At 42.3% G+C, this 68546-nt stretch overlaps 2 protein-coding genes across 5 annotated transcripts; one reads left to right on the forward strand and one right to left on the reverse strand.

The window, feature by feature from the left end:
* The first annotated feature begins 897 nt into the window (after positions 1-897).
* Positions 898-28361, forward strand: nlrx1 (NLR family member X1). Of its 4 annotated transcripts, XM_053873357.1 has the most exons (13): positions 968-1038; positions 1181-1231; positions 10280-10337; positions 10617-10720; positions 15198-15597; positions 15681-15912; positions 18934-20095; positions 20182-20365; positions 20943-21038; positions 21846-21932; positions 23916-24167; positions 24754-24955; positions 27010-28361. In XM_053873357.1, exons 5-13 carry the CDS (start codon positions 15302-15304, stop codon positions 27145-27147), a joined length of 2649 nt encoding a protein of 882 aa, XP_053729332.1. In that variant the 5' UTR covers positions 968-1038; positions 1181-1231; positions 10280-10337; positions 10617-10720; positions 15198-15301; the 3' UTR covers positions 27148-28361. The 4 variants fall into 4 exon arrangements, with proteins under 4 accessions (XP_053729330.1, XP_053729334.1, XP_053729332.1 ...); XM_053873355.1 differs by lacking the exon at positions 10280-10337 and having other exon boundaries at positions 898-1038; XM_053873358.1 differs by lacking the exon at positions 968-1038 and having other exon boundaries at positions 1045-1231.
* An 11173-nt stretch (positions 28362-39534) lies between these two features.
* Positions 39535-50999, reverse strand: kcnj13 (potassium inwardly rectifying channel subfamily J member 13). The gene is made up of 3 exons (XM_053873241.1): positions 50857-50999; positions 42342-42903; positions 39535-41222 (listed from the first exon to the last, which is right to left on the reverse strand). The coding sequence occupies exons 2-3, from the start codon at positions 42874-42876 to the stop codon at positions 40648-40650; spliced, it is 1110 nt and encodes a 369-aa protein (XP_053729216.1). The 5' UTR covers positions 42877-42903; positions 50857-50999; the 3' UTR covers positions 39535-40647.
* Positions 51000-68546: the final 17547 nt, after the last annotated feature.

The following is a 68546-nucleotide window of genomic DNA, read 5'->3' on the forward strand; positions in this document are numbered from 1 at the left end:
TGCAATATACATATTACACCACTAGATGTCACTGTTGGTCGTTTGATGAAGATCCGGACATACCCACGTTTACTATATGATTAACTCATTGTTATTATTATTATTTTGATTGTGGTCCATTAAACTGAATTTGAACATAACCTAACTTAATCGTCTATTTAAAGGCTGTGGCTATGACGTATGTATGCATTGCTTATTCAAGTAAAACAAATATTTTTCAGTCCGTGTCCGGCCAGAAAGGCCATTGCGCCTGCGCGCGCTTGCGTAGTCCCAATTATGTAGTTTCTCCAGTCTAAGTACCCGATTGGCTCGGCACGTCCGATCAGCTCGTAGCGGCCACAGATGATGACGTTGGATTATATGATTGGTCATACGTCGGTAACGTGATCACTAACCATCAAATCAACAGTACTGACGGCGACGTGACAATAGCGAAAGTTTACGACTTTTATCTACCCATTTTTATCTTATGCTCAAATATGTACATGTATACTATGTGACATACAACATTACCACGTTAGACGGTAATTCACTTAAATCCATGACAATTTTACGTACGGTTCAAAGTTGCTAATGCTGCTATTATGCTGTCATCATCGGCCTCAGGAACACATCTCTACTCAAGTGCAATGCCAATAAATTATCATTAAGACAGAAAGTTGTTTTGCTGAAAATGATTTCCTCTCCGTCCACTGTGAACGACGTCACCTGAAGCCAGGCACGCACTTATCAAGGTTTGTTAGGTATTTTCCTTTTTGTGTGCTTGTGTGTGCATGTAGTGCGGACGCTGACGTTTCTTTAGAGACGTGAAATTCAGCATGTTTCAAGAGTTGACAAAAGTATATACATTTTCCTTAGTTTGACGTCATCAGTGGTCGCCCCCAGCCGATCGAAGCAGCCGAGCCAATCGTGTACTTGCACCGGATCGTGTACCGACAGCGGTCCGGCGTTTATTTATACATATGGTCGCGTACTGAAACACCAGGAAGTAGAACAGAGAGGAGGGTGGGAGATTGTCAAAGACTGGGGAAGACACAAGTATGTAAATGTGCTTGTCATTGCAATGACTCGACGTTTTATGACACCTGTCCTGTTAAGTTTATAAGTTAGTTTAACTAAAAGTTGGTTTGGTCGAATTGCTCCGTGTGTGTAGCCGTTCATTGCGGTGGCTTTTCCCCAGGTGGATGCTGGTGTACGACGCTGATTAGAAGAACATGAGCCTGCTGCACAGGTGAGCGGCGAATCCCGTCTACTTTTATGTGGTCCGCTGTTTCATACGGTCTGCCGGCTCTCATTCCGCTCTTGACATGTCAGTCTCTGGCAGAACTGCGCTGATAACCATTTTTTACGTATAGTTTTTGCAACAGCCTTTCACAAATTTGAGTTGTTAAAGCTCGGTTGCTAAAAATACCAGTTTGTGAACCTGCGCAGTTTGCTTCTGTGCCTAGGACGTGTCTGCATGTTTAAACATGTTCTGACTGTTCTCTGACATTTCAGAGTTCAAAATACAGTTAAAAGCCAGATTAGATGTATCGTGGTGCACAACACGAAACAAACTTGGCTGAATAATTGTGAATTCACATCATAAAGGGCAAAATAAACGGACCTTGATGCTCATCTGTACAACATGCCTAGTGTGTTCCCACTTACTGTGGTTGAGGGTCAACGTCTCAGTGGTGTATTCACTCAAAGGTAGTGTCTTATGGCTTGTCAGTGTTACTCGATTTTGTCTTTGTCTTGGTTTGATTTTTTGCTTTAAAACTAATAATGAAATGTAGTGATGGGCAGTTCAGTGTTGCACATCTATTCTCTCTCATCAGAGGGCACTGACGCAGTGCTGTAATAGCATTTGTGGCTACTGGTGCATTTCATGGCAATGGGTTAAATTGGTGTATTATTAAGAAAAAAAAAATGTTGTAGTTAAGGGTTACCATGTTGACAAAATTTGCGACGAAGCTCTAGAAACAGTTGTTGGATGTAGTATATTTGTTACAGTTCGTATGTTGAGAAATAAATATGCAAATTTTAAATGACTGAGGCTTTGTATTTTAAAAGTATTAACATATATTACCACATAAACACACACAGAAAGTTAGAACTGTTGAGGTGCCCATCCCTGGCATTAATTATCAATTTGTAAGCAAAATGTAGTAATGAGGTCTTCTGTGAACATGATGTGGAAACTTGAATCATGATATCAACTTTGTTTTAACAGCCACATATGTAAAGATGTATTTTTGTAAATGGTAAACTGCAGTAAAGTCTGCAACACTGAGTTTTACGTCTCCTTACGTCAACTAATATTATTTTACATTTTCTAATCTTTCAGTCTTGTGAATAAGTTGAAACCCAAAATAAAAGTGAATTCAGGTTGACCAACTCGTCTAAACCCCATTCAGAATCTATGGAGTATGATCAAGAGTAAAATGAGGGGCTCCAGACCCCCCAAAAAATGAAAGCTGACAGCAAGCATCAATGAAATTTGGGCTCCCATACCTCCCAGGCAATGCCTCAGACTGATTGCATCAATGCTATGGCGCATCGAGGCAGTGAGTAAGGAAAAGGGATTCCCAACCAAGTATTGAAGATTGATATTGTTTTTTTTATTTATTTTATTTTTTTAATAAAAATTTTTCAAGCATTTAGCAAAAGACAATGAGAAGAGACAAAAATCAAAGTAATACAAAGTACATATATAGTACAGTGAAAAATAAAATGCATCTATAAAATAAAGTAATAACAATAAAAAAAACAAAAAAAAACCCCATATCATCCACTTCAGACAACTCCATGTTTTAATTATTTTTAAGGTAACATCTGTGAACCCCATTGCTCAATAAGTAAAGTAGTAAAGGTTCCCATACTTCATCGAATTCCTCTGGTCTCCCTTTAACAACATGCGTCAGTTTTTCCAGCGCTAAAAAGCATGTCATTTATTTCATCCATAGATTCATTGAGGGTATATTAATTTTTTTCCCGGATAAAGCAGTTCTCTTAGCATGTAACAATCCGAAGTCTATTAATGAGGGTATATTAATTTTTTTCCCGGATAAAGTCATTCTCTTAGCATGTAACACTCCGAAGTCTATTAATGTTGACTTCCTAGTATATACAACAAAGTCTTTTGGGTCGATAACAAGTTTAAAGAGTTTTGCTTTATGAGATATAATGAGTGCAACAATTTTCGACATGATCTGCCCCACCTGTCTCCAATAGCTTTGTAATTTTGGGCATTCCCACAGAAAACGTATGAGTACCTTGTCTTTCAACACATTTTATAAGTGTCAGGAATGTTAGGAGACCAACGATTTAACTTAACAGGTGTAATATTGGTCCTCATTAACTATTTATACTAATAACTAATAACTTACTAATAATAACCTCATTCTTGTGTTAATAGTTTGCTTCTGGACTTTCATACTTTATTCCACTCTGCCTGTAATATATCGATGGATGCTTCTTTATCATGTGAAAACAAAGCTGCATAAAATAATGAAATTTGTGCTTTTCCCTGCAGATCTGAAAGTATGGGGTTTTCTAGATTTGTAAGTGGGGGTTCAGTATTGGTCAGTTTGTGTTTAGAGTTTATGTAATTTTTAATTTGTTGGTATTTAAAGAAGTTCTTTTTATGTATTTGGTATTTCTGTACAAGTCTTAAAATGTGAGTAATGTACCATTCATGTACTTTTATGTGCTTTATACCAAACGTCAATTGTATTTTTTAGGAATGGATTTTTTGTTTGTTTTTTCATTTTTTGTAGCAGTTGAATATAAATACATCCATATATAAATACATCTTTCGATGATTGCTGATGATGTCTGTTCAATAAGCATCCATGATGGGGGTGTCTTTTTGCAAAATAAAACATTGTGGCTCGTATATGTCTACCAGTTTGATCCTGTATTGTTTTGGTAGCCTGAAATGGTATTTCTTTGTGGATGAAAATGATGACACCCCTAGCATGATGTTGTATAATGCATGTAACACCAGGCCTGGCCATTGTTTTTGAACTGATTTGATGTCTGATTCTGTCAGGTGGGTTCTTGAAGAAACATTATTCAGTTTAAGTTTCTTAATCCCATTCATGACTTGTTTAAATCTGCATAATCGCCTTAATCCATTCATTAATTCCAACTAGTTACCTATATGTTTTTATGGTTTAAAGTTTGTTTTTTTTTCATGTACGAAATGTTTCATAACAGATCAAACAAAAGGCACAGCTTAATCTTAATTTGTGGAGTAACATGACAATAATGAAAAAGACAAACATTAAAAAAACATAACTAACATATCAGACCCCTCCCTTACTCAAACTGAACTGTGAGGCTAATGCTGATCCACCTTACAGAGGAGCAACAACAACTGTGAAACCACAAAAAACGCCTGCTGTGGTATCCGACATCTCCGCACATAAATGTGAATGCTCTGATCAGGGTTTTTTCTGCCAATCACCGATACCTATCAGCCAGAGTGCCGATCCCCACCGATCATCGATACTGGGATTATATGGATTGACTTTGAGTTTGTAATCAAAATGAGACCTTCTGTGTGCATGATGTGAAAACGTGAACCATTAAATCTTTTTAATTCAGACATGTTTTAATATTAGTATGATAATATAATAATAATAATATAATGTAATAGTAATAATAATATAATAAATAGTATAATAATAATAATAGCACCGCCTCATGAAGGCAAAAAATAGGAAAAAAAAAACTTGCAGAATGCAGCAACTATTCTGTCAAAAGGACAACTGAAAAACATTTAACTGATGTGAGACATTACAGTTTGGTGAATCACTTGAGACTTTGCTATGTCCCTGAAATATTTACATACTGGCCGCTTGTAGCGCGACTCTGAAACAGAGAGCACTGCATTTTTGAAAGTTTGCACCAAAGTCCAAATCAGCGATGGACCTGGTCGTTTCCGTCTCTGCATAAACAACACCTGAAAAAGGCTCGTCATCTATCGAGGTGAAATTAATGATTATTTCTTGGGCAGTTAGCTTGGTGTTCCGAATGTCACGTTCAGACCGGCAAGTGTTGCTAAGCGTCAACTGCACAAACAGCAGGTGATAAACCAGAGGTCTTACTTTCATGAGCCAGGAAAACTCTCTGTGCTCCGTCAAGTGGTAGCGCTTCAAATGGCGTATTTAATTTGAACACGCTTTCCTTCACAGCATTTTCCTGTGCATGTGCTGTAGGATTCTAACTTTACAGATTGAAATAACATTCAGAGCAGACATGCCGTTGCCCACAGAGTGGCGAGTCGGTAGGAGTGGACCCATCACAACCAGCGGGGCTTCATCAGATTGCCGGCTGTCACATGATTGGTTGTTGTGATCGGCATTTGCTGATCATACTGAAATCGGCTAATCACGATTTGTGACCGATCGATCAGAGCATCCCTAAATTTAAAGACTTGCACATCAATCACTAGGTCAAACTTCTGTTTCAATGTTTTAACAGGAAAACCAATGTAAAGCAAATTTCAGTAATATTACCAACCACACATAAAACTAACAAAAGGTGCAGCATTATCATATGCAGTGCTTATAAGTATTTTACAGAAGTGTGGTTCAATCACTATACTGTAAGAACTTGAAAGAACAGATCAAAACATTTGAATGACAACGGGTTCTCACTGCGTTATTATGGTTTGCTAAGGCATATTATTTTCATAGTGGAACTCCTCCGCAGCTCTCGGAGACGCCATTAAACCTATCTTGCCATTGGGGAGGACTCTCATTTTACAAGAATTGTTTGTTAGGCCACGGTATGTTCTTTCTCAACAAACACCTTTCTCATGCTGCTGAATTCATTGCGCTGTCTCATGGTTTCTGCCGAGAGCTCCTCTGTGACGTTTGTTACTGTCTTGTATAATTTCGAGTCGTCTTGCTGCTCGAAAAACAAGCCCTCTCTCGATATATCGAAAAACGAATGATAACTGGTTTGTTTTGATTAGGTCGAGGTGTGTTGGGGTACCGTGTGCTCTTTCCAGGGTTAATGAACAATTCACGTCCAGCTGTAGCCAACCTGGTAGCATCTCCTGGATATATTCCTGCATTGGCCGAGTCCCCTCTGTGTCCTCACGGAGACCGGTCAGAAAATTATTTTGTCTGCTCAGGTTTCCCGAGACATCTACTAGATAGTCGAGTTGTTTCTTTGTTTGTGAGAGTTCGGTCACACTGTTTTCCAGTCGTTCTTAGGTTGACACAATCTGCCGTTCAGCCTCCTGCTCCTTAGCGGCAACATCCTTCCTTGACTTCCATCAAGTTGTTCTCCAAGACAGCATTTTCTCCAAACGTTCATCAATAGTATCCAACATTGTACCAAATCCTTCAAACTCAGCACGGAGTGCTTTTAGCTCAGTTAGAACTGCCGACAAGTCCACCATATTGCCATTGGCTTCTTCGTCTCGGTCATCTGTTTTTTTTGGCTTTTGAGCATTGTGCTTTGGAGTAAAAATATCACATTCCTTGATTACACTACCACTGGACATGTTTATAGGGAGGTTGGATAGATTGGGAGGCATTTTAACAAGCAGCCATTCTGGATCCAGGCTCCACAGCGCCCCCAGACATATTGTTTTGTTGTAATCCTAATTTCGTCCTTTTTTTCTTCAAAAACTGAGAAGTTAATGGGGATTTCATCACAATATTTTTTTAAACTGTTTTTTCTAGATTAGATGAGCTAAAAGCCCATTTTATGTAAAAATAACCCAAATCATGCTTGAAACTGTTTGTGGGCTCTGAATCCATGAATGAATGTAATTATATATAATTATATAATTTTGGAAATAAATAATCTTTTCCATGATATGGTATTTTCTGGAAATGGTCTGTATTTGGTTTTTAAAGAGCGCAAGAACTGCTGAAAAACATTTAATTTGATGTATACAAGTTGCAACAAGGCTTCAAGAGCACTGTATTCCACCACTGTGTTGAAAGTTCCAATTTAGGACTTCAAAAGTTGGTAGATTCAGGTGGCAAACAGACACTGCCCATGACATGAAAGGGTGGTGGATTCTTTAATTTCCCCCACTGTGAAAATGACAACTGAGAAAGGCTAGTCATCTGGACAGACAGTGAATTGCATATTGAATGGCGCATTGAATTTGTTGTGTTGAAGCCTGTAACAGTGCTTCCTTGCATAGCATTTTTCTGTACTGCAGGATGAAAACTTTACATCACAGACAGATGAAAGTTACGTAGCTGACATGTTGCTGTCGTGAGTGAGTTGAGCTCTGGGATTATAGGTGGGATCAGATGACAGTTGCAGTGAACTTATAGAAGCCTGAGTTAAGTTATGTGGCGGTATGATATTAAGTTAGGAATATTGACTTGTTTTTTTTTTCCAAGTTTCTGAAATGGTTAATTGTGAATGATCACAGTTAGAAGTGTTATCACAAATGTATTATGCTCAGAGTAAAAAATTGATTATTGATTCACTTATATTCTTCAAGTGATCAGCTATTGTGCTCTTACAGTATCCAACAATCATCACTTAAATTCACTTACTGGATTTTTTTTTATTACTTTTCTTTGAACTACATTTTTCATGTTTTAATAATCATCAAAAAATAAAAGACAAGGTGAAGGAAAAAAAAAGAAATGGTATGTGAAGCTTTCACCTCAGAATGGCCAACATTTCATCGGCAGGTTTGTCCGTAAACACTGTCACCAATTAAATTACTGTGTAGCCTAGATGTACGACATTTAAAACTGATGTTAGCATAATGCTAACTTAAGATCGTTCCATGCTAATGTTAGTTAATGGTTGTCATTGACTTAACATTAAAAAAAATTGTCTTTGTGAAGAGTGCTTCGAAGACACCATCATGTGTGGTGTAGTGTGATAGAAAGTAATATTTGGCCTCCTCACTGCAGCTACCCATGCCATTCAGCACCTCTTGGTTACGTTATTAATGGCTAGAACTATCATATTTCCACAACACAGCAGGTTGACGGCACACACCTTGTGTTTGGCCTTAGTTTTTCCACAATGCTTTGCATTCACTACCAGGAATACGTTATGACGACGAAACATTAACAGCCTCTATAAAGAATGGTTTGTGAGAAAGGATTAATATTTACAGAAGTAAAACATGAAGTTATATTTCACTTAAAACTTATAATATGCTTGTGTCGCAGATGCTTTTATAGTGGGGGTAATGTTGGTTCGCTCAGGGAATAAATCAGCAGAGAACCGCCACTGAGTAAATAAATAATGAAGCTACTAAGAAAATAAGGAAGCTGCTAAGGAAGTTACGTTTTTCGTTGTTGAAATAATGCATGCTCATGACTCACATGCCATTGGCTCTTTGGAATGTGTGGCATGGTGCATCTTAAAAAACCACGACCACTACCAGTCAAAATCTACACTCTAATTTTTCCACTTATTAGTTGTAGTCCATGTTGTATAAGTCCAGTGTATAGCTTGAAATGGTACAAAGGTCTGCAGCAATGAAGGCTGGATCACCCTTGAAAGCAAGCACTATTAAAGCAGCAAACTTAAGAGTATTTGTTTTTGGCGGCGCTCCTGGCAAATGAGTCTAATTGGAAGCTTTTGTAAAGCTCGGTCTCCGGTCCCGCTCCCCCCCCCATCCTACGTTTTTTTTGTTTATGAAAGACTGTGGCAAAACAGCGAAAAATTGCTTATACGTCCAAAGGAAACTCGAGAAACAGCTACCATCCAACATCAGGAATCGTACTCTGTGATCCCAATGAGGAGAGCCAGGATAGAGGCTGAAACAGCTGCAAGACTTATGGACTTGGATAATAAAATGGCTGTACGATTCAGAATGAAGCAAAGGGGAACGTTTTGACATTTACTGAATTGGTGACAACAAACCACGATCTTTTAGTTATCAGACATAAATCTGTAAGATGCAGTCATCATCACGGGTCTTTCTCCTTCACGTCCAGCTGGAATGCACTACAGGAGTTCAGTGAGCAATGGACATCAGTCATTGTGATGTTTGTTTCCGGATTCTTCGATGAAAAACATGCTGAAAACATCATGTTCATCTTCATCCCCGTGATGTGTTACCACTTCATTTAAATACTTTGAGAGTACATCTCCAACAAGAGATCATTTTTCTGATGACCAGGTGGCTCTCATTTTAGCTGTGGCGGTGAGCCACCATCGTTTACAGGGCCATGGAAGATGAAGTAAAGATGAAGGTGCAGCTTTTTTCTTGTCTAGCTTTATTATGTCATGACTCAGTGTGTTTCAAGAAGGAGCATACAGTGATCAGAGCGCGAGCATCAAAATGTCCGTTCACACATTTATTTCGAGTTGACTGTGGAAACTAGGGATGGGCGATAGCTTATTGTACACAATATACCGCCAAAAACAATCTCCACAATGACAATTTTGCATCTCGCCATAAATTCAATAAACATGCGGCTCTCTCTCTGCATTAGACCTGCATACATGAACATAACACCATGACCATGACAGTGCGCCGCGCGCTCCAGCTCAGCTGTGTTTAACAGCCAATACTGCCGTGTGACAGTTGTGGAGAGTGTGGTGGAATTTGGTTCACGATCATTGCTTTAAACTTATATTTAATCCAGGGAAGCTTTGATAATGACAGTGGTCCTAATAGGTTTTCTGATGCATGTGTCTGCCTTGGTTCATATCAAGACATGCAGGTCTCCTGCTGCGCTGCCGTGGTGAAAATAGCTGGATATTGGACAGACATCCGCTCCGGTGTTGCCGGCGGTGTCCTCTTCTGTGTCCCCAATTAGGCTGATCACAGACACACTCTTACAGGCAGCAGCTAATGCTACAGTACAATCCGACATCAGTTAGGGACCATCAACAAATTCTAAAACGTTCAAAGTATTAGTGAAATGTAAAATAAGGCAATGAAAAACAACCATTTTAGGTGAGAGAATTAAGACAAAGGACTGACAGTTTGTATCATGATTTCAAGAAGGGAGTATGATTATGATAATTTATTCTCTTTATTTCTAATATTTCTTCAATAGCATCTAGGAAAGGACAGACAGCTCAATTTAACCCCTAAATAAAGCTGGCAGAGCAGTCAGTCAGACACGACCGGATTCTACAAGAGATGTGAAACATTGAATTTCTCATCTCTACACTTAGTTAACTATTATATTTAAACATAAACAAATAATCATGTTGGAGACAAACTCCACTAATAAGTTTCATCATAAAGACAGATCTGGCTCCCTCTGCAATGGTGCAAAGAGAAATGGCAATAAATCCAATCAATCATCATCATCATCTTTCTGTCTCCAAGATGAAGCGCTGATCCCCGTATCTCAGATGCGTCGACACTACAACTGAAAATAACCGAGGTTATGATTGCTTATAGGATTTGAGTGAGGTGGAGACAAAACAACCCTTGGCAAGTCCTCCACTAAACTGGCAAACGGAAATAAAACTTGGCTTGACATGATAGTACTTGAGAGTATTCCATACACTTCCTTACAATGTTTTGATAATGAATTTACGGTTCACACCACTGTATCCACTGCCCATTTCAATGGTGAAAACAACTGGAACTTGTCTGCTGTGTGCATCCATAACAAATTATGTTGACTGTTGTGGAAAAAATCCTGTGATGTGTTTTACAGTAGACTGGCTGCGGCTTTGAAATGGAACAGAAAATGGAAGATTTCCCACTTGTGTGCTACTGGGGCCTCATGCAGGACTCTCACCTCCACCGCTTCAGAACCAGGTGATCAATTCATCCTTTTAATAAAAGAGTATTTTCTTCCACTTACTCTTTATTTGCATTTTCTCTGAGAAACTGAAGGAATACAATGCATTTCCATAAGAAAAAAGAAAGCATGACATTGCTCTTATTAAAGCTTCCTTTTGTAGGTTGTTCTAGTTTGCAGTTCAGAAAATAAAATAAAAACAAATTAAATAATCAAGTATTTACCCTGAAGTTGAAATGATTGAAAGCAGGCATGCACCATGTCTGTGATATTCATATTTAGAATGCTATCTGTTTGCACAGCTTCTTGCTCAGGGCCAAATGATAGTATTGTACGTGAAGTGTGTCCATCTGTTCCTGTGATCATTTAATGAAGAAAATAACAGAAACGATGATTACTTAATTTTACTAAGATTGTATGACACATACAGCAGCTTGCAAAAGTATTTATACCCCTTGAACTTTTTCGCATTTTATCATGTTATGACAAGCATAAATATTATTTATTGGAATTTTATGTGAACAGCATACAGTCATGCAGTAGAAAGAAAATTCTACATGATTTATTTTTGTTTTAATATATGAAAAACAGTGCGGTGTGCAAAAGTATTCAGCCTCCTGAGTCAATACTTTGTGGAACCACCCTTTGTTGCAATTACAACTGCAAGTCTTTTGAAGTATGTCTCTACCAGCTTTGCACATCTAGTAACTGGAATTTCTGCCCATTCTCCTTTGCAAAATAGCTCAAGATAAGTCAGATTAGAGCATCTTCCCTGTCCCTGCTGAAGAGAAGCACCCCCAGAGTATGATGCTGCCACCGCCATGTCTTACAGTGGGGATGGTGTGTTTTGAGTGATGTGCGGTGTTAGTTTTCTGCCTCACATAAGGTTGCATTTAGGCCAAAAAGTTAAATTTTGGTCTCATTTGACCAGCGCACCTTCTTCCACTTGTTTGCTCTGTCCCTGGCTTCTGGCAAACTGCAAAAGTGACTTCTTGTGGTTTTCTTCTAACAGTGGATTTCGTTTTTTCACTCTTCCAAAAAGGCCAGATTTGTGCAGTGCATGACTGATAGTTGTCCTCTGGACAGATACCCCCACCTGAGCTGTGGGTCTCTGCAGTCCATCCAGAATCACCATGGGTGACCTGATCAGTGCTCTCCTTGTTCGGCATGTAAGTTTAGGTAGACAACTGTGTCTTGGTTGGTTTACAGTTGTGCCATACTCTTTCAGTTTGTTGATCATTGACTGAATCTCTGGGGGGCGTGGTCCCTGGCTTTGTGGACGATGGATAGAAGTTGGTGGAGCTGGGACTCAAACTATCGCTACCCGTTAAATAAAATAATGAAAAAAGAGATGTCTCTCGTTTTGTAGCATTCACCAGAGGTGCTCACACTGGTGAATTTAACATCCTCCTTCGAGAGCGTCACCTGGATGGGGCCGCTTCGAGCGGTACTTCAGGTGGAACCGCCACCAGTTGGACAACCTGTTGGCCCAGATCAGTGGTCGAATTACAGGACAAGCACCCGCGGTTGGGCTCCTCTTGCGAATGCCTGTCTTCAAAAATAAAATAATTACTCATTCATTTATACTCATTCAATACACCCAGAGTCATAATCAGACCTGAAGTAAACTATGTAGGTATGTTTTCAGGGATCTTCTAGTTTTTTTTATATTTAGCTAGCATTCAGATTGTCACCAATGAACATACAAACCTACCTCATGATTCATCTGTTGCTGCTGCATCTCCAGTCATGTTCCTCAACGTCTCTATTGGAGTTGAAGGGATTCAGACGAAAGAGGACGGCAAAGGAGAATGCATAAAGGCAGACAGGGGGTCTTATGGGGAAAGGTGGAGCCTATCAATCGCTCTTGGGCGTGAGGCAGCGCCTCAGAGTGGAGGTAACCAATAGCAAATCTCGCCATACTACTCACCAGGAACACCACCATTGTGGCGAAATTTCCCTCCAGACAAGATTCATCCTATTAAAGTGCTGATAGAACTTATAAAAATTGACAATTTGTGTCACTCACGACGGGGAAGGCAGAAAGTCTGCTCTTAAAAAACGGCGGCGATAATGTTCTCGTCCTGTACACGAAACTCTGAAATCTGGTTTCTGATTGGTTGATGCACCGCGACTGGCCACCAGTAGTTAAAAAATTTAATTACTGGCCTGGAATGGCTGGATGAAGCTCAAATCGCATCGTGTCACCCACTCCAGTAGCATCGCAGCCATGTTGTTAGCCGCTGTTTATTACCCCAACTCCATTGACTTTGTATGTAAATCAGTCGTGTTGATTACGGAAGTAGCTGGCGGTGTCAAGGTGTTCAACGGAGGCAGAAGAAAATTAAAATGACATCTACTCATCAGAATCAGCTTTATTGCCATGGTCAGTGAGGAAAGTGCTTAGTGAACAATAATGAACAACATGCAATGATGAACAATAACAATAACCATAATAATGAAATAAAATGAACAATAATAATAGAAGTAACTAATAAATAAGTAACCCACAAACAACGAGGGCTGTTCACAAATTCATCAGTCTGACGGCCGAGGGGAAAAAGCTGTTCCTGTGAAGGGAGGTTCTTGTCTGGATTGACCGTATCCTCTTGCCAGAGGAAGGAGGGACAAACAATCCATAACCAGCGTGAGAAGGGCTGTCTGTGATCCGACCTGCACGTCTCTGGGTCCTGGAGACATACAGGTCAACAAGAGGTGGCAGTCTGCAGCCGATCACCTTCTCAGCAGAATGCCAAATGTGCTGTAGTCTGCCCTTGTCCCTGGAGGTGGCGCTGCTGTACCATACGGTGATAAAGAAAGTGAGGATAGACTCAATCATGGCGGTGTAGAACTTCACCAGCATCTTGGTCGGCAGTTGTACTTTCTTCAGCTGCCGCAAGAAGAACACTCTCTGCTGGGCCTTCCTGAAAAGGGAACTGATGGTCGGCTCCCATTTGAAGTCCCCAGTGATTGTGGTTCACTGGATGTGGAAGGAGTCGTCAATGGAAATAGGTGACTCAGCCAACATGAGGGGGGATGGAGGAACTGTGACTCTTCTGAAGTCGCGTGCTTCGAAGACAGAGGGAGTGTGATCACCGGGCCATGTCTCCGGATTTTGTTTTGGGAATGGGTTTCGAAGCCAGCATGTCTTCCCTCAGAAGCTCACTGAACTTGTGTTGGCAAAATACCTCTACTGACTAAGAACATTGAGCAGTCCTAGATCATTTTTTGTCTGCCTTTCTGTTGTCATTTTTAACGTCCGCTTTGTTTTAATGTTCATTACTTTCAATTAATAATCTTTTGAGTGATATACCATAGTTTAGTGAATTATGCAGCCATTAGGGGGCGGCAAGCCAGTTTCCTTCTTACGCTGGTCCCAAGCCCGGATAAATGCAGAGGGTTGTGTCAGGAAGAGGATCCGACGTAAAAACTTGCCAAACTAAAAGATGCAGAGCAGACAAATGTATCTCGTACCAGATCGGTCAAGGCCCGGGTCAACAATGACAACAAAGAGCTTTGTTTCGAGACAGAACCTGGAGTGTGAAAGCGCCCTTATTGTGTTGCTGATAATTGCAATCTCAACATCATTCATCAATCAGCATGTGAATAGTGAGCTTGTTGTTGAGCAGAACGGTGGTGAGGCCAGCAATCTTGTATGGTTTGGAAACAGTGGCACTCAGGAAATGACAGGAGGTAGAGCTGGAGGTAGCAGAGATGAAGATGCTGAGGTTCTCTCTGAGAGTGACCAGGATGGATAGGAACAGGAATCAGTATATCAGAGTCTGTCAGCTACTGTGGCCTATTGAATATCTGTGGTGCTACATTTTGAGCAAATGAAACCATAATGAATGTATTAATAGAAATATACATGTGACACATTGTACCATGTTTTCTTACTCCATTGTTGGACAATTTACTTCAGTGTACTTATACATACTTTCTGTTCGATTTTGTGCATGAATATATTTTCAATTATGGTCTGTTTTATACATATATTTTATATTTGCCTTCGTCAATGCATGATGATGATCGAGGAGATGAACCATTCAGAAACATCATGGGTAACTCATTGATCTCGAACTTCTTTTGGTTCTCATACATGTTGCAATTGTTTTCATAATTTTGACCCTAGTGTGTATTTCTAAAATTGACATTTATTGTAGACATCTCCGACAAATGACGGTCCCTGCGGGCAATATGCATTATGACGCTAACAATGTGTGTGTGTGAGAGACCATCAGTGCTCAGTCAAATGCTCCTACCTGTACTTTATTTACACATTGCCTCCATTGGTAATGGAAGCAATGGTTCAGAACTTGTGAGTGGATGGTGCATCCACTAGAAAGTGATTGCAAATTATAGCCTTTGCATCGCCTTCGGAGTGGCCCAGAAACAGCAACAGTCTTTGTATTGTTGACCCAATAGTTGGTCAGACTATTGAGGGCATGGATTAAAAAAGCTTGAAAACAATTCATTTGCACTCTTCTTTTGCAGGTCCTCTGGATCCGATTGAAATCCACAAGCGGAAGCTCTTTCTATGGTTCAGCCACCTTCCTCAAGAGGAGAAGCAGTTTGGTGGTTACTTCACTCCAGAAACCATGCATGTAGACCCCCTGATTCTGGAGAGAAATCCAGAAGAGCGTTCTGGGTTCCAGAGTTCCTCACTCCAACCACAGACCATGTCCAACCCCCCTGTGACAATAAATCAGCTGTTTGAGAGTGCTCGTTCCTTGAGTGAGGGGAGGGGGATTAATGTTGTCTTGTATGGAGCTGTTGGAACTGGGAAGGCCACCGTGGTACGAAAACTGGTTCTGGATTGGTGTAACGGTGCAACGCTGACTCAGTTCAAATTGTTGGTCCCGTTCTCTTGTGAGGATCTCAGCCAGCTATCTAAGTAAGTCTTTTGTTAAATGTGTGTGTGGCTGAATAACACAATCACGCCATAGGTTTTCAGCATGGAACATTGTATTCCGACAGGGTAGCTTCTCTGCGTGACCTTGTGAGCAGAAAATACCTACATCTGAAGAGACACCCCCTCTTGAGCGGCGATGGAACCCAGGCCGAGAATGTGCTCTTTTTGTTTAATGGCATGGAGAAGATGATGTTGGACTTCAGGATAGGCTCCACAGAACTTTGCGATGACCCCGGTGTGGCCTTGCCTGCAGATGCTGTGGTGGTTAACCTACTGAGGAAGTACCTGCTTCCAGAGGTAAAGCTTTTTTAAAATTTCTCACAAATCATAATTCTCAAATTTAAGAAGGTAAATATGACCTTCCTAACTGTTATTTTGCAGCCAAAGGTAAACGTGAGAGTGTATTTTCATGTTTATTTAACACTTAAATAGTGAAAACATTCTTCATTTATTTATGCTTCACTCACAAGTTGAAGAAAGTCACAACAATGACTGAACCATCTAAATGATCAAAGAATTGTCACGTAATGTTCACTGATGTAACATCAGCGTCTTTCTTCGTCCTCACTATTCTCGTGATGCATGTAACTGTGGGATCACATCAGTGAAAACATTTGAAATCCAATGTAAATAATGCAGAGCTTTCTACCAATAAAATCAGACCTTTGTCAGCCAAATAAAAGCAAAAGCACTTGAATTATCAACCTCCTGAACATATAGCCATGCAACACAGCACAACAATGAAAAAGCAAGGAATGCCCTTTTTGAAATCTGAAATTTGAAATCTGTGCTGAGACTCACTGAAGTAGGTTCCAGTCCAGTGTGCCAGGTGAAGAAGAAAAAAGCTGCAGTTCTACCTTAAAGACCTGTATGGGTGACACCCAAGACAAAAACAAAGGAGGGAGGGAAGGAAGAAAGGAAGATATAATCATACTGGAGCAGTTCAAACTGCTCAGTCATGATCCTGACCTTTGCACTTGGATCAAGAAGAAGAACCCAAAGAGTTCAGAGAAGTTAGAAGTGGCAGAGTTGTTGATGTGTCTGTTGGTGACACATCAATTGCACTCACACGGAACTGTTCAAGTGCCACAAGCAGTTTTCAATTGAATATTGCAAAATATTGTGATATAATGTTTCCAAATGTTTGAGGAAGTGTGATTGTGTGTGACTGAAGTGCCCCTCAGGGTTTATATTTTTGAGTGAGTTTCATTTCCATGAGAGCCTATTAACTGCTAACGGTTCTGCAGTGAGGACTTAAAGGACACTGGTGCTGGAGCTTAGAACAGAGCTCCAGGCATATGGACGAAAACAGCATTGAGCGTGCTCATGTAAACAAAATGCACAGAGACTCTGTTCCTCACAATCCTGGAATCTCATCAACATCATTCAACAATCAGCATGTGAATAGCAAGCTTGTTAGGGCAGACAGCAGTGAAAGGCCCGGAACAAAAGAGCTCCCCAGAACCCGCTTCACAGCTGAGCCTCAAGGAAGACCAGAACTTTCACTCAGCAGTTTACAGTCTGTCAGCCTACTCAGACTATTTTCACAAATTACATTTAGTCACTAGTTGGAGTTGGAAACTAGGCAAACTGTACATTGTCATTTTTTTATTAAAATAAAAGCTGCAGATATAATCACTCTGGGCTTTGTCTATGAAGAAAAAGTGCCACCTTCAGTTCACACATCATAGTGCAAGTCGGTGGAGTTTACATTATTAAAACCTCAAGAAGAGGGGTGGCTGGAATTGTGCTGGAACTGTGCTGGGAGGGGAACTATTGAATGGCTACAACTGGATATACTGTAGCTTGCAGCTATATATGGCCTAATCTCTCCATGTCCCAATGTGAGCATTGGAGTTTCTTTTCTGGTTTTAGGATAAAATTGCGATTGATGGTGGAGTTGTGGAGTCACTTGTTGAGAGGCGCAGTCCTGGTAGAACCGCTTGAATAGCGGGCATTTTGTGTCTATTCTAGAGGTGGCACTGCAGTGTGCAGTGGTATGCACAATTTTTATGGTACATTTTTCAGTTAAGATAAGTTAACTGATGATTTCCTTACAAATTTATATTTTCTTTTAAAAAAAAAAACCCAAAAAACCTTTCCTTCTATTTTTTGCTAGCATCATAGTGCTCCTGGTAAATAAACATTTTTTGGCAAGAAAATTGTGTCCATTGTCTACCTTTTACACCGACTCAAGCCAGGCTTACCACAGCTACATTCACATGTTGTGATATTGCAACATAGGACATTGTGGGGGGTCCACATCCTCAAGTAGAGATCTGTGGCTGTCATTGATTGTAACTTGGGGGAAATCATTGCTCTACTGCCTCGTGTTCTTTGACATTGCCTTTGATACAACATGCTAAAATATAGTGTTATTTATCTTCAATGTTTTTTGAAATGTTGTGGTTTTGTGTCAGTAGTAATATTGTCTACTATTGAAGAGATCTATGGGAGTGTGGCACATTTGACCAGAGACAACTGAACGTTAGATTTGTTAGCTCAGTGGACGATAACTGACGATCATTGATTTTTGAATAAAAAGAGCGGATAATACACGTGCCTGTGCAGCGTGGGGAGAAAAATGTGGCTCTGGGTGTGTATCAAGAAGAACAGGCAAGATTGGAAGCCACCCTGAGCCAACGTTGGAACTTCTGAGCCAACGTTGGCACAGGGTTGCTAGTACGTATGTGCACCTGACTCCTCCACTTTTTTTTCTCCTAGTAACATCAGTCTCCTGTGCTGCTCCAATTGAATTTTGGACCTCATTGCAACTGCAGTCTCTTTTGAAAATTAAATGATTAAATTCAATAATTTGAATAATGTTGCTGAATGGGTCATCACGAGGAAGAAAATGACAGGAATGCACAGGAACAGACCAAAAGAAATACTCAATCATATTATTGTGAGTGAGCTGTAACCCAAAACATATGAAGACGAAAACCTCTTTGATGTACTCAGTGGGATACAGTGGGATCATCTGACGGGAGCAATTGGTGTTTATCAAAGTGTCAATCTTCGCACGATCAAGTGAAAGACAAACTGTTTTCGGCTTATGGTGGAGATTCGGGCCTGTCATGGTCCGTGGTGGTTTCCCTCTTGTGTTCTGGGGAAATCGGCACTAATAGGATGATTTGATCTGTCTTATTGCGATGAACTGAAAAGTTCCTGACGGAGTCGTTGCAAACCAAAAGCATGATATTTCTATGTTGTTGTTTGTGACTTCTTAAAATTATTGGATTTCCCAACTGTGGGACTACTAAAGGCCATCTAATCTGATCTAAATGTGTGTGGTGATGTTTTTTTTTTTTTTTTTAGGCCAGCGTGCTGGTGACCACCAGGCTCTCTGCGGTTGACATCATTCCTCAGAAGTATGTGAATCGCTATGCACAGATCTGTGGCTTTAACGATCCTCAGCGCCAGCGAGCTTATTTTACAAGCCGTTTGTTGCTGCAGGGCAGGGACGGTGCTCAGAACCAGGCAGCTCAGGCTCTTGTGGAGCTTCTTTACCTGAACCTACAGAAACAAAATCAACTTGCTGCAGCCTGCTTTCTCCCCTCCTACTGTTGGCTCACATGTGCCACTTTGCACTATCTGCACTTCACCAACGCCAAGTCACCCCTACGCACTCTGACAGGCATATACACCAGCTTTCTGAGGATGAATTTTGGAGGCGAGGTTCTTGCTTCAGGGACTGGTGTACCAATCCAGGATTGCCACAATTCTCTAATGTTGTATGTTGTTCGAACAGTTGGCAAACTTGCATTTGACGGAGTGACAAACAAACAGACCTCATTTTCAGAGAATGAATTGGAGCAGTGGATTGGCGGTAAAACCAAGACTGATGAGGAATTGCGTCAGCTAGTCACGTTCAGAACTGACGTGGTGGACTTCTTCTTGGCTCCATGTGTTGAAAGTGGTCGACATTACCATGGAGATCTTTGTGAGGGTGATGAGAGACGCTTTGTGTTCGCTGTCCCGGCAATGCAGGAATACCTTGCTGCTCTTTACGTCGTGCTTGGTGAAAATAAGTCTGCTCTTGAGAAGATTACAAAGCAGGTGTCTGTTGCCATTGGCCAGGCTAGTGAGGATGTGAATACTCTTGTCAGCATTCTTTCGAAGTTCATCCCACTCCGAATTTTTACCATCTTCAACCTCCTCAAACTCTTCCCAAAGCTGTTTGAGAAAATCAACAGTCAAAACAAAGGCAACATTGCCAGAACCATGGCTGCAGAGATGTTTCGCAAAGAGGACAGCTACAATGAGGATGTCCTGGATCAGATGGAGCAAAGTCTGCTGGGATTTCATGGTCCGCAGCCACAGCATTACACGAAGAGTCACCCTTTCGAACTTTACCCCATTTTCATGGGGGGACTGTTGCATTATGGGAATCGTGTTCTCCTTCAGCAGCTGGACTGCAGCATTCACAGCAGTACTGTGGTCCAGATCACTAAGGCTCTAAGAAAATACCTGGTTAGAGGTAAGTTGTTCTGTGTAAAATATCTTTCAGATTTTCTGTAAACATACTGACATAAAAAATTCTGTTTTCCCTGAATAACATTGTAGAACTCAACAAGCCACAGCCCCCAGAAGAAGTGATGGACCTGCTGGTTCTACTTTATGAGTTTCAGAACCCTAGACTGACTTCTGAGGTGGTGGCCTCCCTCAGAGCCATCCGCCTCCCGAATATCCGCATGACATCACTGAAATGCTTTGTGCTGAGTTCGGTTCTGTCCTGCACACCAGGAAGGTAATCAACAGAAGATGTTTGCTGCAGTGTTTGGTTATAAAATTAGGACCATTCCAATGTGCTCTAATGCGTTTTGATTATAAGTGGGAGAAAAAAAAAGAGTTAGGTTATGATGCAAGTGACTTTTAGCACTAAATGAAATTTCCACAGCAATTTTGAGATTGTGTTTTTATACTTAAGCTTAAAAACTGCCTGGCCATGTATATTCAGCACAATCTTAGCTTTGTGAAAGTACAGCTAATATTTTATTTTGACGTACTGTATTAAAATGTTTAAAACTAAAACTGTAAAGAAAAATGCCACAATATGAACCCTGTGTTTTTTAAGAAGTCCTTGCCCGACTACAAGATACAAATCTAACAAACGTTGTGTCTCCTTGAAGCATAAATTGCACGTCGTCGTATATATATATATATGTATATATATATATATATATATATCGTATATATATATAGTGCATTCCAGTAGACATTGACAGTAACTATTAATAACTATACATTTGGCTTCTGGTGTGACTTAGAAAAAACACAATGTCTTTTATATGTGAATAATTTCAATGGTGCTTATCTTTTTCTAGTTATCATCTTCAAGTCCTGGACCTCTCCTCTTGTCTCCTGACTAGAGACATGCTGATGACTCTGCTGCCTGCCTTCAGACATGCCCAGACCATCAAGTAAAGCTTATTATTAGTTATTATTGTCAGCATATTATTATTATTATGAATAATAATATGCAGAGTTCATGGTGCAATCAGGCTATACAATTACAATTTACAAATACTAAGGTCCCCAAAATTTCAACAATTAATCTCACATTGTGAAGACTTAAGATGTACAAAAAGAAAAGGAAGACCAGCATGTTGAATGAAGAGGCCATGACTGAAAAGGGTCAACAGGTAGCTGATATGAGGAGAAGAATGGTATTATACTTTGGCAGAATGCCATCACTTTCCAGTCATTCACAATATAATGTTGTCATATCGCACACCCGTATCTCTAGACAAAGGTGAAATCTGATCAATTCCTGACAGTCTCTCATGGCACAATAGTGTGCCAAACACACAGGTGGAAAAACACTAATCTAGAGAAAGCCTCAGTCAGAATCATCTGAGGCTTGTATAGGGTATGTGAGAGGACTGTGTAAAGGTGGTGAGGTGTGCAGTAAGCGTGATGCAAAGCTTCATGTTAGAGTTGAATTACATCATGGATCAGTTCAGGCAAACATAAGGAGAAGTCTCCATGGAGTTTGATGTTGCATGCATATAGTTATTTGTAGGGTTAAGATTAGCTTGAGATGGAAAAAAATGGAAAAGGTGGAGGTACAAGCTATCGAGAAGAATGAAGCTTTGCAGAACCAAGGCAGAATATGTTGATAAAGGAGAGTAAGGCAAACATAAATGAAAAACAATTCACATTTTCTGTTAATATTCTACTGCTGTGTTAGAAGTTAATGCACCATATCTGTGCTTTTTGTTTATCAGCCTGCAGTTCAACAGCTTGGGGCCCGAGTCCTGCAACCTCCTGAGAGATCTGCTACTGGACAACAGGAGTTCCATTGAAACTCTGCTGTAAGAACATTCAATCAATTTTCATGTTTTTGTGACTTTTTGTAAAGGTGTAAATGAAGCAGGCACCTTAACTTGCCAACTTCAGACACCCCAGCGAACTCACATAGTGGAATAGCTGGCTGGCATGCCCCCCTTACCTAAGTGGTGAGCACTCTGTGGAGACTTCCAGCATCTAGTCTTCTGTTTCAATTAGTATTTAATATATTCTATGATACAGCTCCTCTTGTTTTCTTTTGTCATGTCCAGCCATGCATTAACACTTTGGGTGCCACCATTGAAAAATTGCGATGCACCATTGTAGCATTTGAATGAGCAAATTTAAAGCCCCATGTGGTGTGGCTGTCAATCATCAAATCGTCAAAACATTTGGGGGCGTGTTTCTATCAAAGTTTGGAATTAATACAGATTTAAAACTGCCCCTTGGTTGAGGAGATCAGGGAGGTTGTGGTTTTGTAGTAGGGGCAAAGCAGGGAGCAAGGATGTCAACCTATGAACTTTTTGAAATAGTGATATGATAGATGAGTATTTCATTGAAAAACTGTTTTTATGGTCGACTCTTCTCTTCCTTCCTGCACTTCCATTTCATTCATTCATTTCATATCATTCCTCATCCAACACATTACCTGTCTTTCCTCTGCATGTGTCCAAACCACCTGAGTCTGGCTTCCCTTACTTCATCTCCAAGAGCTGTCCCTCTGAAATAGTTGTGTCTAATTGTTGTTCCTGGACACCTTACCTTGTTTGCTCCAGATTTCTCTTTCTCCTCCTCTTGGCATGATGTCCTTGGGGCATAAGCACTGTCTACGTCCATGCTGAACTTCAAGTGGTGGACAGGTGGTGTAAATAACATTTCTGACGCAGTTGTCTGACTTGTACCATATCATTTAGGGTTTCCCGTAGGCAAAAGACCTCGGTGAAAAGAGTTGGATACGGACACGCTGTGGGTTTCGCATTGTCATCATCTGCTGTACTGATCTCAGCCAAACTGTTTCCCAGGTAGCATTAATGGTACATCACAGGGCCAGTTAGGGATCATCAACAAATTCTCATTCAGTCAGTGCTTTTTTGAAATTATGTCATGCCATGAAAAACAACCATTTTAGGAGAGAGAATGGGAGAATATTTATTTCTCACTCTACGAAAAGTTTGTATATATAATAATTTCAAGAACGCAATATGCATGTATAATAATTTATTTAAATAATTTCTAATTTTCTTTAACTAGGATCTGTGCTTCCCTGGCATGCGTCCAGGTTCAAAGTTATAGTAAACAGTCTAGTGACATGAGAAACCCTAAAGGAAAACAGAGCAACAGGCAGAGCAGTCTGTCAGGTTACGAACTCGACAGGGTTCTATGAGAGATGTGAAACATTGAAATGCTCATATTTATACTTACTTTATACTAGCAGTTATATATAAACATGAGCAAATAATGATGTTGGAGACAAACTCCAATCATGCGGAGACCAGAACTGACCAGTCTGTAACTGGTAAGTTTGTACCATAAAACACAGCCCTGTGGGGACCAATTCTTGACAATACACTATCCTCGTAGGGACCTTACAGGTCCAAACCTCAATTTGAGGATGAAGCCTTCAAAATTATGAGGTGATTATGATTGGGTTTCAGTTTGGTTCAGAGTCCTGGTTAAGGTTAGCCCTGTTCTTTGGAGGATTAAGTTAAGGGTGAGAGGCTGAGGAAAGCAGAATTTGACAAGGGGGAGAACTTTATAAAGTGCTAACTTCAACACATATCGATATGTTGTCATATTTATTACTTAGTGTACGGGAAATCAATATTTGAAACATATGAATGAAGAATGTTGGAAATGCAATATCGGTCCACTTTAAGTTGATGCGCCTGTCCATCATGTAAGTTAACATGAATTAATGACAAAAAAAATCACATCCGAAATTGCCACAAGGTAAAATATGTAATATCTGCATAATAGGAATCAGGTTTTTTTTTCTATTTGTTTTGTAGACTTTGCGACAACCCTCTACTTGACTCTGGGGTGAGTTGCCTCCTTGAAGCCTTCCCGGAAAACCAGACTCTGAAGCACCTGTCACTGATGCACACTGGCATGGGCGACCAGTCGGCTCTGGAGTTGGCAGAGAGAATCCAGCAGCACTCCAGCCTACAGGAGGTCAACGTTGCCTACAACAATATTGGCGACAATGCCGCTTTGTCCTTGGTTGATGTTTGCAGGGAGCATCATAACATCCACACTGTGCAGTAAGGGTCTAAATGTTAAGCTATTCAAATGTTTGTCCTCAATGAGTATAAAGCAGCCATTTATACTGTAAGAAACCTTTTGCTTTGTGCCAGATTATGAAACTAAACAACAGCAATTCCTCGGACTAGGTCAGTAATGTCAACATACAGTAACATTTCATCAACTGATTTGAGGACATAACATTTTTGTCTATCAGCCCTTGAAACCGAAAAAAAACACATTGGTAAACAAAGATAATGTTGTAACTTAAAGACCCGTCTCTGATGAAATGCTGTTGCACGTATTCCGCCAACTGTATCTTTCTGACTATTCGTCGCTCCAGAGTATAAACCGTGGTCAAAAAATGCATCATGAAGAGGAAGAAGAAGAAAAAGTTCAGCATTTAAACATCTTCAGTCCGAATAATATTTGTGGTTCTGTTTCTGTCAAAATTTTGAAATAAATTGAGTTTGCAGTCGCGGAGATGAGGGATGTCTACTCTGACGGTTTGTTGGTTGGTTTCTTAAACAAGTGTCTCCACAGTCTGTGTTTAAAGAATTGTAAATATTTTACTTTCTACACATTTAACTGCATGTATCTTTGCAGCTTGTACCTCAACCCGATAAGTGATATTGGAAAACAGTCCTTGTACGTGCGAGGTAGCCAGAGCAGCAGCAGCAGGAAGGTCCGAGTATTGGCCTCAGTCACTGAAGGTGATGACGTCTCTGATGACTGGCACCCCATACTCAGTGTAATCCGAGAAAATGCCTCATCTTGGGACCGGGAGCGCGTCCAACAGCAACTGAAGGTACCAACCATTAATTTTCTCTGTCAGCATTTTTAACGGACGATGAACGATCCAAGGTAGGAGACCCAAATGCACACAGAGCAAGCTCGACAAAGGAGCTCAAAAAAGTCTGGCACAAGGCCATCAAATGAAAGCAGTTCACAATTGTCCGGTAGAAGGGGGGGAAAACTGTTCACACAATAATTCAGCCTCTACCAACTACACGCAGAACACACAGTGAGAGACACTAATCTGATTTGGTATTCTGGGCTGTGCAACTTTTTTTTTAAATTATTATTCTATGGACATTCCAGTCCAGAGAGACATTGACATAGATTCAATAAAATATGAAAGCCATCTCAGAATTATCGTGTTTTAAAATAACACAGTAAAACGATGTATTTTGACGAAGCAAATATATATAACACCAGAAAAATGCAATCCATTTCAATATAGTTTCGGTGTCAAAAAGAACTGAGATCTATTTTTTTACTGTGTAAAAGTGCTTGAATACTGGAAAAATGTAGTGTTAGGTTGTGAAAATACAATCTGAACCTAAAATTTGTGTACACCGAATAAATAAAAAAGAAATGTATAGCATTTCTTTTTTTTTTTTTTTCACAGAAGGCTATGATGATACGTAGCCCTGGAAGTGACATGCACGTGTTTATTTTTTTGGATGTGACATGCATGACTTAATTTTTTTCCAGAGATAAGTTATCTGATGATAATTAGTATCTCGAGATCATTTTTATCTCAAGATACAATTGTAAATGTCAGTGCATGCGTAACTGCCTCTGTGGCAAGGCATTTTGTATACATCCACATGTAACCACTATGTCTCCCATGGCTTCCTAACTGTTTGTCAACGTTGTCAACATTGTTTAATGTAATGTAGTAATATTTCAACTTGGATCACCAAATGTTAATGGATGTGGAGCCACTCTCCTCTAATATCTGAAGAGAAGTCGATTCTTATTATTTCTGCCCCCTTTTTTTTTTGCACTGTTTGTTTTTTTTCCCAGACAGATTTAGGTGTCTCTTAGTGAAGTACATTTTGATTTCCTGTAAGTCCTGTAAGTAAACACATACAGTATTCTGTATAACATGTTTTTGTTACCGTGTACTCATCAAAGTTGATCATTTCAAAGACGAACAGACCCATCGCAACAATAATGCTTTTGCACTTGATGCTATTGTTTTCTGGCTTGAGCACCAGCCCCTCAATATGATGAAGCTACTTTCCCTCCGACATTATTCGTTACTTGTCACAAAACATAGCTTGATGTCCCACCTTCAAACATCATCTGTTTTCACACGGATCGCCGCATTTCTACAGTGGTCACGCTCCATGCGTGTCATAATGTATTGCAATGACTGTAAACTGCCCGTAAGGTGTGTAGGTCTATGCTATGATCTAACCAGCCCACTGTAGTTTGAAAATGAACCATTGGACAATATTCTTTGACATGTATGGCCATCCGCCTGGTGGAAGCAACAGATGGGCCTATTTGCTGTCAATTTAAACTACAGTTTTTTGATGACTGCTGGCCTGAATTTATCAATTGGTTTGGCTATAACTGTGTTATTAATGGGAGGAAAGGGTACGGCATGAGTCTATGCAAAAAAAAAAAAATCATTTGTGTGAGGGGAACATAGTGATGAGGGATAAAAATACAATGAATTTTGCCTTTCTGGCCATAGCGAAAAGATTTACAATACATTTTCATTCTATTACATTTGTTTGTCACACTACATTCTGTCTTGAAACTGTTTTATGATGTACAGTAGTATCAGAGTCTCCGTGTCTAATGTCAGTGTTGAGAGTTTCTCGTGTTAAAAATACATTTAAAACTATGATTGTAAACTGGACTGTCTACACAGTGGTGTTTAGTTGCTGCTGTGATGTTATGTCTCGACATAGTTGTGTATGCGAATTGGGAAATCTAACTTCTAAGTCCAATGTTGCAAGTACACCCCTCATTTCTGTTCATTGAGTTTGTTTGTGGTTCAGTAATAATCAGAACCAGAGTCACTGTACAATGAATGAATATTGGACGTGGTCTTTGTTACAGGTGTTTCTACGGGATCTTGAGTGGGGCCGTCAGCAGCAGCAGAACCTCTGGAAGAGGCTGCACTTCCGCAGGGTAGAGAGGGGAGTGCAGGAAACTCTGCGGATGCTTGAGCGGGACATACCATCTGGCTCTCCTTGATGTTGCTGTTGCAATGATGAAGAGTGTGATTAAACCATGGAAGAACTAAACTGCCTTTCCCATAGGTCTAAGTAACTTTTTCTCAAATCCATCCAAATGAAATGCATGTTGAGGCATTCAGTATATCAATGTTGCATCATATTATAACTGAACTGACAGTGTTAGTGAACTTGACAGTCGTAATCAGTGCCCAAACCTTTTTCACATTATCACAAAGTGCTTCACCGCCAAAACAGTGAAAAGTGTTTGTACTTCTTGCTCGACCACGAATGTGGACAGCTTAGCCTTCAATGAGCGAGAACTAAGGAAATGTTAGGAGGATATCACATAAATGCAATCCCTTTAAACCCTATAAGAGTGTTTAGCAGTTATTTTAAGGTGGTGGGCCAAATTAAATTTTCAGATCTCCTCTTTCAATTGTTCCAGAGTTGAGGTGCCCTGACAGAAAAAGCTCTGTCACATCTAGATTTAAGTTTAGATGTAGGGACAACTAACTCCTATGAATGAAAATGAGTTTCTAAGTCGGCATATGAGATCATATGTTTGATTGGACTGGACAGTTTTTTTTTTAATGTGAGGGTCAAAGGTAAGTGAGTAGTCAAATAGGACGCCAGGATTTCTGGCTGTTGAGTGATGTATTTGGGCTGGGGGTTGATATGTAGAGTACTTAGTGCTATCAGGTGGTAAAAAATGTGTTATTGCTTAGTTGGTCTGTAATGGTCTCATTTTTGATCTCACCTGAAAATTGCCCAGATAATGTTCTGATAAATGTATTAGATGATTTATAAGATAGACTGATGCATGTAACAACATAAAGTTTTATAACGTTTACTTGCACAGGTGCAATTGCTAACATTAACATACGACTGTAGTTCAGAGCTACAGGGAGAATACTGCTTTGTTCATTGCCTGTCTAAAGTTTGTCTTACACTAACTTGTACCTGCCTTTGGTCTTTCTTTCTTGCTGATGGTTATTTGTCAGAATTTGTTGAGGGAATTAGATGAAATGTTGATCAATATGAAATATAATCAGCCTTCTGTAAAAAACAATGTTATAAATGGAAGAAAAACTCCGAAGATACTCACAGCATGGGTAAGTTCTTGTGAAGATCTGGACGCCCCGAGAGCCTGATTTGTTCCATGTTTGTCTTTGAAAAACAATATCACACCAGTAAATTGAAACAAACCTTCGATCATTCAGTGACTTCAATAAAATGTTGACAACAGCAATGCCCCAGTGATTCATTTTGAAAAGCACTGTTCAGAATTCAGAAGTTCAGTATCTTGGAGTTCATTGTATGAAATGCACTTCATCAGATCACCCCACAAAGAATTGCATATTGTAGCACTGAGTATTTTACAAAACAATTACTCTACAGTTGTTGGACTTTGGACTATGGTGTCAGTAAGGCATGTTTGAAAATAAATTAATGAATAAATAAATAATCACCAAATAAAGTGCAGTGGGTAGATATATGATTGATAATTACATTTATATGGAAAGATGAGGAGAAATTACAATTAAACTCATTTATGATTCTACATCACCATGTGGAACAAATCTCATCACATGTGACATTGAATTAAACAAGTGGCTTAACCCAAATAAAACAATTATATAAAAAAAAAAATAATAATTGTTGTCAATGGTTCTGTTTCGTCCACTGACTTGGGTACTAATTCAGACTCCAAAATCAATAAATAAAAACAATCATAAGCATTATTATTATAATACAATGTATGTTGTGATTCAACAGACAGAACCATGGATTAAATAAACAGACATGTGGTCCAAGACTCAACTACCACTGTCCAGAGTCATAAAACCTGAATGGTTTTGTGCAATTTTCAACCGTCCAGCCTCGACTATGAAGGGTATCTGAAAAAGATGTCCTTGGCTTGTGACTTCAATATCTGTCATCAATAGAGATATGCATTGTACAGCTTTCTCGCTTGCAGTAGGACTGGAGGATTTATCATGGTAAACCCATTGGTTTAAAATATGTTCACAAGAAACTAAATTCACTTAAACATATACAGCTTTCAATAAAAATAAAATAATATGCGCCTGTTCAAAGCATCCAATGCATATTTTTTTTCCAAACTGGGATGACAAGCCACTGAAGACATAATTTTCCCGGCAAGAGAAACATCAGCTGAAATTAACATTGCTGCTCTTCATAAGAAGGAAAAGCTGAATCTTAAAACCAAATACGCGCAAGTGGTCCATGGAGTTCATGATCGGGGAGGTATCCAAATAGAGGGCACATGGCTGTTTGCAGAGAACGCACCAAGTGCTCTCTGTAGTGTGAAACATATACACTCCTGATCAAAATTGTAAGACCTAGTGTTGTAGTCAAGACACCAAGGACAAGACCAAGCCATTAAGAGATCAAGAAACAAACAAGACCAACATGTTTGACCTAGATCAAAATGACACCAAGATCTTCAGATGTCAAGACGGAGACGAGATCAAGACAGTATAGGCTCAGAATACTAAAGTTCATATTGCCCGTCTGACAAAGGCCTTCGTCCAGGAGAATATCACTAATGATAAATGGATGGCAAGGCATGCAGAAATCAGTTTCAGACACTAGTTGCCCTTTGTTCAGCCATCTTCACCATTTTCAAAGTGATTAATCTATTTTTGTCTTATTAATTTCTGTTTTGGATTTCATTTGGAGTTCATTCAATGAACTGAATGCCAACCTCATCTCTGTCAAATCCGAATGATAAGCGTTTAATTCAGGACTCAGCTCTGCTGTTTCAAGCATTCAGTCCGACATGCACGCTCTGGATGATGCACAAACCTCTCTCCAGTAGTTGAGATAACATCACGCAATGTCAGACTAAAGCAGCAGTGTCCTCTTGATTGGTTGGAACAGAAACCTGTACCCGCTGCGGCACTTTGTGGAACAGTTTGCCCACACCTGGTCTAGGGTTTCCAGAAGATTATGAAACCACTACTTTCATAGTCTCTAACTTGCTGGAGGAAGTATTTCAGTTGGATAAAGCGCCACTCCTTGACCACGCTCACCAGACCCCACAACCAAAGCCGAAGCCTGGAAAGCGACCACATCCTATTATCTGCCGTCTGCATCACCACTCTGACTCTGTAGGATGGAGCAAAGATGGAAGAATGAGGCTTTCATTTAATCCAGACTACACTGTCAAGACTGCTAATGCCCAAGCAGCCTTTAATGATGTCTGCCGTCAACTTTGGGAGATACTGGGGATACACTACAGGCCTTTATTCGGCACACCATCATGTCACTCATGAAGGTGTGTTTATTGATCAACATCTCTCAATATCCCTAATGTCCACACACGCACACCTAGGGCCAACTAAAACAATGCTCCAATCTACAGACAGAACTGGATCTAATTACAACCACTGAAGCAGAGTACTGTAACAGACTGTGTGCGTTATTTCTCTCAGTATTAATTTGGAGGCTAAATTCTTGGAGAGGAGATGGTGTTTTTTTGGATGGTTGGCTCGTGTATGAATAGAAGAATACGAAGAAACAAAGTACTATTTTGACCTCTGCTGCCTTCTTCTTTCGTTCACCACTGAAATTGCTCAGTTACACAGATTTCCAGTGCTTGATTGAAAAATGTAGGATTACCATTCGTTCAAAACGGACTGATTCAGCAATAGCAGGATTAAAGTGGATTTACCGGCACTGTTCTCTGGAGATGGCGGACAGAACTTCCTCAGCTGCGAAAAACCATCTATGGCGAGAGCCCATTGGACAATGTGAATGTCGCTTTGGGGAGAAAGGTTGCTCCTCCAGGTATTTTCAAGCAGGATGGCATGGTCAATAACATAATATATCCGGGGTGTCATGGAAGGAATGGAGGTGCTCATTCTGGTGGAAAGTTGCAGTTATGGAATGTTACTGTGCCCTTTCTTAGGAGTGTGGACATGGTCCCTGAATGCTGCAATGTGAGTCCGATTCCACCTTTGACTGAGGCTTTTGTGCCAGTGAACAGTTGTCCACCAGGAGGTAGTCAGTTGCCTGATCGTCAATTTGAAGGGTACAGTGAGCCAAATAGTCCTGAGACGACTGGGTTGGTTGTAGCTCACACGGTTAACCTGGTCAAAAACAGGGTAACTGCCACTAGGGTTCTAAATCCCACAGCACAGCCGTTAGAGTTAAAATCCGGTTTTCACTTGGGTCAATTTTACTCTGTTGTGCACAATGACATAGTGTCTCCTGAACTCTGTTCTGACGCAAAACCTACCTCTGTGACTCAAATTCCTGTTAATTTGAATGACTCACCTGTCACACAGGAACAGAAAGATCAACTGTTGAGCCTACTGAACCACTGGCAGGCTGCTAGCCCACCAACTGTATGATCCAAGGTATTAAAATCTCAACAGCATACAGCGACTCGACCTGCAGTCGTCCTGTCCATGTTTGCTGGAACCTAACCCAGTAGTCAATGGTGCTAGAGGCAGGAATACACCTGGACAGGTTGCCAGTCCATCGTAGGGTACACACACACCTAGGGGCCATTTTAGAATCCTAGTGAGTATGTCTTTGGGAGGAAACCGAACCCACGCAGGCACAGGCAGAACATGCAAACACCCAGAAAGGTCCAAAGCTGTATTCGAATCCTGAGAGGCAGCAGTGCTATCCATTGTACCACTCATCATATGATTAATATGAATCAAATTGTTCGAGATGATCAAAATTTTCCAGTAATAAACCTGGAATCGGCTGCAAAATTGGATATGCTAAAAATAAAGCCGCCAGGCCCAAACAGATTCACAGTTGATTTTTTTCCAATGTTTCAATCTCTGAAATCAGGTATTCCTCCTACAACACTGAGACAAGCATCAATACAACTCTCCTAGAATGATAAGTCTATAAGAAGTACAGAGATCTGGGAACCTATGTCTTTAATTAATGTAAATGGGAACATTTTAGCCAACGCATTAACATGTTTCTTGGAAAATGTCCTTATTTCTGATAAACAGGATTTATGAATGGCCTCAGCTATTGTACAATTTACATACTCTTTTTAATATTATTCTTTCGAGAACTAATACTGAGTACATTTGTATTGGGTACTAATTATATTTCAAGAATCTGTCTCCGCTGCACTGATCCTCAGGCGAGAGTTTCCTCTAATGGGGTTCAGTCTTGTAATATCTTGTACTCACGAGTCACTAGACAAGGATGTCCTCTTCACCTTTGCTATTTGCATTGCAATGAAGCCATCGTCAATTTGCTTAAGATCTTTGATTTGATGGAAAGTATTTTCTTTTCCTTTCGGCTTCTCTGTTCAGGGGTTGCCACAGCGGATCATCTTCCTCCATCTCACCCTGTCCTCTGCTTCTTCTTCTCTCAAACCTACAAACCTCATGTCCTCCTTCATCACATCCATAAATCTCCTCTTTGACCTTCCTCTCCACCTTCTGCCTGGCAGTTTCAATCTCAACATCTTCCGACCAATGTACTGGCTATCGCTCCTCTGTACATGTCCTAACCATCTCAGTCTAGCCTCTCTGACTTTGTCTCCTAAACACCTGACATGTGCTGTCCCTCTGATCTACTGCTTCCTGATCCTATCCATCCTGCTCACTCCCAGAGAGAAGCATTGTTTCCAGCGGCACTGTTTCCATACAACATTGCGGGCCTGACCACCGTTTGGTACACCTTCCCTTTCATCCTTGCCAACACCCATTTGTCACACATCACACCTGACACTTTTCTCCAATTATTCCACCCTGCCTGCACCCGCTTCCTCACCTCTTTCTCACACTCTCCATTGCCCTGGAGAACTTAAAACCCCCCACATTCTTTATCTCTGCATCCTGTAACTTCACCTGTCCGCCTGGGTCCCTCTTATTCACACACATTCCGTCTTACTGCAGCTAACCTTCATTCCTCTCCTTTCTAAGGCAAACCTCCACCTCTCTAGCTTATCTTCCACTTGCTCCCTGCTCTCACCACAGATCACAATGCCATCTGCAAACATCATTGTCCAAGGGGCATCTTCTATAACCTCATCTGTCAACCTGTCCATCACCATCACAAGGAGAAAGTGGCTCAGAGCTGAGCCACCTCCACCTTGGACTCCTCTGTTACACTGATGGAGAGTATAAACTTTCTTAGTATGCAGATGATCTAATCACTTATGACACTGATCCACAAAATTCAATTGATGGATTGGAATGGGTAAGATTTTAATAATTTTGATTCTGTTATCAATACTGTTAAAACATTTGGTTCCTTAGTGATTCTCAATGGGAAAAAAGGAAGTGAAGTACATGTAGGTCAATTAGAATCAATATATTTTGCTATCGTTGTAGAATAGATCAATTGCATTTATGATACCACTCACTGAAAGTGTTTCGTAACGAATGTCAGCGTAAGGAATGTGGTCGGGACACCCACATGGAGCAGACTGAGACTGGAGGTTGAGTTCAGTAAATTTAATAAGACTAACTCAATGCACTTGACGTCTAATCTCAAAGGAGGATCCAAGAAAAACAGAAACAAGCACACTATACTATAAATAACTAAAGTAGTCAGAAAAGACAAATTTAATTCAAAAACACAACACGAGATGACCACAGAGTCCAAACATCACAAACAGAAACAGTCAAATGAATTAATAAACGTCCATGAATGCGTAACAAGTCCAGGAAGGCGAAGCAAGTCGACAGGATTGGGGGGAAGAGGAACCAGGTTAACAGGCACAGGGTGACAAACCGGTTGTCATCTGGCTGGCGTTCAAATAGTGAGCGGGGATGATTGCAGGATTGGCCTCAGTTGTGTGTGTGTCTGTGGCGGGAAAAAGACCCTCAATCCTGGAAGAGAGGCGGAGAAAAAGGTGGGAGCAGGAAGCAGTCCAAACCAAATTGAACAGACGGAGGGGGGTTCGTGTCGAGTCACATCGTCATTCCCTCTTCCCACAACACACGTGCACCAGTCTCCCCGGGCCAACAGGCAATGGTGTCAAGCTGAACCTGTTGGAGAATAATTTGACATGTGTCATTATCGACACGTGCAGCGGTTAGTTAAATGACAACTTGTTTTGCAGTACCAATGGAATGTTGAACAGATATCCACCCACTCTGTATTCCAATTGACTTGGACTTGGAGGAAGAGACTGTTGGGTAACTGTTGGCTTTTGGCATTTGGTGGTCTGGACAGTACTTTCAAGGATCAATACGACAACCATCAAAGACATGAGTGAGCCTAAATTGGAAAATATGTTAATTTTGTTATGAAATAAAAAGTCGACTGCCCTAGTGGGACTCGCCACCATAAACAGTAGAAGTTTAGTGGACAGGATGTGATCATAAGGATGGAAAAATCTATATGAATGTGAGTGAAAGAAGAAATTATTTATTTATGACCAGCCTTGCTTGATCTGAGAGTTGTTTGCAGTACACTAGTATGTATTTTAAGATGTTCTCTATGTAAAGTTTCCATTAGAGTATAGAGTTATGTTGAGAAACAAGCACACATTTGAATTCTGACGTGCACAATGCGGGTCACTGGGCAAGGGGGTTGACAAATAAATAAAGAAAATAAACTAAACCAAACTACTAGTAGTCATGAAAAGCCACTAACAACCATCTTCGGGAGATCTACTTGCAGAACCTGACATGGCCGTCTGAGTAACGCCAACATCACTGCATCAAAGCCAACGAAACAAGGATGAGAGACAAAGATGAAAATCACGGTAGTGAAGTTGATTTTATTTGTAGTAATGACTATCTGGTTTGGCTTCCACCAGGAGACAAGCTTGCAGTGAGACGAACGGGAACGACAGGAGCACCGTTGATGACATTCAGCAAGTAAACCAAGGGACTTAATGACAGCAATATTTCAGTTAAGTACGATGCAAACATGCCTGTTTTTGACCCATGCTGAGAACAATGTGAGTGTAGAAAACTAGAGAAACAATTTAGGTTGGACAACTGTTAGAGAATAGACGACCACAATTGCTGATAGCTATTGGATGGGTTAACAAAAAGATCTAGCTCAATACGTTGGCGCCACATTGAGAGGGACTATGCCAGCTAGTCCAGCTCAAGATGCCAGTGACTGTTGTGTACAAAGAAATAAAATAAAAGCACTCAAACTTGACAGTGATTGGAAAATATTGAATTGCAAATAACATTGCATTTAGTATGATACACAAAAATTATTATTAAAAATTAAGTAAACGAGACTCATAGTTTCTAAAATAAGAACAATAGCAACAATTGTATCAACTGTGATTTTTCTTTTGGCATGTTGTATCATACCACTGATGAGAAAACTGTGCCTGAGAATGGTTGGCAACAATTGAAAGTCATGAATGGTCTCTAACGCATAACAATGACTGCTGAACAACAACAAGCTCAAATGGCAACAGAGCAACCACATCTCATCCCTGCTCCAGACCTTTGTACGGTTATCTGGAGGACTGTGGCAGTGACCACAACAAGTTTCAAGATGATCTGCATATTAATTAATGTTTTCCGTTGAGCAACAAACACTTAATAATTACTTTCACCTGACATGAAATGAGATGTGTTTTACTTTGCTGTATTTCATTCTTCTTTAAGAACATGCTTGTTTATCCCATGAAGCATTTGTTTTTGTTTTATGTTTGATCTTATGTGTTTATGACTGCAAAAGAAAATAAAAATAAAAAAGTTCACTCTGAAAAAAGAAACAAAAGAAAAAACCCAACATCACTGAAGCATCATCATGCTCAAAATTGTTTTTGATTGTTGTTCATGATTGTACACTTGTTCAAGTGCTCAGGTTCCATATTATTCACATTCGGGTTTTGCGTTCGGTTCGAATTCGGTTTGCCAAGCTAAGCTAAAAGCTACACAAGTGTTCAGCATGTGAAATCTTTTTATGCTTCCAGGAAGTGAACTACTAACATTTTCCTGCGACGGGTACTAACAATGCGCACACTCGAGATTTTTATTTAACCAGACAACATTAAACATATTGTGTTTAATCACTCAACTTTGAACTGCAGTTCACAGTTTTCTCTACACTTATATCCAGTATATTGTCACTGCTCTGCTACATTACTAAATCATCGACAATAAAATAAAATTTGGATTGCTTGCTAAGTTTTGGTGTGTGGGCCTGAGTCCCACAAAGGGGGGATATATTGTAGAATAATTTGACATGTGTCATTAGGGTCATGTGCAGCGGTTAGTTAAATCATGATGATTGAACTTGTTTTGCAGTACCAATGGAATGTTGAACAGATATCCACCCACTCCGTATCCCAAATACACCAGAGATGGCTACCTTGCGGTGACAGGAATGTCTGTTTTGTCTGGAGCTCCCAGAAGGTCTTGCCTCAGTGACTCAGCCTGGAGGCCAAATGTGGGCATGCACACGTGTGACTGGTACGAGGAACGCCCTTGATCCAGTCTCTATTAAAGGTGTTTGTACTTTGAACAATTTGATGCTATGCGATGCTAAGCGATGAGACGATGTTATGCTGATGTGGAATAAACTGCCCCAGACTCAACTCCCTGAGAGCAGTGTAATCAGCTGGCCGAAATACAAACCACTTAAACGCGATGTGTCGCTTGACACCGCTGTCCACATCCTCAGCATGGAGATCACCTGCATCACCAAGTCCAACCACCATTCACTCTATAGGTTCCTGCACCAAATCCTTTAAGAGGTGAACAGAGGAGTTAGATGGCATCTATCTGCCATTGCTGCTGGACACCGCATCCTCCAGATCCCAGCTCAATGAGTCCACAATCCGACCACTTTTTCCCTGCCATCTGATCAAGCCAGACATGGACGATCCGTATGGCTATGGACATGTTAAGATTGGCAAGGTGGGCACAGCCACATTCTCAGTGCGCGACTGCACCAGGATCCTCCACGCGTTCTAATGCTGCATCGTGTCTTCAAACAAAACAAAGCCTTAAACACTTTACCATCCGTCACCACTCAAACTCCTCCATAACTGTGATCAGCTGCAGTCGGTGGCAGTGGCTCCGACAATTTTTAACCGGTTCTGAATAGGGTTTTGATGCCCATTGGTTATCAATGCCCATCCCTGTTTGCAGATTTGGATTGTTCACCCGCCACAAAGTTAATATATCTTAAAGTGAATGTTACCCATTTACGACTTAAAGAATCTAACAAACATTTTAAATTGAATTCGTCTGGCTTTAACTATTTCAGAGTTAGTGCTCCAGTTCTCGTTTTTCTGCAAAAGTTCTCGTCTCCATCGTCATACTTGATATGAACAGATGTTTTTTGAAAGACGTTGGCAAAAATCGTACCTAATATACATACTGTATATATCTATATATCTATATATTGGACCCCACACACTATCAATGAGATCCCGGAGGATGGTCTGGGGCAGGCTAGCTGTTGCAGCTGCTTTCAAAGAAAAAACACATGCATACAACTTTTGTATTTTTCTGTTCTTGGAGCAATTCAGGTATCATTAGCATCAATGTATCCTTTGTTGATGAAAAAACAATGACAAGACCTTCAAAAGAAATGTGTTTCATTTTCCTGGTCATGTCAAGTCACATCTCGACAGGCAAGTGCACGGACATCTTGGTGGGCTGGTGCTCAAGCCAGATAAGGACACCTATCACAAAAATGAATCATTGTTGTTGCTGGGTCCTTTCGTCACTGAAATGATCAGATTCCTTTTTTGTAGCATCCATGAGCAGCGCAGTCCAGCATCCGTTTCAGTTTTGTCAGTTGGCAAATGAAAACAATCACTATCTTATAAGGTTGTTGCACCTGTAAGGTTTCTAACGAATTAAACTGTAAGGCAGTCGGTCAAATATTTACTTACAATTTTACCCACTTTTGTAAATATCTTTTGTTTTATTCAGTGCAAGCATTTATTTTAAGAGTTATCTGTTAGTTGTTTCTTTATTTAATCGATGAATTGGATATGAATAGATAAAAAGTATTACTTTCCATCTGTCTATTCAAAATCAGAAATGATAACATTATTAAGCAGTAATATTTTAAACTCCTAATTTATATAATTAAAAATAATTATTAATCAATCATTTAAAATGCTCTGACACAATGAAAATATGAATGTATAATTCACATTTTACAAATGCGCAGACTTTTTTTCTCAATGTCATGTAAAGAAATGTGTGATTTTGTTTGAGGGGATGTGAGCTTTCTCCAAAAAATACATTATTTTAGAACGAAATAGAAATAGATATAGAAATCAGAATATGTCATCTTCTTTTATTATATAGTGTTATATAGCAAACATGCATGACTGGACCATGACTGCACTTGTTCTTCTGTCAGGATCATCTCCTCTCTCACTGACTTTCAAAACAAGATCAAAATGATCAGAGCACAGGAGAGAGATGATTTTGTTGTTGTTTTCTTTATTGGTTGCTAAGCTGCCACTTTTAGACTACGACTCTGTGCATAACAATCCCACAACACAATGACTTGATGACAAAACATGTTGCCAACACTTTTAATAATCAATTTTTATTGATTCATTGGTGCAGCGCTTGTGGTATCTTTTAGTTGGCATGAGATAAAGGCAATTTATTGATTTAATATGGTCAGCATCTATCTGCAGGATGTCCGTTAATTCTGGACACACAGGTAAAAATGCAACTATGAAAATTTCCAAGTATCCTATGTGTCCAAAGTTTATGGACATCTTCAGGGTGAAACACATTCACATTTGCATTGCGAATGATGGAAATCATATTGATTATGTGCTTTGAATGAAACATTGTATTCATATAGAAGAAGTTTTTTAGTTATTGTTACCTATGTGTCCAGACTTTCACCCTCTACATCTGACATTTAATTTGAATTGATCAGAGTTGCTGCAGAACAGGGCAAGACCAAAGACTGCAGATGTTCCAACAGCCTTGCTGTAAATCATTTCAAATATAGGTTTTTGTTTGTTTTGTGTATAGTTTTACTATCTAGGGCTGTTTTATTTGTGTTTTGCTATTTCACATGTAACTCATTTCATTTCTTTGTTGTTTTATTTATTATATTTATTGCATTATTTTGTATTTCTATCACATTTGCTCACAATGATTATGATTAATTCATTGATGTTTAGATTTGAAGATCTTATTTTATTTTCAAAAGTGGTCTTTTGGTGCAGTTAGTAAGAAGATGCGTGTGAAATGGCATAATTTGCATTCAATTCATATAATGCTGTGGCATAACAACTCTTATTGACATCCTTACTGAGAAGTGGTCCGAGTGTTTTACTGTCCAACACTGGAACTCACGAGCGAAGATCAACAGGAACATTGACCATAACACAGTTGTCGAAAATTTCATTATTATCTCCTCATGTCTACATAATAAAAACAAAACACACACACAGAATTATCAATCCAACTATTTTAATCAATACTACATTTACATGATGAATGCATATTTATTTCAATCCCACATCAAATATACAACAACTCTTTCATCATCAACTTAGCATGAGAAATCAAAAAGGGGCAGAGTGAAAGACAGTTTTTGGAATTTCTGCCCCATTTTTGTATTTTCTTTATCCACACAGGTTTAGCAGTCCATTGTTTTGATTTTCAGAGTCCGCTACGTAAACTTTTAAGTCTAGACTGTTAGATATGGTCGTATCATAAATGCTGATCACTTGAATGAAGGAATCATTAATCCTTTTGACCATATTGTAACACTTTGTTGACAATGTTTTATGCAGGCATCATTTGCACCACATAGAAACAAAAATCTAAAAAGTTCAATCCACTTTTGATGATGTTGATCTTGAATGTCTTCTTTTATCTAAGCAATTTTATGTTGAAACGCTCAACATTGGTAGTGACTGTGACTGTCTGCTCGAATTCTCTTTAACATTTTATCTTGAACTGGATGCTTGAACTAATGCTGCTGAAAATGTAACTGAAATTGATTATTTAGTTGAAAAGCTTTAAAGAACCACCTCAGCACAAAAACATTTTAAAACTAGAAACTTTAAATGCTAAAAAATGCAATAATAATGCAGAAAAAAACCTTGTCAAATGAATCAGTGATTCTGGTAATAGTCATGGAATGGTTACAAGATTACATGAAGGTTTTAATGCACATGAACTACATTTTAAAAAGTGGGGCTGTCATTTGATTCAAATGTTAATCTCAATTGCACTAAAGCTGAGATAACTCACGATTAATGGCAAATTAATCACACAATTGCATCTGCTCAAAATGTAACTTAAATTATTAAATTATGGTGTTATTGAACATTTGTAATAACAGACACTAAAGAATTAGAATAACCTCAGAAGCACTGAATAGGTACAACATGCTAGAAGCATATCACAATTGTTAATGCTCCTTCTTGTGTTGATTGTGTGATTGTGTGATGTGTGATGTGAATTTGCCATGAATCACAAGTTAACTCTTGTGGGATTAATTGAGATTAAAATCTTAATCTAGTAACAGCCCTCAAAAAAAGGTCCTGCATCCTGATCACTCGAATATTGGCTCTACTACAGAAATCCTACTCTAATCGTTCACTGCCATCCCCATTGATCTGCACAACACTTTCTTTATCTGACGTTTCTTTACAGTGGATCGTTCCAAAGTGATTGCTGTTCACAATGTACCGTCCACAATCATCCAACTCCAAGGCGGGCACAAAGCACCTGTCAAACTGGATTTCCTGTCGTACATAAGAGGTCCTCTTCTGACAAGTGTCTCCAGTTCCCTCTTGCAAGGCTGACAGGAACACCACCAATTCAAAGTGGTTGGATGCACCATCACAGAGGGCTGGAAAAAGTGGGCTTTGGCGCTCGAGGCGATGATACAGAGTAAGTGGAAAAATGAAAAACGGATACGGATGTTGTCCTACATCGTCAAGGTAGAAGTCCAGAGAGGTCTGATGCAGAAGTTGATCATCATGCTCCTCGTATAGCAGGGCACTCACCTTCACATTCACAAGAGGGCGCTTTACCAGGTTTGCCACTCTTACTGTTAGACACATCTGACCCTGATGTATACCAACCAATGCTTGGGGACTGAAGTGAATGACTCCAGCTCTCTTCTGGGGACGTGCAATCTTGGCTACAAATGCACCTGCAGATCATGGAGCAGATCAAAAGCTTTACTTTCAAACTCGTACTCGAGTTAAAAACACACAGGCCTTACTCATATACGTACGTCTTAAAAGAATACACAGTTATATAGACAACACATTTAAATGCATCTATCCAATGCTACTCTGAAAATATTCAGGAACTTTGTCGTGGCAGTACTGGTAATTTAAGTTTTGAAAACAATTGTCCTACTACTAATTTTACCATGCCCAACAGCAAAGCCATTATATAAATAAAACCAGAAAATATTCAGGGTTATGCATCAGAGTGGAAGGTAATACATGCTTCCCTCATTTTTATTTTATTTTTTTACGTCCTGCTCTTTTCTTTTTTTTTATTATGGAATTTAATTAACTCAGATTTTCTTTGGCATTTTTCCTATGTCATTGAGAAATAGGTTTTGAATGGGGCTGCTTACTGAGATGATCAGATTTAGAAAAATACCCACAGCTTTTCTCTGTTGTTCCCGTCATCACTTATGCTTCTAAGATAATGGCAGAATTAAATAGTGTGTGAGCATGCGAGTGTCAGGAAAAAGGCACCATACAGCCAAAGACAAATTTCTTCAGTTAAGAGTTTTTACTCCCAATTCTGAATTCAGAAACAAACAAAAAAACAAAACAGTAGTATGTACAAGTGTACAATTGCAAAATTGATTTCTTTTACCTGAGAACTTGTATATGTCTCATTCGGACCTAACCGCACCTGAATGTGAAGGTGTGCATGTGCATGTGTCGCCTATCTTGTACACCTATCTTTCTGAGAACCCATTCAACCAAAAGAGGGAGACATTTTTGGGAAGACATGTTGGTTAAGAGTAATGGTTAACTTTGGATGGTTACATTTAGGATGACAATGATGACAGTAAGCATTATGTCATTGAATGTCATTACAAATGTAGAACTACAAAGGGGTGTGTATTTGTGTGTGTGTGCTTGTTTATACTGCTTCATGGCGACCTTATGTCTTCGTAGGGACCTTGTGGAGGGTTAAGTTAATGGTGAGAGGCTGAAGAAAAGCATTATGTAAATGAGAAACCTCACAATGTCCCCACAGGGATAGTGTCTGTGTGTGTGTGTGTGTGTGTGTGTGTGTGTACCTGTAATGAATGCCTCCAACATGAGTCCGAGTAACATCTGCACAGCCAGTAAAGCGATGGCACTTGGACAGTCACCACTGGGAAACATGGTACCATAGCCAATGGTAAGCTGAGTCTCCAGGGAAAATGAAAAAGCAGCAGTAAAACTGTTGATATGCTTTACACAGACAATATGCCCTTGTGGGGGGGCATCATGGTCTTGTACAGCAAGGTCACCATTCAGATGGGCTAGTAGATACCATAGGGCAGCAAAAAGTAGCCAATGCGCCAGAAAGGATGTGCAAAAGGCAAGCAGGACCCATCTCCATCGCAGACCCACCAATAGCCCCCACAGGTCCTGCAGAGCTAGTAACCAGGCTTGAATTGATGATCTGCGCAAAGGGCCTGAAGGAAAAATAGCAGGCTCGAGGGAGCAGTGCCCATCTTTAGTGACCAGTCGCTTCCGGGATAGTGAGGAAAGGAGTGGAGAGGAGGAATTCTTGCCACATGTTACACTGGTCTTGGATTTGGTCGTCATGATTTTAGGTTCTCTCATGCACGGCCAAGCCAAATGAGGACACACCTGCAAGAACATATCACAAGACTTCTAAGTTTACTCAGTAAAACACAAACCACAAACCCTAGATCACATCACAACTGAAGGATTTTTTGGAGACACGGCAACACCGCCACGGGTGTGGTTGTTCGAGGACTGATGAGAAGGAGTAACAGTCGGTACATGGGTCAAATAGACAGATCACATGACACGTGGTCATTGACCCTGATGGTCAATGAGCACGCTATCACTGTGACATATGCAGAGACCTCTGACTTGGCTCTGAATATCTAAGATAGAAGTCCCAAAATAAATGTTGCCCAAGTCACCTGTGATTGGATACCAGTCAACTTTGAAAGCATTGTTGTTATATCATTAGTAGCAGGGGAAGGATCAGCAAGCTAGAACGTCTCTCAGTTGACTTCACTATTCACATCGCATGCAGCACTAATCTGTTATACACTCTCTTCTTCATCCTCTTAGGTAGGTCTTGTGGCTACCCTCACAGACTGCACTGCCCCTTAATGTTAGACAAAGCTTTTGTGCAAGAGTATACCTCATTTTTAAAAAGAAAATAATGTGCAATATGCAAACCAGTAATTGTAACTCTTGAAACAATTAGAAAAAAATTTGAACAATTATGAACAAGGTCATTACTGACAGAGGTACATGACCTACATTGACCAAAATGAAATGAATTATCGCATGGCTATTTGTTGTAACTTTTCACTTGTCTTTCCTCATAGTACACATTCAACAGTGACAATGAATGGGTCAGTCCTTAACCATATCACCTCCTGGTCTCCGCTGCGAGCAACGTGTGGAGTCATGACTGAACTGAACTGACTGGAATGATTCATCTCGCACTTGTGTATGTTATGCTCAACAGAAAATTGGGACTGTGAGACTCCAGAGCTTCCAATGGTTATCGGACTTTATTTTTCAATTGCACTCTTCTGTCACCAACAGAAGTGGACCCACTTTTCCAGTGTGCAAACCAAAATACACAGAGGACACAGCGTGGCTAAATAGTGTTAAACACTAACATTGAAGTAAGAGCAATATTCAGCACACCCAGAATCAATAATGCTTTGGTCAGTGTGGTGCGGACCTGTCTCATTAGTGGTGTGTGGCATGTTCCTGTAGCTGAACAAAAAGAAATGTGTTGCACTATTGAAGGGACACCTCCTTTGACTCTGTTCTTTGCTCAAGACATTAGTTTGTTGTGAGGTGATAAGCTGGAGTCTTCATATGGTTCGCAGCATTTTGTTGCAGACACATTCAAAAGTAAAATTCACTTGGGAATGAATTGAGGACCATCTGTCACCACCTCATTTGGTAAACCAAAAGAGGCAGAAACTTTTGCAGTACTTCAAACATTTTACTGGTGGTAGTCGTGGGCATGCGAACTATGTCCGGCAACCAGGCATAGCACCCATAACTACCAGAAACATTTGACTTTGCAATCTAGGTGAATCCTCTCCCATGGTTTTGAAGCCCATTTCCAAGTATGAACTGGTGCTGTAGCAGGCAAACTTCTCTGCTGTCTACAGATGTCACACTCACCTCAGTGAAAGCAGTGCTAGAGTCTCTTTCTCTGAAAGTAGTTTTTCTCAGCCTTGGTGAGCATCCATGGTGAGAAATCTACAGGCTTTTCAGTCCCATTTGGCCACTATACCTACTGGTGATGCATCACACACAAGTATCAGGTTGACCAGGCTTAATACTGCATATACCTGGAGTTGAAATTAGCTGCCTTTTTCATCAAGCACTTTTTGACAATGCTCAGTCCACTCCGATTTTGCATCTTTTTGCAACAACCATGTGTTGAAAGATTTGGAATTGACTCTTTTGTAGTAACTCAGTAGTGGAAGAAATGACTTCAACTCAGTTGCATTCATCGGCACTGTTGCTTTTGCAATTGTATCATATTTTTCTTGCATGTCATGAAAATCCTCTGCATCAATCACATGTCCTAAATACCTGAAACGCTTGTTTTTGAAACATTTGTTTTTGTTTACTCTTAAGTTATGAATTTGTAGCTTGTTTTTTTTTAGAAACTCTTTCACATTTTTCATGTGCTGTTCAGCCCAGTAATCAATATGTCATCCAAACAGCAAATCATGCCTCCAATGCCCTGAAGAACTTGATACATTAATGTATGAAATATGGCAAGAGCACTTGCTACACAGTAGTCTGTTAATGTGGTATAACCTCTTTTTGATTTTCAGGTACTGTTTTGAATCTTCATACAACTCTACTTGTGGAAAAGCTTGTGACATATCAAGCTGAGTGAATCTTTACCTTTTTAGCCAGCATTGTGTACATATTTTGTACTTTTCTGGGGACACTCCTCTGCATGCAACTTGTTTTTGTGATTGTTCAGTGTGTGACTGCTGTGTCATCACAGTTAAAGACATGCTTAAACTGTATTCTGTAATGCTGCCCTTGTAGCTTGCCCTTCATATCCTGTGCCTGCCACGAGTCCGGGAATGAAGCGGGTGCCCATTGGAGAAGGTGCCCTCCCGAGGATTACTTTTACCCAGGAGGCACTCTTGGAACTTGGGGCATCTGGGAATAGTACGGGGCTACTGCCCAACATCCCCCTGGAGCTCTCCTGTATTGTGACTACACCGAAGCGAAAGAAGAGCTGGAATACACTAGAGACTTAAACACTTGATTCGGCAGGAGAAACTCTGCCCTCCAGTGGGCATTCCCTCAATTGGGACAGCCCAGTCAATTTGAAACAAGCTTAGCAAGTAGGAGACCTGGGTAACTGCAAGGCAGGAGATCAAGAATACCTACTTCCTTGTCTTTGTGGAATCCCAGCTCAGTTCATTGGACTGGGATGAGGATTTGTCTGCTATCCTTCTGTCCAATGACAGGTTCTGGTAGATAAACTCAAAGACAAATGTCTTGCCTTACAAATCGATGAAGCAACTGACATCAACAAAGACTGGTTGTTTATGTTCAGTTTATGTTCAGTTTGACATGACAATCTCCCTGAGTAATGATTTACATTCCTGAGAATATGCCAGGGACAGAGCCACCGCTGGGAAGGGATTCAAAATATTGACCGAGAATGGAATTAAGTGGGTGTTTGCAGTTGGACCACATGGACCATTGCAGGGATGAGATAGGACATCGGGCACTCATCAAAGAGGCTACTCCTAAAGTTTAGTGGGACACACTGTTATACACAGAGAAGCACTGGTGTCAAAGCTCCTCTCCTGTGAATTAAGTGAGGTTACTACGACTGACATAAGTATAATCAGTTTTATGAAGATCACTAAAAACAAGAGTCTTCTCTGCTGTCTTTGAAGAGATGGGAGCTGAATATCAAGCTGTGCTGTCTAACAGCGAAGCAAGGTGGCTGTCACATGGAAAAGTATTATCGCAAGGTTTTGATACAAGCTTGATTAAGGAAATACTAACACATTCATGAACCTGCATGAATTTATGAATGCTACAGACCATGATGCCACCTCAGTGATTCCATGTTTTAAGCAGCATAATTGATCATTGATGGGATTCTTTCAGTATTTCAATGTACCGCTCCACCTAGAGAAAAGGACCTGTTTATTGACAAGCAGAGGCAGTATCCACGCTCAGGACAGAAGGCTATGGGCATTCTTCCTTTTTCAACATCTTAACTTTGTGAGGCTTCTCTGCTGTTGCCGCACTAAAGACCAAGTACAGGTCCTAGCTAACATTGAGCAGGTGCTGAGAGTTGCACTATCATGCTTCAAACCCCACTTCGAAAAGCTGTGCACTGCAAAACCTGTTAATTGTAGCCAAAGTAACAATAATAATACCATAATAATAATAAAAATAATAACCACTAGTTGGCCAGCTGGAATGCCGTCAGCCGCTACTTGACAGGTAGCAGGATTCTGGGAGCCTGTTCTGTATTCGATATTGCTTAGATTTCTGCGAGGTGGCATGGCAACAAGTTCCACCAGACGCCAGAATGGCTGTGCAGGACAGCACTTCGAGGCGCTACAGCTGCTGGGATTTTTAAAGTCATCGACTGCCTACTTTATGGGTACAGCTTGCTTATTATAAAGCATCTTCCACATGTGTGTTTGTGCATGTGTGTCAAGACAGCAGTGCGCTGACTCACCGTCTTCCTGTGTCTCTCTCAGTAGTAAGTTTGGCAAAAGTTCAAATCGGCCCATTTCTCACGTTAGCTCCTTACAGTATATGATCGCTTTCCGAGCAGTCTGTGGTGTGAAGTTTCAAGTGAGACCATCTTTTGTCTGTGTGGCGGTGGCTCTGTCTTCATAGTGACACAGACATAGTATAAGGTGTGATTAAAATCAATGCGTAGTGCCAGACTGTGCTCAGGTTACCAAGACCTTCATCGAAAAAATCACACCGTCAGTATATATGCTTTCCGATAAGTTTGTCCCGAAGCATCTGATTTTCCAGTGCGCCTTAGTTAAGCACAGCCGCCAGCGCACTGCAAGATATTCAGGCACGTTGTCATCAGCATGCTGGACTCCTTGTCTGGATTGATAGAAAGCAATAGAGGTGTTCACTAAGAGGTGTTTTCCAAGAGCATGAAAGACCAGTGGGTGCTCTTTGCCCCGGGCCAATGGGCTTCCAGCATGTAGCATGTATAGCGACCAGATAGCTCTGCAAAATCTCCTTCCATGTTGTGAAAGGGTTGGAATGGTGCAGGCATAGGCACCATCGTTGCCAAATTGTCATATTGTTAGTAGTTGGTGAAGGGTCAGTGCCAGAACTTCTGTCAGTGTACTATTTCACACGATACAAGATCATCAGTGGCCATTCCGGTCTTCAAAGGACCAGGGTGATGCAGGCTTTTGTTCCAACTGAGCAAGTACACACTGTTTAACCAATGAGGTTTCAGGTGACCCAAGCAGCACCAGACTGAATCAGCTGGTTACACTCCTGAGACAACTGTTTGGTGAAAACATAACTACCTACAGAAACTGTATTGTCCCTAGTGCATCTGTGTAATGTACGAAAAACAAATTGTCTTCAAAAACCATGGACAAATTACCCATTAGCGAGCCATTAGCAGGCAGACACATTCACCTGCACAATATTTGACCCCCAAATTATTGTTATTTAGCTCTTTAAGTCAATGCTATTGGTAGATGAAGTATTTGCACTGTCACACAAGTCCACATGTGGATGCCTGTACTGCACATGCAGGTCCTGTTTTGTGTGGTCTTACATGGACACCGTCATCCACAAATGTACGTCAAGTGAGTCCTGACAAGCCAACAGTTAGACTTGTGCTGGCCGAAGATTTTTTATTTCTGTGTCAATATTGTTGCCAGGCGACTGCAGCAGGTTCCAGCTGGGAATCTGTCTGAGGAGGTGAGCGACACGCAGAGTAGGAATGTGTCTTTCATCTGCATGACGCTTATAACTTACCACACTGCTCTCCATGCATGTTTTCTTCTCCTGCAACAGCCGACAAAACACTGACTGACATTGTGCATGAGTTTGGATGCACTGTCTCCTTTATTAATTTTAGCTCATCATTCTGTCAGTATCCCCCAGTCCTTTGTAATTTGCAACACAGGCACAAGTATGAAGTGTGATATTTTAGAACACGGACAACAGAAAGGTTATTGCCAATGCTGCAACTTTTATGTTATATCTGCCATATTTGACAAGTGGCTACAGAGCACTGCCTTCAAACATTTTTGAGAAGGGAAGGCATGCTCCTTTGGTACTTTACTATGCAGTACAGATTCGCCAACAGATACCTCAAAGGGGAAATCACGTTGCACCACCAGTATGGACAGTCCAGTGCAATGGAGCCAAAGGATTCTGTCTCCATGAGTGCAGTGTGTTATGTCTCCACCAAGGCAGAGCTGGTTTTCCACAGTGTTGCTTGTTTTTTCATTTGTAACTATGGACAGATTTTATGAAAATTGAGAGTTCAGATGACCAAATGGATCCAGCCATTGTTTTTTAAAGGATTGGTCACCTTCCGCCTGGCAGAGGTCTGCAGTCTCCACATGCTATTAGTGTATCTATATCAATTTACAGACAGATAAGCCAATTTTGCGCATTTGATATCTGAAATACTATATATTCTGATCATGCCGGACCTGTCAAACATGAAGTAGGTTGTCATTTTTAATTTTTTTTAAGAGCATTAAGGCTTATCTAATTTGCATAAAGTTCAAACGGTGGTTGATGTTAGGATGCGCTTGGGTGAGAATCACAAGCTCTCATTGTTTCTACCCTTCTCATGTCTTTACACTTTAAGTGAGTTTCTTCCATGAAATATTCAATTGTGACATCCATTTCAAAAGGTTGTTGCTTGAAAATGATGTACTGCTAATGAGAACAATCTCCAGTGTGACCCAAAATTTGGGTTGTGAATTAAGTCACTCATCTAACTAGCTTATTATGATATAGCTAACCGTGGTGAATTACATGACTTTTCAGATGTTCATCTGATCCAGTTGTGATAGTCTGCCTCATCTTCATTCCTCAAGCCACAACACTGATTGCTGGGCATCATCATTATTTACCTGCTGGACTGTGAACTCCACTGTTGCCTCCACCACTATTTGCAGTGTATTTTGTTCTGCCACGTCTGACATTGTTTCCACATTTTGCCACATTACTACTCGTGTCAGAATTAGCAGTGTTTTACATATGGCCACCGCCTCCTCTGTTCCCATCCCAGGCATGGTAAAGAAAACCGTCATCTCAAGTATGCTGCACGAAGCTGCCTTTCTGCCTCACCAGATGACTTTATTTCCATCCCAGGGTAAATATACCTTTTCACAATCTGAGTCAGAGAAGCTCGATACTCCATATCATTCGTGACACTCAAGATCACATAGAGACATTTATAATAAAGGTGAATGGATTGCTCACCGCTGATATCCATAATTTTGCAGGATTGGCGATGGGCTGATTCAATTTTTGGAAACCGATCTTATCTACCAACCTTATCTACTGCAAATGAGAGAAAGCCAAGCCACGGTTTTTTGTTCAGCTGTAAATGAAGACTGACTGACAAGTGTGCTCAGCTGTCTCTTACCCACTGCACTCTCCAGAAATGGGGAGTGCAGGAAGCAGGATTTGGTGTTGAAACTAGTACTTTACCATCAAACAGGCCGACATAACTAAAACACACAAGCATCTCATTTCACACAAAGACACCTGTCATGACACTCCACGCTGGTATCGTACACCACAAAGGAAACATAAGTGTTAGTGCATTGCAGCGTTGTCAGTGTGGAGTTTGTATTGCAAAATGTAAGTCATGGAAAACTGAAATGAGTAATGGACAGACCACAGTCCGATCTTTGAACACAACAAATCTCATTCGTGCCCGCAGAGCTCGCCGTCCTGCTAATCACACAGTAGTCAGTAGTATTGAATGTGAATTTAAAGCCTCTGAAACGTCTGTCAGTCATGGTGACAAAGGCACATTCTATATTGCAAACAGAGTATATACTGGTATAAACAAAGAGAATATATAGTTCGGAGAACAATTGTTTGATTCACTGCTGATTTTGGGGGGTTTGCCTACTTACAACACATACGCAGGCCTGTAATTTTTATCAATATATTTGATCCTTAATGGTCAATCCCCCTCTCCTTGTGGGGCATCGATGATTATGAGGAAGGTGATCGATGAGCCCAGAACTACACGGCTGGACCTGGTGAATGAACCTGAATAATGCTGAGAATTGAACGTGGACAAAAACAGGACCTTTGAAATCTACAGGTATTGTGTTTTGTAAAACATACAAATAAAATGTTTCATTTATTTATTACTATTCAGAATCAATATTCTCCGTTTATAGAGAGGTTGACAGCAATACCCCAGATTAATTAAGAATATGAATTGTTGACTGATTAAATAAAGTCAGAGCTGGTGTAGGAGCATGTTGAATTCAAATTTAAACACAACAACAAAACAAAAATGAAACTTTGACAGATGTCACCAGACAGACGTTGCGTGTTACTTACCTAGATTTGCAGTGAGTATGGCACCCTGACCTCAGAACACCAGTTGACCTACAACCTACTAAAGCGCACTAGACACACAGAAAAATACGACTCCTTTAAGCAGGACAGGGTCATTAGTCCAAAATGAGTTGTATGTAGTGACGCTGACTGTATGAACCTCTCTGAACTTCTCTGGGTGTCCAGCTTTGGGCTGGAGTATTTTTCAGTTGGTCACATTACTCTGCATGGAGCCTATTAGTGTTCCCGGAGCCAGACAGAAGAGGGAGGGGGAGAAGATCAGCACTGTGTCACTGCTGATTTTAAGAGCTACATGATGTGGTTTGGAGCAGTGTATGGGATTCTGAATCATGGGCAAGGTGTGGTCCATGTGTATGGACAATTAACTAACAATAAATTGCTCATCCATTTTTTTGTCTGGCCACAAACGTCATTCTCTCCATAATGGAAATGGTCAACAGAGACTTTTTTTTCCATTTCGCATTCTGCAACCAGACAAAGCAAAAATAATGGTTTTAATTATTTTCCTACATTTACTTGTAAATATATAGAATATTAGTAAAATGCCATAAATACTAGATATTCTAGCTTCACAACAAAATTGGCTCAGAAAGTGTGCATGCTGCTCAGAATAAAACCTTGATCTTTATTACCTCACACAGATGGTCACAATGGTCTGTATAACATGACATATACAGCAGGTCATGTAATGACATGATCATTACACGTTTTGTCTAGTTCTCAAGACCAGATGTAAACAAAGCGCGCCTTTGTGCCTGGTGGTAGATGTACCCGCCTGATCATCATCACTTCTACTCAGCCATAGAGGCCAGGTTTGACAGCATCAGCTGCAGCTGTCCTGCTGAGGCCCAGGCATCACTGTGCTTTTGTTCATTTTTCTTGATGGAAACTACCATCTGTTGCTCTTTTCTGATTTTCAGTGAATTTTCTTGTTATTGGGGTTCGGCTGAGGAGGATATTGTTTCTTTTACCAGCCTGTACTCTGCCCTACTGGTGAAAGTGTAGAGGTCGACTTGCACAGTCTGAAATTGTTTGAATTTTTTGCTGGCTATTGAAAATGCTGTGATATTTTTCCTCCCCCCAACTTGGGGAAATGGAATTCTTTGGTGTTTACTGGAATTGCCAGGATCCAAGAATTGAAGTATTCTATGCAAAACAGTGGTGCAAACAGTGAACGGCATTTTGTTACTTGTTGGCGTTCTGTCTTGCTCTAAGGCCAGGTCCGGTCAGTAGCAAGCACCATTGCTCAGAGGCTCATGTGCCAAAAATATTTCAGGAAGCATGGGGTGCCTATCAATCCCTTCCCTTACAAGTTCCACGGATGTTGTGTAAGACATGAATGACATGGTAGATCATATGAGCTGCACATCTGGCTTTCTGCCATTTAAAAACACATTGAGTCACCAGTTCTGTGCCAAGGGGTGTTGTCAGCACGATCATGGATAAGGAATTAAGAGGAGCTGTTAGTATGACTTGGACTGAAGGATTTCTTTGAAGCCGACACTCATCAGTGCTGACACTTTAGAGGCTGGTTTCTGTCAATTCCAATGATGGCGGCGTGGAAGCAAGTGCTGCGTCTGCAACGAAAGGATGTTGGAATGTGTCCAGTGGGCACCATATAAACAGGCTCTTTATCAGTCTGATGATTTCCACCGGGACTACAGGGCTGCCAGTCGAAGACCAGAGTCAAATTTTCATGCAGAGCTTGTATGAAATTCATTATGCCATTTTGGGCAAGTTACTTTAAGTTAGTAACTTAATAACAGTTACTAGTTACCTTGGTCAAAACTAACTCTGTTACTTCAAGTTACTAATTACTGTCAAAGTAAATAGATACTAGCAAAAGTAACTTTTTTTAAACTGTATATTATAGCCGAGCTCAAACATAATCATCTTAGAACCGTCACAGTCATCTGGCTGGGTTGGGAACAAGCAACATTGGGACAGAATCAGACGCATTATTGTTATCTGAGTGGCCCGCTGAACTAGACAGTCAGGTAATAAAGGCTGTCTATTCATCTATAAACCCTAACCCACTTCCAGTGCAATCCTATTACAAAGTCGCCACTTAGTGACCAAAAGGCGCAATGGCAGTGTGAGTGCAAGCGAATGAATGACAATATTGAAACTTTTGACGGGCATATTTATTGTAAATTACATTAAAAACTATGCTTTTACCAGTGCAAAACAAAATCAACTGTTTTACAGAACACATAGTAGTAGCAGGAAAAAACAATTGAGCAAAACTGTCACAAGCTCTTCCGCTGACGTCACCGCCCAACCCACCTCGTCACATCCACACCTGCCTCCAATCTCCTGAAGGTATGAAGACCGGACCAACCTGCCAGTCCTCGCCTGTTTGTCAACCCTTCATGGTTTGTCTTCGAGCGAGATGTTCCGCTATTTGCCACTGCCTCCATATTGCATTATCTGAGTTATTTCAGTCGGTTTATTTTTGCCTCAGAGCTTCAGCCTGCCTGCACCTCCTGCACCCAGACTCCACAGCCTGCACCTCCTGCACTGCCACCGCACAGCCAGCTGGACTCCTGGATCCTCACCAGCCACTTGTCTGGGATCTCCACTACGGCATCAGAAGACACTTCCTGTTCTGCACAATTAAATACCCATCTTCTGATTCCAATCTGCGTTTGAGTCACCTGCTTAAATCAACGTTACAAAACCCAATGCAGATGATCATCTCAACAGCAACACAACTATACCAACTGGAAACATGAACTGCAGTGAGAACTCCACAGCTGCGAGAGGTAGCACATCTTCCACAACATACCTCGCTGCTACTAGTATGTTCAACTGCTTCACGAGAGAGATCAAGACTGTGCAACAGGCGCTCCCAAGTCAAGCTTCTGCTGTTTGGCTGCACCGGCTTCTCCTGTGGTGTCAGACAAGCGAACATTAACAGTGATTGCGTCTGGTTTTTTTTACACCAGCTTGGTTGGCGCGTGCACTTTCTGGAGATGTTTTGCCAGATTGGAATTGCTTGTTTTAGACGTGCATAGTCTCTTTGAGCCTCCACATAGCTTGCACGCCACTACAATATTTCTCTGATCTTTTAAAGTAAAAAGGGAGAAATAATGAGAATATATCCGCAACAGGAATCCCACATCTTTGCCGTCATCAATTGCAGCCATTAATTTTTTTCACATGCGCGGCGCTGCATTACGTGACTAATTTTGGCAAAGGAACGCGTTATGGCACTTGTTATTACAAAAGATAACGTAGTTCCTATAACACATTACCTAATAATGCGTTAGTCCTAACACTGCCTGTGTCAGGAGTTTCTGGACTGGATCGACTGTAGCCTCCTGCCAGAGGGAAGAGGGACAAACAGTCCATGACCAGGGTGAGGAGGGTCGGCTCTGATCTGACCTGCAAGTCTCTGGGTCCTGGAGACATAGAGGTCATGAAGAGGTGGTCTGCAACCGATCACCTTCTCAGCAGAATGCAGAATGCACTGCAGTCTGCTCTTGTCCCTGGAGGTGGCGCTGTTGAACCACACGGTGATAGAGGAGGTGATGATGGACTGGATGATGGCCTGTAGAACTTTGTCGGCAGTCGTAGTTTTCGTTGCTGCTGCAAGGGGAACATTTTCTGTTGGGCCTTCCTGATGAGGGAACTCATGATCGGCTCCCATTTGAGGTCCTCGGTGATGGTGGTTAGCAGGAAGCGGAAGGAGTCCACAATGGAAGTGGGCATCTTAGCCATCATGAGGGGACATGGAGGAACTGTGAGCAAAATGTGCAAAATAACTGGTTTGTGACCCATGATGAAGCAAGTCTCGTGAAAGTCGTCATCAGCCGCTTTCTCCCATCTAATTTGGTTGACTTTCGCTGTGAACCAATTTTTGTCATTCGCATAGCTCACCTTCGTCGGAACAACTTCACAGTAGCTGATCCATAAAGTGACAGTGTCTGTATACTCGTCCAGATTATTGGTAGCAGCCCTAAATACCTCCCAGTCTGTGGTCCCCATATAAGTCTGCAGCGACTCTACAGCGTAACTTGTCCAGATATTCATGCTCCTTCATCTCGGATTTTATGTGAGAACAAGATGACCCATCAGAGATCCAAGTGATCAGACAGTCTCAGTACTGTTCAAGGGAGAGCATTTAAGCATTGTGCAGCGATGTGTAACAGTGATCCAAAACGCTCTGCTCTTTGGTGGGGCAGTTTACCACCTGTTTGTACCTGGGAAGTTTCTCGCTCAGAGCACAATAACAGGGGAGTTCAGAAAAGTTCGAATCCCTCCAGATGAAGTACACAGTGTTGCCAACTTAGCTACTTTGTCGCTATTTTTAGCTACTTTCTGGACCCGCCCCCCCAGCGAGAAGGAAAAGCGACTAGCGACAAATCTAGCGACCTTTTTTTGGTGATCAGAGGCTCCAAGATCGGGGAGGGGGAAAAATAATTGCGCCGTTTTCTCTCTTTACCCGTTCAGACAAAGAGACAGAGAGGGGTGGAGTTGAGAACAACAAGGACTGTCGCTTCCTTGTTTTTTTCCTCACGTGCATATCCCTATCATTCTTTAGAGCATTTCTTTTTTCTCCTCTTGCATTCAATCGCAATGCCACAACCAAAAGTGTATGCACAAAAGTACAGACGGGAGTGGGAAACCTCTCCTGAATTTAAAGGATGATTGATACCACTCCCCGGCAACGATACACAAAATAAAAAGCGAAAGTTTGCCCACTATAGCAAAAAAAAAAAAAAACGAAATAAAAAGCTTTAGTTAAACTACAGCACAAAAAAAACCCCAAAATAAAAAAGCAAGATATGGATCTTGGACAGCTTTTTTGAACAGCTCAAAAAAAAAAAATAATTAAAAAACAAACAAGTATATGTAATATATTTGTTTGTTTCTTTGTTTGTTTGTTTTTTGACACGCTGTCAACATACCACCAAATAACAATCAGCATGCGCACACTTAAGACGAGGCTAAAAGAGAATGGATTAACTCGTAGACATGGATATTCGCCACTAGCAGGAGTTAGACGTGCCATTGCAGTAGAATTAAGTGGACCCGGGCGGTTGTGGGGATATAGAACTATGTGGCAGGTGCTCCAACAAAAAAACATAAACTACACGTGCAACATGATGTGGTGATGAGGTTGCTGCGACAACTGCATCCACAAGGAACAAATTTGAGAAGACGCCAAAGGTTCATACGACAGACATATCACTCAATAGGGCCAAATTATATATGGCACGTAGGTAGCTACGATAAGCTCAAGCCCTTTGGTTTGGTCCTCTCTGGATGTATCAATGGCTTTTCCAGGAGAATAATGTGGCTTGTTTGTGGGAATACCAAAAACAACCCGTCTGTCATAGCTCACAATATTATCAATTGTGCAAAGAGTATCGGTGTGATTCCAATGGCTTTGATAACTGACTTCGGAACGGAAAATGGTACGATGGCAACCATACAATGTAGTCTTTTTTCAGGAAAGGAAGGTATTCGGCAATGTCATACAAATAATAACTGCTATGTCAAGTTGTAAAACTGTTCCTCCTTGCGCGAAACACTGCTTTGATTCGTTCCGAGGGCACAGTTTAGGATGGACTTCTTTGGAGACCTCAGAGATGCCGGGTACTTCAATGGCAGCCATGAACATCAGTGTTTGCTGAGATTCTGCGTCCGGGACGTTCTGTAGAAAGACCCCGTTCAATGTGTGGATCTCTGGAACAAACACAGGATTCGACCCTCTAGACATGCATCATGTCCAGGAGGGATTCCAAGCGAACTCTTTTTACTCACAGGTATTGCATTTTTTGGAATACAAAATATTATACAAGGCTAAATGCTTCATAGCAGAAATTGCACAAGTTATCAGAATATGTTTAGATTATGTGTAGTTAAAGTGCCTAATGAAACCTAACCTAAGGAAATTTATTGGCTAGATGTCTTTATTTACTTTGAATTTCTGTATTTAGTCAATTTCAACTACGTTTCCTCTCCTGCTGAAATATATTTTTTTCATGTGCAGGTTCGGTTCAAGGGATTGCGGATTCCCTGTTGAACACGGGGAATTAAATCAATTTCCTGAGAACTACTTCTCAATGTGGAGATATGATGAGGGCTACGCACATATTCATAGAACCTTTCTATTTCATATGTGCTCCGCCCTCTAACGGCCTTCGCTATTGGTTAAAAACCACAGCGAAGGCCGTAGGGATTAGTTCACTCCCAGCATGGCCTTACAGAAGACCAGTCAAGGAAAAAAAAACAACTCAACGACCAGCGGGTCCAGCCATGGTCGAAGATCCCCACACAGACAAAACAGTGTGAGCCACTGAAGTGTCAGTCATGTCTCTCAGATAATTCTGAGCAAAGGTCGAAGCAGAAGACCAAGAAGCTGCTTGACAGATGTCTTCCATGGAAGCGCCTCTGAAAAGCGCAGCAGATGAGGAAATGGCCTTAGTTGAATGCGCCTGAAGGCACTGAGGCCCTCCGGGGCCACATAGCCTTCAGCTTGGTATGCAGCAGAAATGGCCATACAAACCCAGTGGGCATGACGCTGTGAAGGGACAGCTTTGCCCTTCAGGTTTCCTCCATAGCAGACAAACGGACTATCTGTAACGAGTACGGAAGCAGGAGACTCAAATGCAGATTTGGGGATCAGAAGATTGTTATTTAATCATGCTGAGTGGAAGGTTCTTCTGATTCTGTGGAGGAGATCCTGGACTAGTTGTTGTTGAGGATCCAGGAATCCGGCTGGCCGTGCGGTGATGGTGCAGGAGGTGCAGGCAGTGGAGTAGGGGTTCAGGAGGTGCAGGCAGGCAGAAGCTCTGAGGCAGAAGAAACAAACTGAAAAGACTCTGACGATGCGTTGTGCAGGCAGAGATAAATTACTAACTATCCCGCACGAGAACCAACCATGAAGGGTTGACGAACAGGCGAGGACTGGCAGGTTGGTCCGGTCTTTATGCCGTCAGAAGATTGGAGGCAGGTGTGAATGTGACGAGGTGGGTTGGGCGGTGACGTCAGCGGAAGAGGTTGTGACAGTACCCCCCCTCCGACGGATGCCTCCAGGCGGCCCACCGGGCATCTCCGGATGGTCTCTATAAAAGTCCTGTAGGAGAGTCGGGTCTAAAATGTTCTTCCGTGGAACCCAGCATCTCTCCTCGGGGCCGTATCCTTCCCAGTCCACGAGATACTGAACTCCACGACCACGTCTCCTGGACCGCAGGATACGCCGGACGGTGTAGGCTGGGTGGTCATCAATCATCCGAGGGGGAGGAGGGCTAGGGGTGGGAGTAGCCAAGGGACTAGAAGAAACAGGCTTAATGCAAGAGACATGAAAAGAGGGGTGAATCCTGAGGGTTCGGGGCAGTTTAAGGCGGACCACGGTTGGATTAATAATCCTCAAGATTTCAAAGGGACCAATAAACTTGGGAGCCAGTTTCTTGGCATCAGTCTTCAGGGGGAGGTTCTTAGTGGAAAGCCAAACCTTGTCTCCAGGGCAATACTTGGGTGCTGTCTGGCGGTGGCGGTTAGTCAAACGCTCATAACGCTTAGAAGTCTTTACGAGCGTGGAGCGAGCTCTGCGCCAGGTTCCCCGACATCGGCGGATGTGTGCCATGACAGAGGACACGGAGATCTCCTTCTCCTGAGAAGGAAACAGCGGTGGCTGGTAACCATACAGACATTCAAACGGAGACATACCCGTAGCAGAAGAGACCAAGGTGTTGTGGGCATATTCGACCCATGGCAGTTGGGTTGACCAAGTGGAAGGCTGAGCCGAGACGAGACAACGGAGGGTTTTTTCCAGTTCTTGGTTGGCCCTTTCTGCTTGACCGTTGGTTTGTGGGTGGAAACCTGAGGACAGACTAACACTGGCTCCAATGGCGGAACAGAATGCCTTCCAAACAGCTGAAGTGAACTGTGGACCCCGGTCTGAGACAATGTCGCTTGGCAGTCCATGTAGTCTGAAGACATTGCTCATGAGTAGGTCAGCTGTTTCTTTAGCCGACGGTAGACTAGGCAACGGGAGGAAGTGTGCAAATTTACTGAAACGATCGATAACGGTTAAGATGACAGATTTTTCCTGAGAGATTGGTAACCCAGTAACAAAGTCCAAAGCTATATGAGACCAAGGTCGACGGGGAATCGGGAGTGGTCAGAGGAAGCCAGAGCTGGGTTGGTTGGAAGTCTTGTTACTGGCACAGACATGACAGGCAGAAACAAAAGACTTTGTATCCTGGTCTAGCGTGGGCCACCAGAACCTGCGCCGGAGGAAGGAGATTGTTCTAGTGACTCCGGGGTGACAAGTGAGTTTGGAAGAGTGGGACCACTCTAACACTTTGGTCTTCATAGAGTCGGGAACAAAAAGCCTACCGGGGGGGCCATTGCCAGGATCTGGCTGCTGATGTTGGGCATTCTTAACTTCCTCTTCTATTGTCCATGTGACGGCAGCAGAGATGAAGCAGTTCCTGGGCAGAACGGTGTCAGGTGTCTCCAAAAGTCCAGTCTTCTCAGGGATACGGGAGAGAGCACCTGGCTTAGTGTTTTTGGACCCAGGCCTGAAAGTCAGGGAGAAATTAAAGCGTCCAAAGAAGAGTGCCCATCTGGCCTGGCGGGAATTCAACCTCTTTGCAGATTGTATATAGGCCAGATTCTTGTGATCGGTCCAGACGAGAAATGGTAGTTCTGCCCCCTCAAGCCAGTGCCTCCACTCTTCCAAGGCAAGTTTTACCGCTAATAATTCCCGATTTCCCACATCGTAGTTGCTTTCAGCAGGTGACAGGCGGTGAGACATGAAGGCGCAGGGATGTAGCTTACCATCTTCGGTGGAACGCTGAGAGAGAACTGCTCCGACCCCAACCTCAGAAGCGTCCACCTCGACCACAAATTGTTTTGATGGATCTGGTTGGACCAGTATTGGCGCAGTAGTGAAGAGACGCTTAAGATTGGCGAAGGCAGCTTCAGCTTCAGAGGACCACTGGAAGTGTCTGGAAGTAGAGGTTAAGTGAGTGAGTGGAGCGGCGACCTTACTGTAATTCCGAATGAATCTCCGGTAGAAGTTGGCGAAACCAAGAAACCTCTGGAGCTGTTTGAGGTTGGAGGGAGTTGGCCAGTCGACCACTGCCTTCACTTTCTCCGGGTCCATCTTAACCTGGCCACCCGCAATGATATAACCAAGGAAGGAGACAGACTTGGAATGAAATTCGCATTTCTCAGCTTTCACGTAGAGTTTGTTCTCGAGTAACCGCTGGAGGACTTGACGTACGTGATTTCGGTGTTCTTCCAGATCCTTCGAAAATATGAGAATGTCATCTAAATAGACGAAGACAAACTGATTTAACATGTCTCTTAAAATGTCATTGACCAGATGTTGAAAAACGGCCGGAGCATTAGAGACACCAAAAGGCATGACCAGATATTCAAAGTGGCCGAGATGGGTGTTAAAACCAGTTTTCCACTCGTCACCTTCTCTTATCCGGACCAGGTGGTAGGCGTTTCGAAGGTCCAGTTTTGTAAAAATGGTGGCTCCCTGAAGAACGTCAAAAGCAGAATTTATAAGAGGGAGAGGATATTTGTTTTTAATTGTGATGCTGTTGAGTCCTCTGAAATCTTTGCAGGGGCGTAGACTCTTGTCCTTCTTTTCAACAAAGAAGAAACCAGCACCAAGTGGAGAGACTGAAGGCCTTATAATGCCAGCTTCAAGGGACTCCTTAAGATAGCGCTCCATGGCCTCCCGTTCAGGGCGGGAGAGGTTGTACAAACGAGACTTGGGTAACTGGGCACCTGGCAACAGATCAATTGCACAATCATAAGGCCGATGAGGTGGTAAAGATGTGGCTTTCTCTTTGTTGAACGCAGCTCTCAAATCTTGGTACTCTACTGGAATGAGAGACAGATCAGTGGTGTCAATGGTACAAGGAGGACCAAAAGTGGGAGGTAAAGCGGAGAGAAGACAAACTTTATGACAGTTTAGACTCCAACTTATGATTTTCTCATTTCTCCAGTCAATGTGGGGGTTATGTTTGAGAAGCCATGGGCGTCCAAGGATCACAGGCACGAACGGGGAGTCCAGAACATAAAAACTAATTTCCTCCTGATGGTTACCGGACAGCAGGAGGCGCACAGGAGCAGTCATACGGGTGATTGAAGCCAGGAGACGGCCATCTAAAGCATTTGCTTCAAGCGGTTCAGGGAGCAGAGAGGTCGAAATATTAAAGGTTTTCACGGTGTTGCCATCAATAAAGTTTTGATCAGCACCAGAATCAATGAGTGCAGACAATTTAAGTGACTGACCTTGGTGGGTTATGGTGACGTCAAACTTGGTGCGCGGACGGGGAGATTGTGGGAAGGAGGTGCGGCTCGCTAGGAGTCTCCCAGATTCTAGCGAGCCTGCCCGTTTAACGGACGGTGAGGACAGGTGGTTAAAAAGTGTCCGCTCCTCCCACAATACAGACAGCTGTTGGACTGAATGCGACGGCGCCGCTCCTCCGGATCAATGCGATAACGCCCCAACTGCATCGGCTCTGAAGTGTCATTGGGCGGGAGATCAGGTGTGCCTTCATCCTTGGGGGTGTGACCAATCGGAGGGAGCGATTGACGAGGCTGGGCGGAGACTGGGTTCGGCGTGGTTTGCTGCTGTCTTTGTCTCCTCCGCTCACGGTGGCGGTTGTCGACCCTAATAGACAGCGCAATTAAATCATCCAGGCCAGTGGCTTCCGGATAAGATACGAGGTGGTCCTTGACGGCTTCGTTTAACCCCTGGTGGTAAACTGCCTGGAGCGATTCCTCTTCCCATCCCGCTTCGGCCGAGAGGGTCCGAAAAGCCACACTGTACTCCGCGACGCTGCGCGCGCCCTGGCGCAGCGTCAGCAGCCGTTTGGATGCGTCCTTACCCCGGACGGGATGATCAAACACCTTCCTCATCTCGGAAACAAAGGCGGAATAATGAAGCGCCGTCTCAGCTCCTCTCTCCTTCACTGCAGCCGCCCAGGACAGTGCGCTTCCGCGAAGCAGGCTCATAATGAAAGCAATCTTGGACCCATCAGTGGAGTAAGTGTATGGTTGTTGCTCGAAGACAATCTCGCACTGCAAGAGGAAGGATCGGCATTGACCCAGATCTCCGTCATACCTCTCAGGCGCAGGAACCCAAGGTTCGCGGAGCAGGTGAGGAGGTGGAGCGGCAATGGAATGAGTCGTAACGGCGGGCGGGTCGGAGACAATGGGTGGGTGAGGTGTTGGAGCAGTGGCTAACGGCGGGGTTAGCCCGTCACGCAGGCGGGCCACACTCACCGACAGTTCTCTGATGACGCCAACTAACTCTTCCAACGTTTGGTCATGTTGGCTTAAAAGAGCACCTTGAGACGAGACAGCCTTGCGCACAGCGTCCAAATCTGCTGAGTCCATCGTGGCCTGTTCGTTCTGTAACGAGTACGGAAGCAGGAGACTCAAATGCAGATTTGGGGATCAGAAGATTGTTATTTAATCGTGCTGGGTGGAAGGTTCTTCTGATTCTGTGGAGGAGATCCTGGACTAGTTGTTGTTGAGGATCCAGGAATCCGGCTGGCCGTGCGGTGATGGTGCAGGAGGTGCAGGCAGTGGAGTAGGGGTTCAGGAGGTGCAGGCAGGCAGAAGCTCTGAGGCAGAAGAAACAAACTGAAAAGACTCTGACGATGCGTTGTGCAGGCAGAGATAAATTACTAACTATCCCGCTCGAGAACCAACCATGAAGGGTTGACGAACAGGCGAGGACTGGCAGGTTGGTCCGGTCTTTATGCCGTCAGAAGATTGGAGGCAGGTGTGAATGTGACGAGGTGGGTTGGGCGGTGACGTCAGCGGAAGAGGTTGTGACACTATCAGTCAGACGAAAGTCTTTTGTCCTGTCAACATAGCAAGCTGGGGCCCACACCGGACATAACCGGTGCATCCTAGCCTCCTGAGCAGTCTGATGAGGTGGGGAATAAAACATCAGGACTTGAGACCGATAAGAGGTCGTAATGACCTTCGATCTGAAAGCTGGGTTTGGATGAAGAGTCACAGAAGTCTGACCTTCACCAAATGACATACACTGTGAGCTCACCGACAGGGTTGTCAGGTCACTCACTTTCTTAGCCGAAGCTAAGGCCAGAAGAAGAGCCGTCTTCAAGGACAGTACATCAAACGGAGCCTTACAGAATCCTTCTAGAACCACCTGCAAACTCCAGGGCGGAATAAGGTTCCTCGCCGGAGGCCTAATGCGCCGAGCACCAAGAAGAAACCTCTTAATGACAGGACCGAACCCGGCCCCGATCCTGCACCAGAGCCCCGTGAAAGTCCGGAATCTTCCAGGGTAGACCCGTCGCCATGCTGGCCAGGTCCAGAAACCATCAGGTCCCGGGACTGTCGGCGGCCACCATGATCACCGTCAACTTCTGCGTCCTTATGTGTAGAAGGAAAGGCATCAACAGTCTCAGCGGAGGAAACACATACAGAAGCCCCTGCGGCCAAGTTGCGTGAGCCAGAGCATCCACCCCGAGGGTGGGGTTGTCCGACACCCTCAAGGAGAACCACAGAGCTTTGTAGTTCTCCTTTGACACAAACAAGTCCGCGACTGCAACCCCGAAGCGAGCCCAGACCGCCTCTACCACGGGTGGCGCGACACCCAATTCTTCCGCCAACACGCCCCCTCTGGACATTCTGTCCGCGTCCACATTCAGCACACCTGGAACGTGACGTGCTCTCAGAGACGCCCACAGTAGAATGCGAGCCACCACTCTGTGTAAAGAGGGAGCTCTCACTCCCCCCTGGCGGTTGATGTAGGCAACCGTCGTGGAGTTGTCCGACCTGACCATCACATGATGGCCTTCCAGTCGTGGCACAAACGACTGATTTATGTGCAAACCAACGTTGAAGGCGTCTCATGTGCAAGAGACCCAGTTTGACCACCGATTGCGCAGCTGACATGAGACCTAACAAGGTCATCACCTCGCTCACTCTCTCTCGGGGGGACGGCGACAGAACTGAAGTGCGTAGCCCCTGCTCAATGTTCTGTTTAACCAAGGGGCGAGGGGGCCGCACAAATTCACCCACACTGAGTGGAAGTCTGTGAGAGTTTGGGCCAGAGACAGATGTTACACATTTCGTTAGGACAACGAATCAATGTCCAAACGTGTCCTTTATTGAAGTTCCTGCAACACAGTCACGCGTCACTAGTCTGCAGGTTCATCCTCGCTAATCCTTTTTTAACATGTTTTCACTTTCTTCCACAGCAAATAGGAAACAGTTGCAATCTTTGGGTGCATTTACACAGACTCCTGCCAAACGCACACTGCACACGTGACAACATAAAGATAAACCACACGACTTGGACGCACACAACTTGTACACAGCCTCACATACACTGTCCCATGTACACCAACAACACTTACGTCCACTTTCATATAGTTCACTCCCACACTCACCTGCAACACAGTCACGCGTCACTAGTCTGCAGGTTCATCCTCGCTAATGAGTGAGATGGACCTGAAGAGTCCACCCGAGCAGCCTTGAGCCGTCCTTGACATGCCTGACTAAATATCTGCGCCTATTCGCAAATCTGTGCATGCATCCAAAAAGTATTTTCATTTTACAAAATAATACAAAACGTTATAAAAATAAATATTACTTGTGAGTCCCACACAGAGGATGCCCGCCCGTCACATCTGGAATGTGCGGGGGGCACTCCTTGAAAGGGCCGTGTGCCGCCGTCCGGACTCGCTCTTGTCACCGTGTGGCGTGAGCTTCTGGCAACATGGGAGACGTCATCAGCGAGGGAAGTCGGGAGATGTAGTCCACTGCTTGACTCGGTGGCACTCAGCGCAGCTGCACTGGGTTCATTTGTCTCAGGCGAAGCAAAATGGCCACCAGTGACGACACTCACCCGAGCACTTGAGGAGCACGGACCGGACCTCCCGGAGGCAGGCGGTGCAAGATGGCCGGTGATGCTGGGAGACGAAGTTCCTTAAGCCGGCCAGCACTCACCTAAGCGTAACTTGGACCAGGCCGACTTGTCACACACCCACGTTGAGCCAGGCAGAAGTGCTCGGAGAGCTTAGCATACGACTTCTGAGTCTCAAGCTTCTCCAGCAGCCCCGAAACACTTTGCCTCACGGAAAGGTTGGGGCATTTCGTCCATTGGGTACTTGCTCTGGCCTAGCGCCGCAGGAGTACTCTCGCCCTCGTCCACCGCTCCCAGGTCGTCGTCGTCCAGGAAAATCTTCAGGTGGACCTCCTCCTCGTAAAAACGATTCTCATCCTCCTCTGTGACGTCCGCCCAAACCAACTTCGCTGGAGCTGGTTTGGGAGTGGGTTGAGAAGGCTGAGTCGCTGGAAGGGAGGCTGACTCCTGGTCGACTCCCTTCCAGCGTGCTGCGGCGCTCTTTCCCTGGAAGAGCCACACAGGCGGGACAGGAGTCCAGCAGTCTCAGGTGCTTCGGGCCCAAGCAGCATGCTTGTCCAACTCACCTAAGGAATCAGCACAGGATGAACAGGAATGCTCCATGTAAACCTGATGGTTGTAGTCGCAGGCTGAGTGAAAAAAGCTGTGGAACTAAATGGACGACCGCAGCCACACAATTGGGAGTCGGCCTCAGAACTCTACCTATGGCTCAAGGAAATTGCTGGGCTATGATTATGGCTAACTAAATTATTGGTAACGTGCTGTTTCACATCTATTCAGAGGCTGTGAGACAAATCTGTTTTTTCCATCAAGTTTCCATTCAATTTTTGACAGGACACCAGAGGCGACTAAGCTCTGCAGTTCTGCCTCCACCTTTGGCCTCAGTGCATATGGAACAGGGCGGGCTTTGCGGAATTTAGGAGTTGCATTTTCAGTCAATCAATTCTTGCCTTTATCCCTTTGAGAGTGCCTATACCATCAGCAAACACTTCCCCGTGGCTTTTTAGAAGCTACAATAGTCTTTCTGTGGTGCTGGGCAAACTGCCCGGATGAGCCAAATGTATGGCTTTGATAGCGTGCCAGTTCAGTCGGATCTTTCTTAGCCATTCTCGACCAAAGAGTGGTGGTCCTCCTTTTCTTAACACGTACAGCATCAGTTGTTGTGTTTTGCCTTCATAAGACACTTTCACTTTCAGTTTACCTAGAGGGCTCACTTTCTCACCAGTGTAGGTCTTGAGTTGCACAGATGTCCTCTGTAGAGGTAAGTTGTGGAATAGTCGACATTAGTCTGCTTTTGATATGACAGTGTCACAACCTCTTCCGCTGACGTCACCGCCCAACCCACCTCGTCACATCCACACCTGCCTCCAATCTCCTGAGGATATAAAGACCGGACCAACCTGCCAGTCCTCGCCTGTTTGTCAGTCCTTCATGGTTTGTTCTCCGTGCGAGACGATCTGCTATTTGCCACCTCCTGCTTATTGTATTACCTGAGTTATTTCAGTTGGTCTTTTCTGCCTCAGAGCTTCAGCCTGCCTGCACCTCCTGCACCCCTACTCCACAGCCTGCACCTCCTGCACTGCCACCACACAGCCAGCTGGACTCCTGGACTCTCTCCAGCCACTTGTCTGGAATCTCTACCATGGCCTCAGAAGACTCTTCCGGTGCCACACAATTAAATATCCATCTTCTGTTCCAATCTGCATTTGAGTCTCCTGCTTCAGTCAACGTTACAGACAGACAAGGCTGAGCCTTTGTCTATCTCCATTTTCAGTTTTATGCCGGATACGTCTGGAGTGACCCAGATGGTTTCCCTATCATCTTCTTCAGTCATGTCATGCAACTTCAAGCAAGCCAGCTCAACATTATCAGACTCTGATGTTGATCCACTTTCACAGGTTGTCACTTTATGCACGTTTGCCTTTATATCTTGACTTTTTATCTCTGTGCAGTCTTTCTCTCTGTACTTGGTTGTCACTTAACTTTTGTCTACAGACTGTCTCTATATGTCCAGTTTTGTTACATTACATACAGTTTTTGTCCTTGAACCAGCAGTCATTTGCATCATGGGACCTTTTTCCACATCTGTAACACCTGTGTTCCTGTTTTCTGTTTTCGTTTGTTGACATTTTGTGTATGCCACTTTCTAAAGCTTTCTTCTGTAACTCCAGGGCGTCTTTAGCTGCTGTTTCTATAGATACTGCAATGGCCAGGCCTTTTTCCAGTGTGGGATCTTTTTCTGACAGCAACCTTTTTTGTGTGTTTTGACAATGCATTCCACAAACCAGTCTGTCTCGCAGGGCATCAGAAAGTCCAGTTCCAAATTCACAGAATTGAGTCAGCCGACGTAGTTCTGCCAGATAATCTGAGATGCTTTCGTGTTTAGACTGGTTCCTGTTGTGAAAGCGGAATCTCTCTGCTATCACTAGTGGTTTGGGGCACAAGTGATTTTTTAGTATATCCTCAATGGTTTGAAACGTCTGTGTGGAGGGCTTCTGAGGTGCAAGCAAGTTTCTGAGGAGGCTGTATGTTTTAACACCTATGATGCCGAGCAGTGTGGGCACTTTCTTTTCGACCCTTTCAATATAAGACTCCCAGTCTTCATTTGGGCTATCAAACTCCTCTATTTTTCCGACAAAAGACATGTTCACGTTTGTCCGTGGTCCACACTTGAACGTTACAGGTCGCCGTTAACTTGGAACGAGTCGTTCTTTAGTTTCTGCTTGCCTTTCTCTTTCGCCGCTGAGCTCCGCCGTCTCCTTCTACTGTCAGTGCAGCTCAAATCGTGCGGCACCGATGAGGTTCGTGCTCGTCGCCAATTTGTGGTGTTTGTGGCAAATAATCCAAACGGAGGTAGAGTTTCGTATCACAAAACTTTACTAGCGAGCGGTCGGAGCGTCAATCTTAAACAGGCAGATCAATGCGCTAGCACAACAAATAGTATGTGACAAGGCACAACAGATAATATTACTCCGATGGAATAAATAGTCCATACACTACAACACCATCACACAGACAAGTGAATACAACAGGGATCAAGGAGGGGCCAAATGACTATGAATGGAAAAAAAAAAAAATTAGAAGGAACTGTAACCCACTGCATGACCAACCGGTGGAAATCAAAAAATCCGTCAATAACCAAACACAATTACGCCAAATCAGTTTTACATGCACCCAAAACCTGGAGAGTTCTGAAGATGGTGTAGGATTCCAAGAGAGGAAGTTTCATTGTGTTTGCACAGGTGTTTGCCATAGGGAATGGTGAATCTGTTAGAAATACAATCTGTGGCTGTGGTGTTATTCCAGCAGGTGGAAGCGAAGATAGGCCTGTGCCAAACATCAACACCTCCTCCAGGGACACAGCAGCTACATTCTCTGAAAGTAGAACAATTAACAATGTAATAAACTGCTATAAGTTCTACATTCTCAATATAGGAATTATAGTTTTGATTGCATCAATTTCAGTCATAGTATATATGAAAAACATATTTGATAAACCTTCACAGTCTTGAAGAAAATCGGCCCAGAATCCCAAGGCTTGGCATTCTTTCTGTCGCCTGTTGCTTCCTTCTGGACAGAGGTTTGGTCTGAACAAGTTTTCAATGTCTGCTGTTGTCAGCTTCTGACTGGGGATAGGACACTAGGATGCTGCCTCAGCGTCGTCAAGAATTGCAGACTTGCAAGTCCATCCTTCAATCTAAATAGAAAAAATATAATGAAAAATCAAACACTGATTTAGACTCCGGATGTTAAATAAACAAAAGAACAAAAACAAAACACA

The sequence above is a fragment of the Synchiropus splendidus genome, chromosome 8 (genome assembly GCF_027744825.2).
Source record: "Synchiropus splendidus isolate RoL2022-P1 chromosome 8, RoL_Sspl_1.0, whole genome shotgun sequence".
NCBI classification, from domain to species: Eukaryota; Metazoa; Chordata; class Actinopteri; order Syngnathiformes; family Callionymidae; genus Synchiropus; species Synchiropus splendidus.

Bases quoted from the DNA above. Each gene is read 5' to 3' on its own strand.
- kcnj13 (XM_053873241.1), bottom strand. From the start codon at position 42,876: ATGAGAGAACCTAAAATCATGACGACCAAATCCAAGACCAGTGTAACA. The intron at 41,223-42,341 runs GTACACACACAC...CATGATCTGCAG, and splicing joins GTTGGAGGCATTCATTACAG to GTGCATTTGTAGCCAAGATT.
- nlrx1 (XM_053873355.1), top strand. The intron at 10,721-15,197 runs GTGATCAATTCA...CTTCTTTTGCAG, and splicing joins CTCCACCGCTTCAGAACCAG to GTCCTCTGGATCCGATTGAA. The intron at 20,096-20,181 runs GTAAGTTGTTCT...ATAACATTGTAG, and splicing joins AAGAAAATACCTGGTTAGAG to AACTCAACAAGCCACAGCCC.